This window comes from Panicum virgatum, chromosome 8K (genome assembly GCF_016808335.1).
Source record: "Panicum virgatum strain AP13 chromosome 8K, P.virgatum_v5, whole genome shotgun sequence".
Classification (NCBI taxonomy): domain Eukaryota; kingdom Viridiplantae; phylum Streptophyta; class Magnoliopsida; order Poales; family Poaceae; genus Panicum; species Panicum virgatum.
Genome location: NC_053143.1, coordinates 14,722,334 through 14,792,106, shown reverse-complemented (window position 1 = coordinate 14,792,106; position 69,773 = coordinate 14,722,334). Strand labels below are relative to the sequence as shown.

Genomic DNA, 69,773 nt, shown 5'->3' with positions numbered 1-69,773 from the left:
TATACATAGGTTTATGACTAATGCTAATGTGTTTTAAAAACATATGTTGATAATGATTAGTAATAATGTTTCGTTCTTTCAATTTACAAATAAATTAATTTTGTTATGTGATTATTATGATAGAACCATGAGGAGGTTAACGTTAAGATAAATATACTTATCAAAATGTTTAAGGTAAATATGGTTTTGCAATCTTACAACAATAATATTATGGCCAGCTAAAGTCACGTGTATTAATATTTTTTATTGCTTTTTTGTTTAAAGTTTAAGATAAATATGGTTTTGCAATCTTACGTCCATAATATTATGGCCAGCTAAAGTCACGTGTATTAATATTTTTTACTGCTTTTTTGGTTTATTAATTTTCTCATAGCCTATTCTGAGGATTAACTTTTGTTTTAAGTCTACTAAACATGCAGAGATGCATTGAGTGCAATAAAAACATATGGAAAATTTTTTAGAAACTCCGTAAATGTTAAAAGTAAAAATAGCAAAAATAGTATTTCACTGTAATATGATATTCACCCGTAGCAACGCACGAGCATTTTTGCTAGTATATTATATGTATTTAATATGTGTCAAAAAATTATCAACATCCATATGAACGTGGACGAATAAAAAGAATGTTAAATCCCTAACAATTTGGAACGGAAGGAATAGTATACTTCAGTTTCTTGGTAAATTTTGATTAGTAAAATGAATCACTAAAATAGAATTCAATTATTGATTAAATAATTAGATTAATATTTAATCAAATTGTCTATTGTCAACACCTTTTCGTTTTTACGTAATTTCCGTTCTATAAAACAGAAACTTATTCCTTTAAGTTGCATCCTATTTTTCCCTTGCACACCGGCCACCGCTCCCTAGCGCCTCCCCGCTGCCCGTGTCTGCCGCCGCCGCCTCTCTTCGGCCACGCGTAGGTGTCCGCCGGATCCAGGGCCTCCTCCACTCCGCGACATGCTGCCATCCCTCTTCAACCAAGCAAAGGCACGTCTGCCTCCTCCTCTCTACTCGATCCACTCTCAGTGGCTTCTTTCCTTGGATCTGAGTGCCACCTCCTTTTCCGCACCTCTTTTCTGCTCTATCGTCGCCGCTGGGCCGCCGCATCGTTTAAAGGCATTCTCAATGGTACCAGTAACATAGCCAGCTAAGGTGGATGTGAGAGAGAAAATATTGTTTCCCATCTTTTCTCTCATGTGTGTAGGCCATTTTTCATTTTTATTTCCTCTCACATATCATGGAAACAAGTAAAATAGTCTAGCTAATTTCTCGTAAAACTAGGGCTAACCTGAATCCTCTTTCCCTTTGCTACAGTTCAGAGCGGCGACCCGAAGGCGACGGAGCTTCTGCCGCCAATTCAGACGGTTCCTTGCCTCTGGCGCCCACGCTGGCATTGGACGGTGAGGGATGGGTGGGTCGGTGGCGGATCTAGTTGTATTAACTAGGTAAGTTGGGCATCCGACCAGTAGCTCGGGCGGCTTGTTTCTCCTGTCACGGAGCAGCCGGTCACGGGTTCGAGCGTTGCTCGCCTATGATTTCCACCGGGAATAGTGTTTCCCTAAATAAAGTTTGCAGCCTCTCTCGCATGAAGCCACAATGGGATTGCGACGCACCCGTCGCCTACGGAGCCTGATGGTTTCGGTGATCTCTCTAGAGATGCGGCTTCGTATCTGTGTGTAGTTGTATGTCTGGTTTGTGTGTAGTTGTATGTCTGGTTGTGTACGGGTCGTGTGAGTGTGGTGTGCATGTGTGGAGTGTGTATGTACATGAACAGATGCTATAGCTGTACCAGATGAGGGGCTATCGAAAAAAAACTAGGTAGGTTGGTTGTATTACTAGGTTTAGTTTCTGGTGGTTAGGGTTTGTGCTCCACCGGTCCTTTTGTCCCTCCACTATGTCTCCGGTGATGGCGGTGGCGATGCTGCATCCTCCGAAGACAGTGATGTGAGGAGTGAGGTATGTGTATTCCCTGCTCGAGAAATCGGGTTGGTTCTTCTCCCTTCGAGTTGCTTCATCGTCAGTGGCTTCGGGGTCGTTAGCGATGCTTGAGGCGTCAGATCCTATGTGTCTCGGCGATGTGGCTGTTGGCCTTCCTGCTTTGCTTGGGCGTTCAGCGTTTCAAGTGCACATCGACGACCTCGAGCGCCGATTATTGCAGCGTTAAACTTGTATATGGCTTCGTTGGAAGCTTCTTCGTCGAGATGGGAATCGGCTTCAAGCTGCAAACTCGACGTTTCTCTCTTTCTAAGGCGATGTGTCAAGTGGTGGCAACGATTGCCGGTGATGAAGACGACCGGGAGAACCTTGCAAGTTGCAAAGACCTAAATGTTTTTTTTCTTATTTTACACAGGTGTCTTTGTAAGGAAGTCTATGTAATCCTTTATATGAATAAATAAATTATGAGTCAATTCCCTCAATGCCACTGTTATCGTCATAAATTAACAGGGTTAAATAATGGGCCGCGAGCAAGTTGGGCTTAAAGAAGGAACTAAAGAAGGCTTGTGAATCGGCTTTTGCGTGAGTGTATGGGCTGTGTGGGCCATGTATCTTTAGATTTAGTTCAGTTTGGGTTAGGGACAGAGTTCGATTTGGACGCATTAGTTTAGATTGTTTTCCAAGTCTCCGGGCTATAAATATGTACCCTATGATATTCGTAAAGGAGAGAGAACGTCATCACGTCTCGCAACAACAATTCTCGGCGCACCGCCACACCTAATCCTAGGGTTTCATCCAAGTAAGCACCATGCTGCCCTGATCACTTCTTGTGATCATGGCAGCATTGTTCTTGCTTTTACCTTGGTATTACTCGTACTGAAGCGTTTTTTAAGGCGAGTCATGCTAGTTATCCCGATGTTCGTAGCATGACATTTAGTAGATCTATCATGCTCTTGTTGTTTATCATCTACGAATATCATGTTATCTCTGCGTGATCATGTATTAATCTTACGCTATTTCTTGTTGCATAGGAATTAGCCGCGTAGAGATAACACCCTGCTTCTTTTTTATCTAGTAGATCTAATCTGTTATGGTTTGTTCTTATACTTAAGAATCGGCTTAATATCTGCTAGGTTAGGCCTTGCAAATGAGTTGGATGATCTGGCGACGTATTAGATGCTTTGCTCTGATCTTAATAGGGATTGATCCGGGAATTGGCTTTCGCTTATTCTTAGGCCTCTTTTCTGGTTAAAGTTTGGTTATCTATTACGCTCGTTAGGCCTAATTACGTGTAGGATGTTCCGATCTAGCAGTGAAGTTTTTACTGTTGTGGATTGGATTAACTAGATCTAATTGAAGCGGTTTTTGCAGTTATTTGCTTTATCTATTAACATCCAGATATGCAAATCTGATCTGACACCGGGACTCGATCGGCTCTTTAAAGCCGATGCAAGAGTCGTCCCGGGGAGCCGACCACGGCTCGGACTAATGTTTACATGTGTTTGTGCCAGCATCGCCCCGGCAACCTCCCGGCTCTTCGTGTTGCGTGTCGCTACTCGCCGGTGGGCTTTGATCGACAACAGCCACACAGGAAATTTATGCCATTCTCTCAGTGCCACCAAAATTTTATAGTTTCCTTCACTGCCACCGAAATTTTTTCTACTCCCTTAGTTGCCACTCCCGTCAACTATGTGTCAAATTCATCTCACTGACAATAGGGGTCCACTGTTAACGGACGCCATCTTGCGAACGCAGCGTCGGGTGGAGGCGCTGGAGCGGCGTCGGGCAGAGGTGTGGCGGAGGCACGGGCACGATGCCGGGTGGAGGCGCAGGTCTGTTCCATCCCATCCCATCGTCGTTGAGAAACTATTCGTTTCTTGCACACTCGGTCGACGGCCCTCCCGCTCCCTGCATGCATCGATCTCTGCCGATTCCGATAGTGACTCTGCTCGGAAGAGGAGAGCACTTGGCAAGGCGGCGGGGCGCCTTCGTTCAGCGCCGCTTCGGCGCCTCTGCCTGGCGCCGCGCCCGGACACCCCGGGCGGGCCATGGAAGGTGTACATGCTCTCCCGGCGCCAGCCCCTGCCATGGTCCTCCTCCTCCCCGGCCGTCACCCACGTCCACGCCGACCTCACCGACGCCGCCGCGGCCGCCAAAGCTCTCGCGCCACTCACCGACGTCACCCACATCTTCTACGCCGCAAGAGCGCCGCGCGCCACCGAGGAGGAGAACCGCGTCGCCAACGCCGCCATGCTCCACGCCGTGCGTTGAGGGGGAATTGACTACAAATTTTTTGTGGCTCTAAGGAGATATCATAAATTTCCAGTGGCATTGGTCTCATAAATTATAACCCAGTTTCTAAAAAAAAGAGCTAATTTCTCATCGTTGGAGAGTCTTCTCTCATCTTTTTTCACTCCACCTAGCTAACTTTCTCTCCAATCCCATTTTTTTTCCACCAAAAGCTATAAAAATGGAGGTTGCCAAATAGGGCCTAAATTACCACCGTATAGAGGAACGCCCCGCCCATGTGGCCCTACCAGATGACGCTTCGAACTAGTGCTGTTGCTGCCTTGCTGTTGCTGGTAGGGGAAGCCGGCACCCCACGGCAAAACACACAGCTGTTGACAACCAAATTTGGCACCTGCTGAGGTCGACCGGTCTGACCGGTCGGGCCGACCGGTCAGACCGATCTGGTCTGTACAGTCCGAGTAGAATTAGGGTTTTTGTAAAGAGTCCTCATGTAATCCTACTCGTGAAGGGGTACGTCTTCCCCGGCCTATAAATATAAAGGCTAAGGCCGATTGAGATTAATCCCAATCGATTCACACATTTATCCTTTACCTTTTACCTCTAAACCCTAACTTTTCCAATCCCATCTGCTGTTCTTCGCTCGTCTCCACGACATTCGATGGCGTTCTGAGTGGCCTACCGACCTCAGAGCAACCCTAGCTCCATTAGCTCCGACGGGGTCCCTCCCGAGCTCTTGGTTCTAGGTCTTCGCCGTCTTCCTGGAGTATCGGTCTGACCGGTCCGCTATACCGGTCTAACCGGTCGGCGCAGGGAGGCTGCTGGTGTTGATCGTTTTGACAATTTTGCTGCGCGTTCTAGCGCATTCGAGTGTGTTGGCACAAATTAGTGTCAACACACTTTTTGGCGACTCCGCTGGGGACAGATTAATCTGGTTTTTAAACCGATCTAATCTAGTTCTCAAAGAAGATGGGCATCATCACCGACCTCGACGAAGGCAACATCTCCACATCTATCGAGGAACTCAGCGAGGAGGAGCGCCAAGAGTACTTGGTGGTCAGGGAGCACTTCAAAGCACAATTCTTGAAGGGATTCAAGAAAAATCAGCAAGGCCAGGTCACGAGGGTTTAAGACTTCGTGATGCCCTCCTTCACGCTCAAGAATAAGCAAGTCGAGGTAATAAGCAATGTAAACACTTCATCTTCCGATTTGTTTAGCCAATTATCATCTATTATGGATAAGAAAATTGCTGATATATATAAGCCCATGAATGATTTAAAAGATCAAATAGATATCATGAAAAAAGGCAAATCCGTAGATGATAATTGTGCTTTCCAAACTGCTAATTCATCGGCTATGCTAGCATCTGTTCAAGAACCACTATATGGCATGCCGATGAGCTATTTTGCAGGGCAAACATCACCATTGCAGCTGGTACAGCCGAATGCGGCTGGACCAGTCAGACCGGTCCAACAGACCAGTCAGACCGGTGCGATGGTGGTCAGCCCAGTAACATCTACACCGAGCACGTCTACTCTTTGCTCGGCAATCCTTAGCCGAACCAATGAGATGACAAATTGTGTGCAACCTTCTCCTTCACAAGAATCTGGTTCTCCACATGAACCGATAAGTTCGATTCAGACGATGGTACAAGATAATCCTATAGAACATCGTCTTACTTTTGTAGCACAAGCATCTACGAGTGGTAGATGCAAAGCCGATCCCGCTAGGTTAAAAGAGGATCCGGCTAGTGCGATGAAAACTAAATTCGGTGTGGATATAGGTAATTCTATATTATACCAAAAGCCATATCCTGCTGGATTTGATTTAGTTTCTTTTCCTGCTGGTTGGTGTGTTCCTGATTTTGTGAAATTCAATAGTGATGATAATAGAGCACCTTGGGAGCACATTGACCAATATATCTTACTACTGGGAAAAGCTGGTTTCCATGAGGCTTTGCGCATTCGTTTGTTTTCATTATCTTTGACTGGAACCGCTTTTTCTTGGTTTTCTTCATTGGCCCCGAACTCTATTCAATATTGGAATCAGTTGGAACGTAAGTTTCATGATCGTTTTTATAATGGGCACAATGAAGCTAAACTGTCAGATTTGGCATCGGTTAGGCAAGGCCAAGATGAGCCTGCTTCGGATTACTTCCGAAGGTTTAAAGATATAAAGAACCGATGTTTAAATTTAACAGTTTCTGAAAAGGAATTGGCTGATTTGGCTTTTGATGGTTTGCGTTCTTATTTGAAAAAAGACCTCGAAGGCTTTGAGTACCACACTGTTAATTATTTGCACATGAAAGTCTAGGGTTTAGAATTTAGACTCCAGAACGCAAAAGATGTCCATAATACTCATCGGTCCATACATGTTGATTATAAATCTGATTCGGACGATGAAAAAAAGGAATTTGCTCAATTCATATGGCCATCAGAAGCTAAGCCATGTTCTTGTTCATCGCTTAAGCCGATTCCGAAGAATCGGCAAGAACAAGTTCGTTTCACATTTGATGTTTCTAAGTATGATCGCATATTTGATGAATTGCTTAGAAGCGGAAACATCAAGTTGTCACATGTCATACCGCCACTTGAGGAGCTAAATCACCATGCATATTGCAAGTGGTATAATACTTTTTCTCATGCAACTAATGATTGCACTATTTTTCGTCGAAAAATCCAATCGGCCGTTAATGAAGGACGATTGGTAATGCATGAGGTAAAAGATGACAAAGCGTCATTCCCTGTCCATACGATTGATTTGGATAATGTCAAGGCACTCATTCGGCCGGAACAAGCCGATGGAGCAAAAGGGAAAAATATTATCATTGGTTAGCCAAGGGCGAAAAATATCAATGACAAGATTCAGGCTAGGGAAGTGACGATGGAGAAGACTCCTGATGGAAAGGAGTCACTGAAGATCACTGTTAAAGCTTCAAGACCCGGAGGGCAAGAAAGTTCCTCACAAGACACGAGTCGGCCTGCTGCCCAGGCACGATCGGTCAGACCGGTCGCCTCAACCGGTCAGACCGGTCAGGCAAAAAGCCGACCCATAACTTTCAAGTCTAAGCACCCAGAAGAAGGTACTAGGAAGGTTAATGAGTCAAAGGTGCATGGGAGTTTTACAAAGCAGAAGCTCACCTTTGCTCAGCTACTGAACAAGTACACAAAGGCCGTTCCAAAAGATCGGCCACTAAAAAAAGAACCAAGTTCACTTCCGTGTCAAGGAAAGTGTTCTTCTCCTAGGGGAGAATCCAGCAAGCGTAGGGGTGACAGCACTACGGCGTTCCCTCCTCAGAAGATGTGTACTACCACGCCATGGGCATCACCGGCATCGGGTTTTTCTTGTCCTACATGGGGGCATGAAGGAATTTGGATGTATTGTTATCTGATGCTATACCCACCATCTCACCACAGGGAGGAGGATCACAGAAGGCCTGTGTTCGGCAAGGTTGCACGACCAGTGCATGACCGATTGAGATCCAACCAATCAGGTCAGAGGCGGCAGCTTGCACCGGTCAGACCGGTCGCCACTGACCGGTCTCATCAGAGACCGGACAAAACTCATTCTCCAAGACAGGTTTATCGTGTCAAGGAGAAGAAAGAAGAGGTACAACCCACTATTGATCCAGAGAAAGCTAAAGCCGATGATGTTGTGCAAATCGACAATATCAAAGTGGTTGTCAATGATGCGGGTACAAGACCGATGGTTTTTGGTAAATTGGTCAATCCTTCTATCCAAAGGCCGATCATGGCTAATGATAATGAGGCTAGCAGCAGTAACTCGACATCAAAGTACTTTCAACCAAGATGGTGTCCTTCAGGGTTGACTCGTACTCAAAGAAGGAAGCTGCAGCGTCTACGTGCTCAGGAGAAGAAGGAAAAAGAGTTCAAGAGGCTGAGAGACAAACAATCCAACCACTACAGACCCATGGTCCCTCAAGACAACTTATGGAGGGTCAAAGCAGTTGACCAGCCAGCACGACCGATCGAACCACCTCAGGAGACCGGTCTGACCGATACAAGCGACCGGTCTGACCGCCCAGAGCAACCGGTCAGACCGGTTGAGGTTGCAGCAGAATAGAAAGCCGAATCGGCAATGACTGTTTCGGTTCCTTCCGATGGAGAAACACCGCTAGCATTCTCGGTACAAGGCAATGAGGAGCTAGTGGATCATGAGGCTACACCAAAAGAGCAGCAATATGGAGCTCGACGACATTTAAGTGCTCGGGGGGCAAAATATTGGCAAATGATAATTTACCTCATGAAGTTTCTATGCAACAGATCAGTTTGCAAGGGGCTCTCAAGACTTTGATCATGTATTTGAGGTCTTGAGCTGGTTGAAAATTGCAAAATCAGTGGATAAAAGCCGAATTAGAAATTTTTCAATTCGAGCTAGAAAATTGGCAATCTATTTGTAATAAGGCATATTGATGCTCTTACTTCTATTCTTCGGTTAAAGAATGAAACCAAATTTACTTGGGGGCAGAATAGCAAGAGGTCTTTGAAAAGATCAAGGTTTATTTGTCTTCACCACCTGTGCTCAAGGCGCCTAGGATAGGGGTTCCTTTCAGCCTTTATGTGGCTGTTGAAGATAATGTCATTGGGGTTGTTTTGACTCGAGAAACCGAAGACAAGGAGTATGTCATTACATATCTAAACCGACGACTTATTGATGCAGAGACGAGGGATTGATGCTGTTCTTATTTCTCCGAATGGTGCCGTTTTTGAGTTTTCAAACCGATTGGAAGAAGAATGCACAAATAACCAAGTTGAGTATGAAGCGCTTCTATTTGGCTTGGAATTATTGCAATCCATGGATGTGAAACATGTTGAAGCCTTTGGAGATTTTCTTCTAGTGGTGCAGCAAGTATCCAAGGTATGCCAGTGCTAAAATGATTCTCTAAATGCATATCTTGATAAATGCCTCGATATTATTTACTCCTTCGATGAATTTATTATTAAACATATACCGAGGGAAGAGAATGGAAAGGCAAATACTCTGGCTCAGCAATCATCTGGCTATAATGTTACGAAAAATATTTCAACATTCGCAAGCCGATGCAAACGAAAGCCGAGTTTCTGGTTCTGGACACACCGGTCCGACCGGTCAGCGAAACCGGTCTGACCGCCCAGACCGGTCTGACCGGTCCAGAGACCGGTCTGACCGGTGATGCTGCTGATGGTTTTGGTTCGGCCAAAAAAGATGATTCAATTATCTCGGCCGAAGCCCAGGATTGGAGGGTCCCTCTTATGTCATATTTGAGAGATCCTGGTCGTGGTGTGGAGAGAAATATTCGGCGTTTGGCTTTCAAGTATGTTTTAATTGACGATGAGCTTTATCGTCGAACTGCCGAAGATTTACTTCTCAAATGTTTAGACTCGGATCAGGCTCGGGTTGCTATGGGTGAGGTTCATGAAGGTATTTGTGGTATTCATCAATCGGCTCCCAAGATGAAGTGGTTACTCAGAAGAGCCGGTTTCTATTGGCCCACCATGCTGTCCGATTGCTTTAGATACTATAAAGGGCGTGAAGAATGTCAGCGATTTGGTGATTTGCAATTAGTGCCTGCTGCGTTGATGCATCCTATTATTAAACCATGACCGTTCCGAGGTTGGGGGTTGGATTTTATTGGACAAATTAATCCTCCATCTTCAAAGGGGCATCGCTTCGTGTTAGTTGCTACAGATTATTTTACTAAGTGGACCGAAGCAGTTCCTTTGAAGAATATGACACATAGGGAGGTAATTGAGTTTATTACTGAGCATATTATTCATAGATTCGGCATTCCACAAACTTTGACAACGGATCAAGGTCCTTCATTTATATCAAAAGAGGTGCGTGACTTTGCCGAATCTTATAAAATTAAGTTGCTCAATTCATCTCCATACTATGCTCAGGCCAATGGGTAGGCAGAGTCTAGTAATAAGATTTTGATCAAACTTGTCAAGAAGAAGATAGAAGAAAATCCTAAGAGGTGGCATGAGGTGTTATCCGAAACATTGTGGGTTCATCGTATATCTAGACATGGCTCTACTAAGGTTACTACTTTTGAGCTTGTGTATGGTTAAGATGCCGTTTTACCCGTTGAGGTAAATCTGGACGCATATAGGTTGGCAAAGCAAAATGACATCTCCGCTGTTGATTATCATGATTTGATGATGGATAATATTGATGAGATGACCGACAAGCGTTTGAAGGCTTAAGGAGATTGAGAAAGACAAGCTTCGGGTGGCCAAATCTTACAACAAAAAAGTAAAGTTTAAATCTTTTCAGGTTGGGGATCTGGTGTGGAAGACAATTTTACCTCTTGGGATAAAAAACAACAAGTTTGGCAAATGGTCGCCAAGTTGGGAGGGTCCATACAAGATTATCAAAGTTATCTCCGGAAATTCGTATATGGTGGAGACGGTGCAATGTGAACGTCTACCCAGAGCTATCAATGGGAGATACTTGAAGAAATTATATCCTAGTGTTTGGCAAAGTGCGTGAAGACGAAGACGGACGGTATTGGATATCGCCCTTAGTTTTATTTTTAGAATTTGTGTGCTCTGTGTAAAACATGTACATCAGGATAGTTCTTGCTTTTTGGTTTGTGAAACTCACCAAAAATTAGGGGGCATATGTTGACAGCCAAATTTGACACCTGCTGAGGTCGACCGGTCTGACCGGTCGGGCCGACCGGTCAGACCGGTCTTGTCTGTACAGTCCGAGTAGAATTAGGGTTTTTGTAAAGAGTCCTCATGTAATCCTACTCGTGAAGGGGTACGTCTTCCACGGCCTATAAATATAAAGACTAAGGCCGATTGAGATTAATCCCAATCGATTCACACATTTATCCTTTACTTTTTACCTCTAAACCTTAATTTTTCCAATCTCATCTGCTGTTCTTCGCTCGTCTCCACGGTGTTCGATGGCGTTCTGAGTGGTCTGCCGACCTCAAAGCAACATTAGCTCCGACGGGGTCCCTCCCGAGCTCTTGGTTCTAGGTCTTCGCCGTCTTTCTGGAGTACCGGTCTGACCGGTCCGCTATAGCGGTCTAACCGGTCGGCGCAGGGAGGCTGCTGGTGTTAATTGTTTTGACGATCTTGCTGCGCGTTCTAGCGCATTCGAGTGTGTTGGTACAAATTATTGTCAACAACAGCTTATTCCATTCCAGTACCACAGTACCACCTCGCCTGCGTCTGCGTGCGAACAAAAGCCCAAACCCCCCCTCCCCTCTCCCTTTTGGCGATAAAGGTGACTGCCCGCCTCGATTCCTCCCCCAAAATCCTCCGTTGTCCAGCTGCCGATCCTGCTCTGCCGTGCGCTGCGCCGCCGGCGGCCGGAATCGCTCGCGCGGTGAGTGCGCTCCTTTCACCCCTCGAATTTCCTCGCCACGTGAACCCGTATTCCTAGCTGCATTTGTTGGAGCGGGGGATCAGATGACCCCCACGGCCGGATCTGCGGCAGCGTCGGCTCCGCCTTCCGCGGGCCGCGTCCTGGGGTTCTCTACTGCCGGCACCGGGGGTTGGCGGGTAGGGAAGCCGCCAGGGCCATGAGTCAGCGTCACGGTCAACGTGTCTGCGTGCAGTGGCGGAGCCGGAACAAAGAATTAGGGGGGGGGGCAACATTTGGTAATTGAGGTGCTAAAATAATAAATAGTGTCAAATTTACTATTCATCAAGTGGAAATTTTGCATGGCAAGGGGGGGCAATAGCCCACTTTTGCCTACACTTGGCTCCGCCACTGTCTGCGTGTGATTTGCCGGCCCAGTTGCCGGCTAGGCCGGAGACTTGGGCGCGGCGGGTGAGTGAGGCGAGCTTGATGGATCGGAGTGCAACTGGGTGGTGTTGGATCGGGACCTCCGAGCTGAGTGATTCCCTGTTTCGTATCTCTCCTGTGACGCCGTGATGCATGCTTTGTGTGGACGATGCCTAAATGTGGCATATGCAGCCTTGCATTAGTGTGCTAGCATAACATTATCACTGTTGGGAAGGTTTCTTGTGGGGCTCTCACTATACTGGATACAACGATTGGCTGGCTCGCGACGTAGTTTGTGGGTTGTGGAAATCGTCCTAAGAAATATTTTGCAGTAACTGGCTAGAACTGCGTTACACAATTCCAATTGTGCTAGACAACTCTCTATTCACCTGCCATGATTGTTCGTTTGATATCAGTTGAACATTTAGAATGGAAAATGTGGAAAAAACAAATCAAGAACCAAGTCTCGCAAGCAATCCTGCATCAGGGACCTGCTGTTGTTGGGAAAATATCCTTGCTTTGCCTTGTTATTGTTTGGCAAATCTCCCTACCTGCATTATCTGATGTCTTGATTAATGAAAAACATTGTTTTCCTTTTTTTAGTTTTGTATCTGCCTAATTCTTTTGTCCCAATTTATTGTAGGTATAAGCAGACAACAAGTTGACTTTCGAGGCAGTTGGATACTCGCAGAATAAGTGCACTAAGTGTCCCGTCACTCTCTCGTTGAGATGGCTACACAGTTGCCGTGCTTCACGCAGCTCAGTCCACCATCTTCTAGTTGGGGAAATGAAACTGGGAGCTGCAAGGTTACATCTGGTAGGACGTTGGTCAAAAGTACTCGTGCCTTGGGTCAATGTCACTTCAGGTGCTGTGCGAGTCCTCGCAGTGCCAACTCTCCCAAGAAGAAAGAATCGTTCCTTGACCTCCATCCAGAAGTGTCTCTTCTCCGTGGCGAGAAGAAGGCTGACGTTGTCGACTCAATGAAAGGCTCTTCTGATGGAAGTCCATTAGAAGGGCTGGGGGTGCCACCGGACCGGAATGATTATAATGAGGCTAAGATCAAGGTCGTCGGAGTAGGAGGTGGGGGTTCAAATGCAGTAAATAGGATGATGGAGAGTTCCATGAATGGTGTTGAGTTTTGGATAGTGAACACTGATGTGCAGGCCATAAGAATGTCCCCTGTGCTTCCACACAATAGGTTGCAGATTGGACAGGAGCTGACTCGAGGCCTGGGTGCGGGGGGAAACCGGAAACCCTGATATTGGGATGAATGCAGCGAAGGAGAGCTGCGAGTCCATACAAGAAGCACTGTTTGGTGCTGACATGGTTTTTGTGACGGTAAATTCTAAACCCACAGTGGGCTTGCATGTGAAATGATTATGATTTAGTACAAATAAGATTTGACAGCACATTTTTATCCCAAATTGCAGGCTGGAATGGGTGGAGGAACTGGGACTGGAGGTGCTCCTGTAATTGCTGGAATTGCCAAGTCCATGGGTATACTTACTGTCGGTATTGTCACAACACCTTTCTCATTTGAGGGGAGGAGGCGTGCGGTTCAAGCTCAGGAAGGAATTGCAGCCTTGAGAAATAGCGTGGACACCCTAATTGTCATCCCAAATGACAAGCTGTTGTCTGCTGTTTCTCCAAATACTCCTGTAACAGAAGCATTTAATCTGGCCGATGATATTCTTCAGCAAGGCATTCGTGGCATATCTGATATTATTACGGTTATCTGATGGTGATGTTAAGTTCAAAATCACCAAGTCAAACAACTGAATGTCAAGAGAATTTATACATTACAGAGACCTGATTTACAAAATTTAACTGCCTCTGCCTTTTCAGGTGCCTGGATTGGTTAATGTTGATTTTGCTGATGTGCGTGCCATCATGCAAAATGCAGAGTCATCTTTGATGGGTATAGGGACTGTTACAGGTATTACATTAGAAATAAGTTGTTTCTATATTAAAACATGTTCCTTGGCATGAATATGACTTATGTTAGTGTATGATCTTACTCCAGTAATTCTGCTAGTCGAATTCCTTTTAGTTATATTATTGACCTTTTGCATTCAGAAATTTTCTCACAATCTACAAGTTAGGAGAAGCATTGTTAGAGAAAGGAGTTGTTTGGTATAGCATGATGTTTAATAGTGTGTTAACATGGTAAATAGTACTGTGTATGCTACCAAAACTTGAATTGTAGGTTTTGTAGAGCCTCCAGATTGTTGTGCCCATGTGGGCATCAAGTAAAGACTACCAAGTGTTTTCTCCCATTTACAGTTTCTCTTTGCTCCCATTTACAGTTTCCATCAACTAACATGCAAAGTTATTTGCATGGATATACATCCTATTTCTTGTCAGATATTGATAGCGTAAAATTTCATCGGAGTTTTTGTCAACTAACATGCAAAGTTATTTGCCTGGATATACAACCTATTCTTGTCAGATATTAATAGCGTAAAATTTCATCAGACTTATATTTGATATATTTATGCAATCCCATGATGTTAATTGTCACATAGAAAGCAATGGATTTAATTTGGTTTGCTTGTTGCTATGCTGCACAATTTTCTCTACTTTCATGCAGAGGCCATACATGATGGTTGGATTTTACTTGTATGCTCATTTGCATGTCAAACTTTTCAGTAAAGTCAAGAGCTCTTAATGCCATCCAGTCACCACTGCTAGATATTGGAATTGAAAGAGCTACAGGCATCGTGTGGAATATCACTGGGGGAACTGACCTGACTTTTTTGAGGTTTGGTCCATCTATTTTCCTGTCTTTTAATCATAGCATGGATTGTTTGCTGACATAGGTTTTGTCAATCTGTGTATTCCTATGGTGCCATATATCTAAGCTAACATGATAAAATTGGGTCACAGAACTACCAGCAGTAAAATTGACATCAGGGAACCTTCTGTTTCATAAGATTACACACATTAAGCTTCTGAAGCTTACGCAATTCTGCATTGCTGAGATTAGATGTTGGTGCCTAGGCCCATGATCTGATGGTCTTGACACGCTTATTCACATGACGTCTTGAAAACAACCATTGAGCTTTTCCCCCTGAAAGTAGGGAAGGAACTCAACTTGCACACCTGCATGCTTTGCATTTGACTTTACTTGCACACCTGCTGCTGAAATAATCTACGACCTTGTTGATCCAAATGCTAATCTGATATTTGGTGCTGTCATAGACCCGTCACTCAGTGGTCAAGTAAGTCTTTAGTTTGTTTCAGTATAATATATCCAATCTGCATAAAGCGCCCCTATGCTTTGTGATTTACTGGAAAATGCTTTCAGTTGTGGCAAATGAGAAACACGATTTACTTCATCATTTTGTAAAATTTACTAGAAAATTCTTATTCATATAGTTTCATTCATGAAGGTGAGCATAACCTTGATTGCTACCGGCTTCAAACGGCAGGATGAACCTGAAGCGCCTCAAAGGTAATTCTTGTTAAATAACTAGGACCCTTAAGTTCTGTGAGAGGATTTTACGATCCGTTCTCACATTTGCTTGCAACTAAAGGGTGGCCAACAAATGCAAGGCGAGAATGGCCGACGGCCATCCTCCACACAAGGCAGCAATGTGGAGATCCCAGAGTTCCTTCGACGAAGAGGACCTTCTCGCTTCCCACGAGTTTGACTGTCCAGCCCAGCTCCCAGCCCCTGCACCTGCACCTGTATGATATACCCCTCTTAGGTCAGAATCAGATGGCTCCTGTAAGGCATCGAGCCTCTTAGTCTAGGTGTCGTCTCTAGTGTTTCTTTCTAGTTTTGTTTGCTCCTTTTGTGCCATATTTTTTTTTTCCAAATCCTAACGTCAATAATGTGTAGCTGCTATGAGCCCTCTAGTGCTATACTGCTATATGGTTTATAGGGTGCCCCCTCCCCCCCTAATTGCTTGTTATTACTCGTAATTTTTGGCCATCTACGAACTGGATCTGGATTGATGAAAAATATCTGGATGGCTTTTTTTTTTTTTATAAAGGCTGTTTGGTTTGTTGGCTATGTGGCTGTCGGTTTTGGAGATCCGGAGCCACAACACGGTAATTCTGTGCTCTATTGTTTGTTATATCTTAACCGTTGAGGCCCGATCCACTATACCACAGCCCCGATACACCAACTGATGATCTGTCGGTAAAAGCCGTTATACCGACGGACTATCAGTTGGTATAGATGTATACCGACACCACATATTTATCGTTGTAAGTGGCGTCGGTATAACTTATACCGACTGACATAGATATACCGACAGATAGTCTGTTTCCATACAAAGATATACCAACTAACATATATTTCCAACAGATGATCTGTTACAATGTTTATGACGACTGACAGTGAGTAGCTAAATTTCTTTAGCAACCAACAATCCAACGCTATGCATCCACAAAAAATAATATAATTAATCCCTCAACCATACAGCACCAATAATCTTTTGAAACAGTACATATCAAGCACACTTGGCTAAAGATATATAGATCATGTTTTTCATTTGAATCCAACAGATATCAAACATAGTATTGACTAAAATAGAGCTCATAGTTTTCATATGAATCATACATATATTCAACAATACATAATTGATTGGCAAAGCTTCATCATAGACATCATTTGTGATGTCTTTGTGCTCAAGTCAAGCTAGATAGTCTGTTGGGTTTGTCACAGACCACATTACAAGCAGCAGCCACATGCCCACATTTACAAAATAATAGAAGCCAGCCTAGATATTCCAAATGAGCACTACCCAAAATAAAAATGCCCATAAGCACTGCCCAAAATAAGTGTCCATGAGCGCTGATCCCCTTGTTGCTTACATGATCAACTATCATGCCACCTCTAAGACCTCCCACCTGAACAAGTTAAAAGTATGCTGAAAATTAACTTCAGGAACAAAAGGAAGAGTGAAAATTAATCTACAAAACTGTTGTATGTTGCTACAGCTAGCTGACTTGCCTACTCCTAGGAAAATTGGTTAATTAGTGCGCAATTCATACAACTAAGTGTACTTTCTTAATGGAATACTACAAATTCTAACACGCCCAAAGCTGGAACTAAAATGAGATCAAATAGTAATAGTAGAAGAGTGGGCTGTTTGCTGAAAGCAAAAATTCAGAAAATACCTGTTGTACCTTGGGTAGATTGTGATCCTTTGGTAATCTTCAACTGTCAGAAATATAAATAATTAATTAGGGGCTGCGGTCACTCTCATGACACATAAAAATTTTCACTCACATTTTTTTCTATGTGCATGAAGTCAAAATTGTGTCGCAGCATTAAATCTTTCCAATATGGAAGTACAAACCAAATAGATCTCCTTTTGAAAATGATTAATGGTTCCCCTTCCTTGCGTCTCTTGCTCGCTGATTTCTTTCCAGATGGATCTTTACCAAAATTTGTATTAAGTTCCTTAGTGCAGTCCAAAATTTCATCTCCAGAAAGTGGAGTAGGTGCTGGTCTAAACTCAGTACTACCAAACTTATCAGCATCAAACCTAAATGGGTGGTTGTAACACCCCGGGTGTTTAAAACACTAAACATAAAATATTAGACATAGCATCATGCATAATCATCAAGATTAAATTAGATAATGCATTTCTTGTATGTTTACAAATGCATGTGTATGTATGTGTATCTAGGTGTATGTGTGCAAGATATGTGTAGAATAGAGTGCTCATGTATTTTTCACCCTCACCATGAAATGACAAATAGAATGTAACGATATACACCCTAGGTGATGTTTAAAATTTTTGCAAGAATAATCAAATTCAAATTTTAAAGTGGTCACATGAAATGCTGAAATAATTCAAATCTTTACCAACATGCTTTAAAAATAATTTTCAAACCATAGCTCAACTAAACTTTTGCCCAAAACGAAAGTTGTAGAGTTTGACAAGATAAACAACTTTCATATTCAAAGTTTTTCAAGTTATAACATGAAATTTGGAGATAACCCCGAAAAACAGTGGGTTCATTAAACTTGCATTCAAATTTTAAACTTTCAAATCGTTGCTCAAATGAAGTTTTGACTGAAAGGAAAGTTGTAGGAATTTGAATTTTGAACAACTTTCGTGTTCAAAATTTTTCGAGTTTCCATTGAAATTTTTGAGTTTGAAACGAGTCAAATCGTTGACCTTTCTTTTTTTCTCTCTCTCTTCTCTCTTTCTCTCTCCCCTTTCCTCCTCTCTGCGCTCGCGGCAGGGCACTCGAGCACGAGCTCGCTGCGCCGCTGCACGCCGCGCTTGCTGCCCGGCCATGAGTGCAATCCCACTGACCTTCCTTCCCGTCCCGTCGAGCCTACCCTGCTGCTGACCCTCTGCTCCGTCGAGCACGCCACCAAGCGACGAGAGCTCGGCGACAACACCGTGGCGACGCCGCTGGCCATCAATGCCGATCCCAGCACCGCGTCCTCTACTTCGCCTGGCCGCACTGCGAAGCTCTGCCCTCTCTCATTTGCATCGCGGACCAGCACCTCGCCCCACCCCCTCTCCACTCTCGCGCGCCAGAGCTCGCCACAGCCGCCCGCCATGGCCGCCGCCCGAGCTCCACCGCCGAGCTCCCTTCTCCAGCCCTCCTCCGTCCAAGCCAACCCCCGAAACAGCATCCTCACCTCCCCCTGAAGCTCCACGGCGAGGTCCCGGCCGCCCATACCTACTGGAACGCCACCGCCGTCGTCATTCGCCGCCGCCGGAGCCGCTGCTCCTTGGAGCTCGCCCCTCCGGTCTCCCTCCGCCCAGAATGACCCCTCAGCTAGCTCCCCCTCGCCGCCCTGAACCTCCTGCACCCGGCCACCCCCTCCTTCCCCCGCCGGAACGCCGCCGCCGCAGGTCCAGTCCGCTGCCGGCCGCCCCTCTCCGCGGCGAGGCCATCACAGGCCACCATCTCGAGCCCCAAGCCCCTCCAAAGGTAGCTCTTGTGCCCCTCTCGCTTTTCCCCAGTGGGGCCCCCATCACCGGAGCCTCTCCTCGCCGGGAAAAGCTGCGCCGACCCTCCTCTGTTCCTGGTCCGACCAGGGACCTCGGGTTAAAAGAAAACAAAGTTCCAGGGGCCTAGATGCAAATGTTCGTTTCCTTTTTCTTTTGTTTTCAAAAACAGCAAACTTGTAAATTCCATATAAAATCGTAGAAAAATCAGAAAAATGAAAACTAAAATGTGTTGGAATCCTTAGATCAAAACCTACAACTTTTGTTACAGTCACATGTTCATATTATGCTTCTATTTTAATCTAGAATAAGGATTAGATTAAATAGCACACAAATGTATCTCCTGTTGTAGTCATGAACTAAGGCTAGTTTTTGGACAGTGTACTATACCCTAGATGAGTAGCTTACTGTAAAAATTTGATGACATTTTGACAAATCTAGATATATGTTTCATTAGATCTTGGGTTATGCCTATGTTAAATAGAATTAAATACACAGGGTTCTATTTTAGTTTTCCTGAGCTGAAATTTTTACAGAAGCCTTACTTTAGTTTCTAGATGCTACATAAAAATTTTGGGAATTTTTAGTAATGTATAACTAGTCCTTTTGATTTATTCATGAATAAATTTTTTAAATCAAAAACCCTAGTTTCCTTCATTAGAAAAATCTCATATTTTTACTAGAGCTTGGTTTTCAGAACATGATCATGCCTGTAAAATTTTAGCCACTGAAACTAAGTAGTTTACTCTATATATTTGTAGTTAGATAAATGCCTAGGAAAGGAATCTAGATTCCTATGCTTGCTGTATAGCTCAATAAATTATGAAAACTTTACCACAAGCTCATCTTAAGGAATTTAACCTACTGGTAAAATTTCATTACCAGAACTTGCATTCTTTACCCTAGAGTTTTGTTTTTGTACACTAGTAGTGATAGATTCATGAGTTTTTATGATTTATTGTTACATCAAATGACCTGAAAATTTTACTGCACACTAGTGACCCAGTAAAGCATCTCTCATAACAATATCAGCACCATTCTATGTTGTTAGCTTTAGTTGTAAGTTTTCCCTTGTTTTCCATGTGTTAATATGATGAAAGACACTTTTTCTGCATTTTTCTGTACTAATATAAACGAAAAACAACACACCCGGCTCTTTTATGAGTTAGTATAGATAAAATTACTACTCTATAAATGACTGCCCAGGAGATGTTAATTAAGAAGTTCACATCCAAACTCACATCATGTTGGACTACAACTTTATCGTGAAGGAAAAATAATAACATCTACATTGTTGAGCAACTCAAAACTGTGCATTCATACATATGCATTGTTGCATTTCATCTAGGTATGATAGATGAACCACGTGAAAGATGTGACGTTGGAGCCAAGCCAGAAGACGGTGAATGGTGGAAACATCCAGAAGATGGACGGATGGATCCTGATGTGCACGACCGAAGGAAGATGTTCGCCGAGCAGTTGTTCTCTAACTAACACTGACCTAGTGTTATTACTAGGCAAGCCCCGGAGCATGTCCTATCTACTGTAGATTTATGCAACTACTTATATTTCTATATACTTGTGCATTTACGTTTACAGGAGTTGATTGAAACCTTAGTTGCATGATCCTAGGTACCTATGCTTGAACACTAGATGGTTTAGGTCGCTAGTTGGCTAGGCTAATGGTTCGGTAGAAGTCGAGTGATTTCCTGTCACTCGCGAGAATTTTAGGAATTGAATGTCCACTACATACTGCAACTATAAGGCTCACGGGCGGGGTTGTGGTACTTGAGGTACCCCGTCTGTTTAGTGAAAAATGGATAAGGCCGCAGTGTGTGGTAGTGGTGGTTAAGCTTTTGAACGTACTAAGCACATGCCGAGAATATGGTAATCGGTAAGCTTAAGTACTGGATTGAACCGAGGCCGGAACATACTCCCCACCGTCTTGAACTTGTTCACATCTAGCTAATGGTGAGTATAGAGTCGTCGTACTGCTGTACTTGAGGGTGGTGGGCCTGTTCCGTGAATCGGGAATTGAAGGGAACTGTTGCGTGGGTGACTCTGTTCCCATGCGTGTGTTTAGGTCTGCCTGGCCAGGTTAACAAACTCGATTCGAATCGTCCGTCTCTCACGGATATTGAGACTGCTTAACCCTTTTGTCACATAGAGTAAGAAGTGAACAAGGATGATGATGAATATGGTTGTTTGGATGATGAAAGATAATTGTTTCCCACCATGTATGCTATTGGATAGATGCTCACTTAGAATGGTCAATGGAACTAGAATTTTGAAGCTAAAATTTGAAATTAAGGATTCACTCTTAGTTGCTTTCGGCGAAACAAACCCCTCCAGCCAAAAGCCTTGCATGTCTAGGTAGTGGGCTAAGTATACCCTTAGTCGGGTAAGCCTTGCTGAGTATTAGTATACTCAGCCTTGCTTGTGGCTCAACTTTGTTTTCAGGTGATACGTTTGAAGATCAGGTAGCTAGCTTGACTTGGCCGTGTACTTTACCCCCCCTGGTTGGTCAGTGGAGTGGGATCCGACTCCGGTCAACGATGACAGTGCCGAGTGATGTCATGTACGGGCTTCATCATGACATCATGGATCGTCGTTTAGAACTCGTTTTATTTTCGCTGCAGCGAACTCTGAATTACTTTTAATTTCGAACTTGGTTTGTAATATTTAAGTTAAGACTCTGTAATGTAATGTATCTGTGAAATGTTGTACTCTCTGGACTCACCTTCGTGTGGGTTGCATGTAAGCTTTGGGTTCGATCGACGCTCAGGTGGATTCTTCGGGACTTTACCCGACAGCACTGCCGAATTACTCCGTTTGAAGTGCGTGTTAGCCGGGATTATCTTTAAGATGATGGTTAGCGCACTTGAGCCGGATTAATTAGGGCGGTACTGCCACAGTGGTCTTCATGCAAGAATCTACGATGACCCATATAACAAGTCTTGCTACCATTACCAAGTTGAATTGAACAAGTATAGGAGTGGCAATCAGGACATGCTGCTTCACCAGCTGTAACAGATCTGGACACATAGCCTAAACCAGGGAAATCAGAAATAGTCCACAATACTGCTGCCCTCAACTGGAAGAACTCACCCTTCGAAGCATCATAAGTTCTAACTCCATTGTTAAACATATCCAACAAATCATAAACAAGTGGCTCAAAATAGACATCCATATCACTACTAGGACCATGTCTACCAGGAATCAACAAAGAAAGGATGAAATTAGATTGCTTCATGCACATTGAAGGTGGGAAATTGTAGGGAATACAAATACCAGGCCAAACACTATAGCTGACATTCATGGTTCTAAATGGATTAAAACCATCAGTGGCGAATGCTATACGGAGATTCCGGCTATCCATAGCAAATTCTGGATTTTTTTTATCAAAGTCCTTCCACAATGGTGAATCTGCAGGATGCCTTAGAAGTACATCTTTGTTTCGGCCTTCATCATGCACAGAAATAACCTTTGGAGACATTTCTTAATTGGGAAGTAGCGAAGAACCTTCCTAGGAACCTTATATGTTTGCTTTCCATCTAGACTCTTTCTTGCTGATTTCCACCGTGAAACCTTACATTTTGGGCATGAATTTAAATCTAAATTATCCTTCCAATATAGAATGCAATCATTTTCACAAGCATGGATACTAATGTACCCAATTCCAATGGATTTCACCAATTTCTTAGCCTCATGAAAATTTCTAGGGAGTGCTGAACCCTCAGGGAGTGCATCATTAAGCAGATCTAGCAGCATATTAAAAGATCTATCAGTCCATCCTCCTAGGAGTTTGAGGTGCAATAATCTAATAAGGAAATGTAGCTGTGTATATTTCTTGCAATTAGGGTATAACTCTTTGCTATTATCTGCCACCAACTTTTGAAGGGCAAGTAGCTCAGCGGAAGGTTCTAGAACAGAATTGTTGTCCTCAAAATCTCCTCTATCATCTAAACCAGCAGCTAGGTCTCTAAGCAAACAAGATATGTCATCATCCTCATTACATTGCTCGGTTACCTCAACACCATCAAAGTTCCCATGATTCACAGACGAGGTAGGTTCTCCATGCAAGTTCCATGTTGTGTACCCTTTTAGAAACCCATCACATATTAAGTGCTCACGTACAACACTTGCCACCTTCCAAAATGAGTTAACACACTTTTGACAAGGGCATAATATCTTGTTTCCTACCGCTGAATTTCTAAATGCAAAAGCTAGAAAACTGTTCACCCCTTGCAAGTATTCCTTGGTGTGCCTACATATGATTTTTTATGTCAATTCCCATGTTAACTACACATCAATTTTAATATTTGTGAAATAACCAGCTTGTACCTAGCATCATTGTTGATCCATGACTTATCCATGATGAGATCAATCGGATTTCAGATTATATCTTTTCGCATAGAGTGCAACCACAAAACATATCAGAAGCTTAAAACAAGGCAATGACAGTAATGCACTGGAATCGGAGAAGCACAATCATACCGTTACACAAGCTCCTTCACGCAAATACTTCTTGATAGGAGGTTAGCTGCTCCAAATATTGTAGATGTCGAGATAATGTCAATTGCTTTCGGCTACTGGTCTGCTCGTACAAATGTAATATGCATCAGGCATAAATTCAAAAAGGATCCACCATTACATATGGTACCCAAGAATTTTTGCTTCATATCTGAAATTCTCTTTACCATGTCCTGCAATATGAACCTGCGGTGAGCCAGCAGTGTCTCCGTAACCAAATCAGTGAAGGAAGCTCCAAGGAGGTGGCTGTGCGGAGATACAAAGTCAGATAGTCCACTCAAATTAAGCATGCAAGTTGCTGCTGAGCTTTTCAACAAAGAATATGTAAATTTAGAGCACATGCAACCGAGTTTAACCAGAAAACTTTTGAAATTAACCGCCCACTAGATTTTAGTTGATATTCATCCATGTCAAATACTAGCATTAAAGAGTACTAGTAATAGAGTATAAGAACATGGTACTATCAAGCCTAGTGTTTTAAAATTGAAGTCCAGTGTAGACCAAATCTGGATACAAATACTAAAAAAATACTACAAGTTGCTAGCAACTAAATATATGAACAAGATACTAGTAAACTCTGTGAATATATGAACAAGATACTAGTAAACTATGTATGTGGACTGAACCAATTTATTAGACTAAAGATTGCAGGATTCACATTGAGTACTGGCACTTGTGGTGATGGATGTGGCGGCCAACCAACTAAGTATAGGAAGATTGCAGGATAAACTCTGAAAAAGATTGCAAGTTGCAGGATTACCCCTTCTTGGACTAGGGTTGGCGGTGGTGGATGTAGCTAGGTGGTGGACTAGGGTTGGCGGCGCGGCTCCTGGACGCACTCGCGGCGCGGAGGCCCAGCTGCCGCGTCCTCTCCCGCGTGCGGCCCCGCCCCAGGGCACGCGGCTGTGCGGCTCCTCTCCCCTGGACGCGCTCGCGGCTCCGGTCTCCTGCTCTCCCGTGGGCGGCGGCTCCTGGACGGGACGGACGGCCGGCAGGAGTGCAAGGTCTTACGCGACGGTGAAGATTTGGGAGAGGAGCAGTTTGGCGGCTCGTGAGATTTGGGAGAGCAGAGGGGCAGGTGAAGATTCTGGGGAGTCGAGCGCGTGCACCAATTTTGGGAGAGCACCGAGCGCGCGTGGATGAGATTTGGGTTGGGGCGACTGCGCGGCGGGGGGGAAATTTGGGGAAGACAGGGCGAGGGCGCGGGGATTAGGGTTTTGCAGAGCTGACCGGTGGGCTCCCAAGGAAAAATTGCGCGCGAGAGCAGACGATGGGCCTGCATGTATGCCGACAGATGGTTTGAGGCCCATATTAGCTTTTGCCGACACTCCGTTCGATGGTATATCTGAATAGAAACACCAACTGATGGTCAGTCGTTAAAACTTAAATTGCCGACTGACAGACTGTTATAAAGTTTTACCGACTGATAGTTCGTCGCTATTCTGGTACTTTTGCCAACACACGTCCGATGGGATTTTTGGGCTGTGGTATAGTGATCAACCGGTTCAGATTATGCATTAGTAGTGCAGATAACTGTTGGGACTCTGATATGTCGGCAGTTTTGTTTTAAAAGGTCGATCAGCGGCAGTTTTGTTTTAAAAGGTCGATCAGCGGTAAGGGAGATAATAAAGTTCAGTTTGTTGTCTTTTGGGTTCGCTAGTTTAATCATGCCATTTGGATTATAAAGAAAGACTTCACTCAACCCAGACGCGTTTTACGCGTTTGGCAGCCTTTGTGTTGGTATTTCTTTGAAAACTTGAGGGTTCCATACAAATTTGAAGCAACTACCATTGGGAATTGGGATACCACCCATCCGAACAGCACCTGAGCCACTTTAGCGTCAAACTCTGCGGGCGCACGCACGTGCACAGAAGCAGCAGGCCTAAGGCTCTCCGCACTCGTCACTCTCCAAATTCACTCTCTAAAAAGAATATTTTTGTCTGGTCATCGAGATTCTCTTCTCTATATTTAGTTTCTCCGCGTTCATTCACTCTCTATATCTACTCTCTATACCAACTGCTAGCCGTGGGACCCACACGCCAGATTTTTTTATCTCTTTCTTTTTACCTTTTCCATTCTCTCTCTTCCTCCCATTCTCTCTCTCCCCGCATCTGGACCTCGGCGCCCCCGGTGACCTCAGGGCGGAGCAGGGGCCCCTGCCCCCCCCCCCCCCCCGGCGGCGCCCGCCCTGCCCCCCGGCCGGGGCTCTCGCCGCGGGGCGCCCCTCCCTTGGCGAGCAGGCGGGCGGCGCGATCGGCCGAGCGGGCCCTCCCCTGCGACTGCGAGCGGCGCCCGCGTCCGCCCCTCCCCGACGGCATCCCCTTCCTCCCCCTCCCTCGCCAGGTCTTCTCCCTCCTCCCTCGTGGTAGCCATGGCGGCGCGGCGGCAGTGCCCCGCGTGTTGGCCATGGAGGCGGCGGGCGGTGGAGCTCGCGCACGCGGTGGCCGGAGCGGGCGGCGAGCTGGGTGGCGCGGAGCCCATGGCGCGACGAGGCGGCCTCCACCGGCGGCCCGTGGCCTGCCCCTCCCCTGCTTCGCCTCCGCCGGCGAGACGCAGCCCCCGGTGGCGGGACGGTGCGGGCGAGCGCAGTGGGGCACGGGAGCGCGAGGAAGGTGGGCGGGAAGAGGCGGTGACGGAGGTCTGGAGGCGAACCGGCGAGGTGGAGCGCCCGCGGCGTGGCTAAACCACCTCGACCCGGCGCAAGGGCCTCCTCGGCGCCGCGGACCAGGGCCCTTGCCAGCCGTCCTTGTGCCGGGCGTCCATCCGTGCGTCCGCCACGCTCTGCCTCGCCGCGAGCTCTCCCAGCGACGGTGGTGGACGGGATCCGGCGGCGCTCCCGTTGGAGGGGTCGTGGCATCGTGCGCGAGCGGTGTTCGTCCCTGCACCCGGCAGCAGATCTCCGCGCGCGTGGGCGGCCGCCCGTCCCCGTCCCTGCCCCTGCCCCCGGCGGCGGAGCTCAGCGCGCGTGGGCGTCCCCCGCGGCGCATGAGGACGCGACGGAGCGAGAGGGCGAGGGCGGACTCGGCCTCGAGCTCCGCGGCACGCGGCGGGGGCGAGGCAGCCTCAAGCCTGGGCGGGTGGGCAGCGGTGGTGCCGGGCTCAACTGCCGTGCACGCCGTCGAGGCGCTGGGCGGCACTCACGCGGCCCGCGATGGGCAACGGCAGCGGCGGGCGGCGCGTCGCCACGGCGGGGCTCCGGCTAGGCGGCCCCTGCTCCGTGGCGAGGCGGCGGGCGGCCAGCCCCTCCGAGTCACGACGGCGTGAAGCTGTTGGGCAGCGCGGGCCCGGTGCCACGGTGGCGGCGTAGCGCGAGGCCGCTACGAGTGCTCGATTTGGCGAGCCGCTCGCCGTCCGCAACGATTGCGGACGTTATAGCGCACCCCGCTGCAGCGATTTCTTGCGCTAAAGCGCACTGCAAAGGGGATACAGAGCGAGTTGGAGTACCCACTGCGGACAGCCTAACAAGCTTGTTGGGCCTTTGTTAGCTAGTGGGCCTATTTTTTACTTTCCTTTTTTTCCTTTTGCTTTCCTTCTTCCTTTTCTTTTTCTTTGTATATTTTTCTTGAAATCTTCCTTTTATTGCAATAAGTTGGTATATTCAAAAATGAAAACTACCGTTAAAACCACTTGGAGGACTGAATATGTTTGGTTTCAATAGTTGGATGGTCAAAGATACAAGGTTTTGGAGTTCGATGGTCCAATCCGAACTCGGATGATAGTTCGATGATCAAATTTGACTTTTTCCTTTTTGTTATTATAATAGTAATTATCTATCCTTCCATAGTTTTTTTTTGGATTGGTCAGTTGTGAAAAATTATTGTTCTATAGTATGAGTTTTTTTTGGATTGGTCAGTTGTGAAAAATTATTGTTCTATAGTATGTTTTCTATTGTTCTAGTCGTTAAAAATCATTGCATAGTAGTATATTTTGTATTATTTTCGTGGGTCCTCGCATTTGTCTGGAGAATGAAGAGCATGATTAGGCAGAGCATGAAGATGATCAGAACGAACTACTCTACCGTGGACCGGGCTTTGTTGCGCGCAGTGACAGCACATCATGTGACCAAACCACTGAGACCACCCTTTCTGTCAACCAATTAGCCTTTTGTGAACTTGTGAACTTGCCAGTAAGCATCTATTGCTTTTGGCGGATGGTTGTGTCTTCGAATATGGCACGTAATGTGGGAGACGTGAATGTTAATCTCTCCAATTTTTTTAAGCTGGAAATCTGAACGTGCATGTGGTGGACCTGCCCCACAGCGTGCAGTTTTTCCCTCTCTAGAACAATGTTTGTGGGCTCTACAATCATCGGATAATGAGTAAGCAGCGCACAAATGCACAATGCATATCTAAGGTCTCCCAGCATCATGGGAAATTTTGGTATGAGAAAATATGCTTCAGTAAGATGCCGCAACCACCCTGTTTTTCTTTTTTTTTAATCAAAATAGCCAATATGCAGATCAGTTTCAGCAGTCTGGATCAGGTCAATTCAGCTGCAAACAAGCCGCACTGTCAAATAGAAAAAGTCCCAAATTGGGATGCATGAACACAAGTGCACAACATGGATGAAAAACCCAGACCCTGCCTCGCATACCAAGATTGCATTCATATCATCACAGATGCCAATCGCACAGCATAACTTGAAACTCTAAATCAAAATTTAAGCATCCCAGCGACCCCCCCCCCCCCCCCCCCCCCCCAAAACCAAAACCTACGCCTGAGAATTGATTTCGATGCCAAAATGGGAACAAAGGCGATGGCCGCCAGGTCAAGATCGAAGCGCGCGTTAGAGGGCTTACCATGCCGTGGCCGGTGGGATCGACGCCTCTCCCGGTGGATGCTCGCCGTGGCCCTCGCGCGCGTCGGCTGTGGCCGGCGGCCGCGTCGTCAATGAAGAATGCAAATCCCGGGCACTCGAAAGAGCTGGACTCCCTAACGCAGCTGGGCTGAAGATGGGCCATCGATGCGGCCCATTTACTGTGAATGGGCTCGCAGTCCTTTACGTTTTAAGATGAATCGCGGGCCTTCTTAATCCTGGCCCTAGAAAAAGGCAAACAGGCCTAAAATGTCGAGATAGAACATATTTATTCGTACCTCAATCTGTTACGTACCCGTAAAAGGGCAGGTAGCCTAATGGTTATAAGAGTCTCGGTAACATCTGACGTTCTGGGTTCGACTCCTTATGAAAGTGAATATTCTGGGATTTAACGGCGTTGTGCAGGCGATGTTTCCGTCGACAGCAAGGCGTCTGTGGTGACTTTGGCGTTCTCGAGGATTTTCCGGCTCAGTCTTCGAAGATACTCAGCAAGTCGGCTGTGGTGACTTCGGTGTTCTCGAGGATTTTCCGGCTCAGTCTTCGAAGATACTCATAGGGGTAGGGTTTGCGTACGCATGTTTATAGGTGTGAGTGTCTCAGTTGTACTGTGTAATCTAAAAAAAACCAATCTAGTACCCCAATTCTTATTTTTCGATAAGTCAAGCATTTTAAATTTTGACTAAAGTTATATAAAAATAATAACATTTACAATACAAAATAAGTACAGTTAGATTAGTTATAGAATATATTTTTATAATAAATTTATTTGGGACATAATCTCTAATATTATTTACTATAAATTTGGTCAAACTTAAATTTGTTTGACTGGCACAGATCCAAAATTGCATTCTTTTGTGGATGGATGAAGTACCAATCTAGTACCCTTACCTTGATATTCGTGTCTTTTGAAACGATTAGTCGAACAAAGCTTTCTTCGCCTCGGCCTATTTTCCAGCTCCATATTTAGATGCGCTTGTCTTGAAAAGGTAGTCACGAAGAACCATTTCATATGAGACTTTAGGAATTGTGTTCACAATTTTTTTGATACAGCACCTCTTTTCATTTGTAGTAGCGTGGAACACAAATTATGTCACAAATATAAGAAGGCATACTCTGAAATTACCAACCGAGCATCACACTTCACAATGGGTTCTTGGATAAAGGTAAAACTGGGTGTGTGGTTTTGAGCTATCACTCCCGGAGCCCTGGTTCTTAACTCAAACTGGATGTGACAACTGACAACGGATGCGTATTTCCAGTGTACCACTTCCCATGGGAGAGTATAAAATCAAGTTTAGGATGGAACACATTTTTTCAATCTCTCCCGTGTTTAATTCCTATAGCTTGAAAAAATCCTGCTTCATAGGATTCCTATCCAATTAGAATAATCCTATGTTTCTAATAGCTTGCACTTGGTATGTTTCCTAATGTGAACTTGGCCACCGGGTCCAAACTGCAGAAACTATAGAATGACATCATCATCACTGCTATCATCAACAATTTTGGGGACACAACTAGAAGCAGAGCATTGTCTACTCTGATGGTGAGGAAATACAGTGGCAGTAGAATCTACAATGACCATAGGTGTTAGGATGGACCTAGGGAGAAAGAAGCATGTTGATGAAGAAGAAATCGGGCACCATTAGCGATAGCAACGTGCATGCACAAACCCGCTAGGATTTTTCGCCCCGAACATGTGGCCATCAAAATTACTTAAGCTTGTTAAAAATCAAGCTGTTTTTTTATGATATGGCACTGAATTAATGAGGAGAGAGATGAAATGAGTATCATCAAGATGAAATCATGTATGCACGATTACTAACTTTTGATGAGTCTTAGAATTAAATGTGATGAGAACCTATGAAATAGCAAGCGTGAAACAATATATTATGGAGTGATTTTCATCTATGGTTTTGTTTGTGTTTTGTTGATGTAACAACTAAATGAAACTACCGATTGGTATTTGCCTTAGGGCTAGTTTCGTCCACAGACCAAATATCTATATGACCAACCGTAACTTTTAACAGAACAGAATAACAGATCTAACAGAAGTGCTAGAAAAGATACGCAAGATATATTTCAGTGCCAAATAAGGGAGGCAAATTTTTTTAGTGCTATATAGGGAACCGAGATTTTATCCAATGCTATATAGGAAATTTTCTCAATTTTAGGATTGCATTATTTTTGGGATGGATGGAATAGGATCTTAGTTTGTATGATAAATTAAAGTTCTCTGCTTTTCGCTAAAATGGAAACAAAATGGCTTACCCACCCTCAGTCCTTCCGTGGCTTCAGATATGAGAGTTCTTGAGTCTTGGACTTGGAGCTGAGCTCCCCCCAAAAAGATCATAATATAGCAAAAACAAAACGTGGAACACAAGGTAAACACCATTGGCGATCATCACATGATCTTCAGCAAAAATGATAGATTCCCTAGGTATATATATGCATCAAAAGTTGAGAAACGTACTTGAAATTCGATCGTTAAAGCATGATCCTATGAAGCAATGATAATATTGTCACAATGTCACTGTGACTTGATCTGTTCCACCAGAGCGGTAAAATAAAACCAAAAAAAGATCCAATGGCAAGTTAACTATAGTTTGTTAAGGCCTGTCTAAACGATCTATCAAAGTGTAAAAGTTAAAATAAATCATCATCTAATTTATATAAAAAAAATTCTAACTCTTTTTGTTACCAAACCTGCAGTGATGGTACCAAACCTGCAGTTATGGTAATGTGCACTAAGAATTAGAAATCCTATGGTAAGGCAAAACCATCTTCCATGCACTCAGTTCTTGTCTCATGCATAAGCTGCTGCAGGAGGGAAGGGTTGCTGGTCACAATGGCATCAACATGCTCAGATAGCATCTTCTCCATGGAGTTGGTATCGTCAACAGTCCATGCAAAAACTTTTTTATCATGTCTGTTTTCAAATCCAAGAAGCTTAAGTTCAGTTTGTACAAGCAAATTGCAAACAGGGGGAAAACAGAGAGATCTAACATGAGGTATCCGATGCACTTGCCTCCGCATGACCTTCATGACTTTTTCGTGGATCAAATGATGATATACACCAGCAACTTTAGCCCCTTCAAGCCGCACCAACTCAATTCTTCTACCAGTGGATTTATCAACCATAACAATATAACCAACCTATAAGAGATGAGCCACCTATTGAAACGTACGGGGCATGTGGTCGTAGGCACAGGTAATAGATGGATCATTCGAATAAACAAATGCAAAAGAGAGAATAATGTACCACAACATCTTTAGACAACTTGATCATCTCTCGCCCTAGGTCATCACTTTTTGCCCACAGAAGACAATTTTTGCAATTTATTCTCTTCAGCTGCAATAAGGAACAAAAAGAAGAAGGAAATTGAATCATGAAAGGTTTTCAAAAACATTCTGCAAAAATTGCAACATTTCAGACTGATGAAGTCAAATGACAAATCACTGAAACAGATAACAGCACACAAATTAGGCAAGATTAGCTGGAAATCTACAAGGATGGAATCACATGAAGCCGTACCATGGATTAAGACGACATTCCTTGAAGCAACATGTGATCAATTACAAGGAAATTCAACAATGTTACTTGCTATAGACACAGCATTTGGCCATAAATCGTTTATCACAATTAATAATTGGTTCAAACTAATTACAACTAAGCTCTAGAAAATTGATGATATGATGCAGATAAGCTAGGTGCATCAGTTATTTGTGAAGAACCAAGAGGTACAAGAATAGTAACTAAACAGCTCATGCTATTTAAAGCATGTCATTAGGCAAAACAAGACATGACATAGGAAAACTTACAAGAGACAATACATCTTCAGCTAAACCTTTCTCAAATGAAGGTGGGCCAACTTTCACATCCAAAATCACCTGCCGAACCGACTGTGATATCATCTGTATGAGGGAAAACAGTTCATACATGTAAACAATTAAATCTATACTCAATTATCCAGTAAAGCTTAATATGCTTATGGAAAAGCTTTCACAGTTTCAGACAAGTAGCTTAAAGCTTAAGTGATTACACGGACTACCAATCGAGAAGTACCAAATTTCCTACAACTTAAAATGGTTGGATCAATGCTTACTGCCAGAGCATCTTCTGCTTTAGGAACATCCTCGTTTCGGACACTTTTCGATAACTGAAACCTTGTACTTAGTGCTTTTATCTACAAAACAACTAAATGATAACTCCATTAGCTAACAGCTCCAAAATGAGTCAATGATCATGAAATGTCTAAGGAAACATAAATGAAACAAAAAAAATGAGGCAACTTCAATCCATATACTCCAATCAGTCATTTAGCAGATTGGTTTGAGCAAAACTAAAATAAGAACAGGAATTTTAGGATGTTATGGTAAGATTAAAACTACAAAAATCAGTCACCTCATCTGTGCTCCAGTGGCCAACTTTGGCAGTGGAATCACCAGACATTTTTTGCAGATCCCTGCCTGTGTCAATTGTGCATTAGGTCCAGGCATGTTGTTACAAAGAAAAAGAAGCATGGTAATAGATGCATTCACCATACTGAACATTCAAAAATGCTTTCCCAAGCTAATATTTTATGAATTTTCCATATATTTCACAATTGACAGTAGCAGGAGGGTTATCCCCAACCCCCAACCATATCATGGCCTCGTGCTCATGGTTATAGGTAGTAAGAACTATGAACACAAAATAAGAAAGTAATCGTACGCTTCCCGGCAATCCCTTCCAAAAACTAAGGTGTGCATAATTCTCGAAACAAACCAGCCATATGCCAATGAGTAATAGGCAGATAAAACTGTTTCCAGTTAGATGCCTTCTTAACCCCATTAGTTAGACATATTTGCAGTTTAATATTAAAACAGCTTAGATTTATAATGTAATGAGATGGTAAGCGCAATATGTACTATGCAGGCAGTTTTCACCACCCATCCTATTTAATGATAAGTTTTCATTGCCTTTGTTTGCAGACTATTCCATATACATAAATGCATCAATATGGTTGTAAAAATCATCTCTAAGAGGATTCCATGGCAACCCATCCATGTAACATGAATTGTTTCGAGGTACCCTGTTTACACTTGGCAAGAGCATGCATTTTTCCATGACACTAACGTCAACATATCATGTAACACCAAAGGGCGAATTTCTAAACAGAACACTGATCCATCAAGTACTATTGGTATTTTAGCTTGTATCTCCAGTTCTATTAAAAACAAGCCGTACGCATTTACAGATATAGCATCTTTTTTTTTCTCTCTCTAATATGCAGGCTCACAGATATAACATCAGATGCCGATTTCTGCTATTTAATAAATCAATCATCAAATGTAAGCAAATAATTTATTACACCACCCCAGCAAAGTGGCAATTCAATCACCTGTCGTGCAGCGCGAAGAGCACGCCGTCGGAGGACCTCGAGATGTCCACCTCCACGCAGTCGACCCGCGCGTCCAGAGCCATCCGAAACGCTTCCATCTGAACCACGAGATCCGCCACCACGAAACCAAGTCTCGTCAAAACATTTACCTCAGCTCAGAAAACATGGGGGAAATCCACTTGTCAGAGAAACAAAATCGAATTCACAGGGAGCGCGCATCCGTCTCCCCTGGGAAACCCACCGAGTTGGGAAACGCGTTGGTGGAGTCGCCGCCGTGCGCGCACACCATGGGCGGGCTCGTGATCCACCCGCACTTCCTCTCGCGCATCTGCAAGCCAGCAAACCAAAAGGGGTGTAGCAAACGTGACACCGAAGGAACGCAATAAATAGAATCAGTTGGAATCCCCGAGCGTGGAAGGGTTGTCTCCAGTTCGAGAACCGAGGGGACGGGGGACGCACGCGGTGGAAGCGGCGGAGGCGGAGGTGGAAGAAGGCCGGCGGGACGAGGGAGAATAGCGCGAGTAGGAGGAGCAGCCGGAGGAGACGGCTCGCCGGGAGGAGACGGTGAAGGCGGGCGAAGAGGGGGCTCGCCGGAGCGGAGGAGCGCTTGGCGGCGGGGAAGAGGGGGAGCGGCGGCGGCTGCCGCCGGCGGCCGAGGAGCCCCCTCATTCTTTCTCTGGGTGCGCTTCTCCCCTGTGCACTCCGAAGGCAAAAGGTGAAGAAACGATGCTGAGATCTATTCCGAAAAGACAATGTTCCAGCCCAGCCCAGCCCAGCCCATTTGGCAATTTAAGCCCATAACTTCGGAATACGGCAAAGTTGCATTTCCATATACCATGCAAATTCACAGCATGAGAGGATGCGGATCCATCTATTTTTGGGGGAAAAAGTTTGAAGCATATAACATGCCATACACGTACGCACTGGATTACACATTTCATCACAAAGATACAATGGACCTCAAATTCTACAGCATTGCCCCTCAATCCTGCATTCTTTTTTTAACGCAAATGGCAGGAGCTATGCCTTTCAATTAAGAGGTAAAGAAAGTTTTGAGAGTACACATGACATCATGGCCACCGAAAACAAGAGAAGAGAAACACCCTGTCTAGCACTCCACACGACACAACACACAGTAGTCTCGCTCAAGATTTTGCTAGTGTGTTGTGAAAGCCTGTTTAAACTCCTTTAAACTCTCCTTTGTTTTACTTGCCACCTGCTGGGCCGATAGTTACTTCTGCTCAAAAATCCGACGATTGCGTTCCTTCCAAACATTCCACATAATATATATGGCCATTCCATTGAAGGATCGTCTGCTTTCTTTTGGTACTAATTTATTCACCGCCTCCCACCAATCATTGATGCTGTCGAAACTTGTTGGAAGAGCTTGCTGGAAGGTGTTGAGGCCCTCCCATATTGACACGTGGCTCCAAACCACTTGAGCAAATGGGCATGTGAGGCAGAGGTGCATCCCTGTTTCCATTGGCCCATTACAAAGAACACAAGAATTTTAGTGTGGCCACCCTCTGAGCGCCAAGTTATCTGAGGTGAGGATCTTGTTCTAGATTAGTATCCATGCGAAAAGCTTGCATTTATTCTCAGCATGCGCGCGCCAAATGAGCTTAGTGTGGTGGCGATTATATGACCCAATGAATTGGGCACGATAGGCAGATTGCGTGGTGCATTGACCGTCGGCTGTCCATTTCCACTTAATTTGGTCCTCAATATCTGGCTGCAAATGAACTTGCTGCACACGTATCCAAAGGGAGACAAATTCCTCAATATGTGTGTCGGTCGTTATTTTGTTACGTAGAGCCCTGATCCAAGAGTTATTTCTCAACTCTTGTTCAACAGTTTTATTTTTCCTTCTGACCAATTCGAAGAGGTGTGGAACAAGAAATTTTGAGGCCTCACCATCTAGTCAGCTGTGGTGCCAGAACTTCATTTTCTTTCCATTGCCAACTGAAACATTGGTGGAGGCATTGAAGAGGAAGCAGTCTGACGCATTGCATGGTACTTCTGAACCGGCCCAAGGCTTGTCATCCAGCGTCCATTCTTGCCACAACCATCGCAGATGCAGGGCTCGCCCAAATCTGTCGAGGTCTAGTACACCAAGTCCACCCAAATCTTTAGGTTGGCTGACGGTGGGCCAGTTTACTAAACAGTGTCCCCCATTAGTGTTGTCATCCCCCTTCCAAAGGAAGGAGCGACGGATCTTGTCGATTTGTTTCCTTGCCCAAGTTGCTAGAGGAAAGATGGTGAGATGATAGGTCGGCATGGATGACAGTACTGAGGTGACAAGAGTTAGTCTCCCAGCCCGATTGAGAAGACGACCCTTCCAGCCAGGAAGGCATTGACCTATCTTCTTGATGAGGGGCTGAACATGTATCTTCTGCAGGGGTCGGGTGTGTAGCTGGAGACCAAGGTAGCGGCATGGGAAGATGCCACGAGAACCCGGAAATGGTTGTAACACATGATCTAGATCAATGCTTTCACACCTGATTGGATGTATGGAGCTTTTCTCAAGGTTTGTGACCAAACCCGCGACTTCACCAAACATTTTGAGGATGTCCTTCATTGCTTGCAAGTCTTGTCGGTTTGGATTTAGGAAAATTGCCGCATCATCAGCATACAATGAGGTTCTCAGTTTTGCTGTTGTGAGTGTTAGTGGTGTGAGGATGCCATGTTGCGTCGCTAGATCGAGTATCTTTTGCAGTGGGTCAATGGCTAGAATGAACAACATGGGCGAAAGCAGGTCACCTTGTCGCACTCCACACATGTGGGTGAAGCTGCTACCTTGCCGACTGTTGAGAAGTGCTCGAGACGTGGCCGTGCCAAAGAGAATGGAATTCCACTCTTGCCATTTCAGTCCAAACCCAAAGCTTGCATGACCTCCAGCATGTAGCTCCAATTTACAGTGTCGAAGGCTTTTTGTATGTCAAGCTTCATGAAAAGGGCTGGTATTTTCATTTTCTGAAATCTCCTGACGGTGTTTTGAATGTAGAGGAAGTTGTCCTGTATGCATCTATGTTTGATTAATGCACTTCGGCATTTGGAGACCAGCTTGTTAAGGTGAGGAGCAAGTCTATTGGCCAACAGTTTTTGAGAATTTTTGCAATACATTGAATTAGACTTATTGGCCGGTAATATCCCACTTTGATGGCATCCAACTTCTTGGAATCAAAGCCCTGTGCGTTCAGGTTATGCAGCTGGTTGAACGCAGCGGTGAGGTCGTCTTTGATGATCTCCCAACATTCTTTAAAGAAAATTCCGGTAAATCCGTCCGGGCCGGGTGCTTTGTCCATGGGCATTGAATCAATAGTGTCTTTGATTTCTTGCTGGGAGAAGGGTTCTTCAAGGGAGGATAAATCGTGGGCCTGGTATCCAAGTGAAGACCAATTAAAGGTGGCCGGCCTGCCAATGGTAGTGCCAAGATGTTGGCGGAAGTGATCAGTAATGATCTTCTCCTTGTCATCATGAGGGAAAGCAAGGCCCTCTTCAGTTTGCAAGCAGTGGATGTAATTTTTCCTTGATCTTGAGTTCGCTCGCAGCTGGAAGAATTTGGTATTTGCATCACCAAAGCGGATATAGGTGAGGCGAGATCGTTGCCGGATCCTTGCTTTCTCAATGAGGGCCAAGCCAATAGAGCGAAGTTTCAGACATCTCAGCAGGTCAAGCTCCTCCAGTGTGAGAGCTCGATCTTCTTCGGCTGTCTCTAAACGAAGGATGATTTATTTGACCATAGCCAGTTGGAGCTTGGTGTCACCAATTTTGGATTTTTTCCATTTTTTTAAACTTTTCGCGGTTCAAGCCATTTTGATTTACCAGCGCTTGAGGGGTTGCGTCGAAGTAACCGGCCTATTCCAGGCCGTTTGCACCGCCTCCTTGAAGCCATCCATGTGCACCCAAAAATTTTCGAAGCGGAAAAAGTTGTTCGTCTCACGATCCAATTGACCTTGGAGTAGCAGTGGTGTATAATCAGACATGAGGGAAGGTAAGGAGTGGAGATAGCAAGACTAGAAAAGGATCCCCCAATCTGGTGTGCAAAAAACCTGATCGATTCTAGTTAAGGTTGAATTATCCTGCCCATTGCTCCAAGTAAACCGGCGTCCATTTAGTCGTAGCTCTTTCAGGCGGAGGGCATCAATGGTTGCTTTGAATGATCCCATTAGATGCTGATTAAGATTTGTATTGTTTTTATCCTGAGCTTGGTAAATGAGGTTGAAGTCACCAAGTACTAACCATTCATCAAGGTCAGGATTGGCCAAGTCCTTTAGTTCTTGTAGGAACAGAAGCTTGTCTGCATCTGTCACACCCGATTTTAGGGACAAAACCGAATGCATAACTATATGTATGCCAGGATCAAGTTTCATACATATAGAGACATTATAAGTGAATAATCAGCAACAGTATCACGAAAAAGAGAAAATACAGCAAATAAAAGACTATTAGAGTTATACAACTTATCATGGAAATGAAGGCTCCAAACTTCACAGGCAATCAACTGGGGGTTGCGTACGTCTAGAACTCATCAACATCTTCAATAGACTTCATATTCCTTTCCTTCTGAGCAGCAGTAAGCAAGGGTGAGTACACTTATGGTTGGCACTCAGCAAGGCCAGAAGAAATAACCAGAATATGATTTAATTCCATCTTTAAATTTATTAATCATGTGAGGATCCAAGCCGCTCTTGACCGTGAGCATGACTGATATATCAGTTTTACACTCTGCAGAGGTGGTACACTTTCACCACAATTCGCGTAAAAGTTCCGAAGAACTTTGAACCCAACCACACATGTGCTGATCAGGCACAATACCACACTTCCGAGGTGTGATTGCATAAGGACGCTACGAGACTTTTACAAAGGATCACAATATGTACGCACTGGTCCCTTGCTTTCTACGGTACCTCAGAAGATGAAGCTTCCTTCACCCGCTCCTCAAATATCGATAACCCAAAATCCACCAATCAAATGCCCCAGGCACGACATATAGATCATCTAATTACTTAGCCAAGACCAGAGCCATATGGTATTGTGGTTGTACGGTTTTCTTGGGTGGTTCTCCATGTTCCGATTAAATCATAATACTCTTGTAAATAAGCATAGATAGAAGTATGGTTAGGGTCACTTGCCTTTCTCCAACGAAAAGCTACTCTTACTGCTCTTCAGCTCTGACTCACTTGGAAACCTTGATTCTTCAATCTTCGAACGACAATTCTTCTACTCGAAGCAATCATGGGCAAACATACAAAACAAACAACAAGTACAACTAAGAACAATACACCAAAACAAAAGAAAGACTTTAAAAGAGCATACTAAAGGACAAAACTCACAGCTACGGTTACGAGAGCGCAAGAAACACGGAAAACGAAACTAAAACAGCAAATCTATAGACTAAACGGTGCTTCAGGAATCTAATCGCGACTAACTAAAGGGTTAAGGACTAAAAGAAAAGATTTGTAGACACAACAAAGTGTGCTCACATAGGACAATAGGGTGATAAAGCTATTGCACATGTTGCAAGGATCACGTGAGCGCAAGAATCGATGAAAACGGAGTTAGAACGGAAAAGTTATGGCTAAAACAGAGCTTCCAGGGGCTGGATCTGAAGAAACTAGGGACTAGATCGTAATTAAACCCTAAGCTCGGGGGCTAGCTTGCAAAACTAAGGCTAAGGACGGCGGGTTATATTTTGGAGAAGCTCAGGGGCTAAAACAGAAAAGCTAAGTGCTATTTCATAAATACTTTTGAACTGGCATGGACCGCGGCTTGATTCCTAGAAAATAGAGGGGCTCTTTTGCAAAAGTACCACAATTGACCAGTAAGGGTTAGGTTTGACTCGAGTTGAATATAATCTGGGCCGACAGATCAAGATCGGATGGCCAGGGGAGGTTGGGGCGAACGGCGGCGGCGCGCGGTGACGGGATGGCCGAACTTGGCCGAATCGGCCGTCCGGGGCTCGAAATCGAGCGCGGCAAGCACGGGGAGCACGCGCGCGACCTCGCGAACTCATCTAGGGCGTCTGGGAGGGGCCCAGGCGAGCGGAGCAGGCTCGCAGTGGCACATGGTGGAACGGCGGCGCCGGCGAGCTAGCGCGGGCGAAACAGAGCGAGAAGGAGGGAGAGAACAAGCCCGCGCGGTTCACTACCTTGATGCGAACCTCCGGGGGGCTCGAGGTCGTCAGGAAGGTGGTGGAATGGCGACTCCGCGGTGCTCCGGCAAACCCCAACAATGGCGGCGGCTGTAGCTAGGGTTTGCGCGAAATGAAAGCGACGGCGGCGGCTGGGTAGAGTTCCAGGGTGCGGGCGGCGCCTTTTATAGGCCGGAGCACGGAGCCTTGGCGTGCGGGCCACGCCGAGGCGGCTCGGGGCACGGCCGGACTCCGAGTCCTCCTCGCACAGGGCGCGGGGAAGACGGCGGGAGGGGGGGCTGAAGCGGCAGTGGGAGGGGGGGCTGAAGCGGGTTGGGCCGGAACAAGGAGATGGGCCGGTGGTGGCGTTTGGGCCGCGGGGAGAAAAAGAGAAAGGGGGAGTGGGCGGGCCTGCTGGGCTAAAAACGGGTTAGGGGAACAAGGGAGAAGTTTTCCATTTTCTGAAAAAGGTTCAAACAAAAACAATTCAAATTCGAAACCAAGAATTCAAATTCAAACTGAACCACAAACAAAAAGAACAATGTAGTGCGGCATGAATGCAACACAAAAGAACAACCTTATTTATTTTTTGAAAACAACCAATTATTTTAGTATTTACATACTAAATTCCCTGTGAAGAAAATAAATGTTGGGAAAATTTTAAAATTATGAGAAAGTTGTTGTTTTATTTTAGCATACGTCTGAGGTCCGTAGACTACCGTAATCCACCATTGTGTGTTGTCAGCTTTCATGGTGATCTTGGCCGTAATTGTGTAACGAGTGAGAGTGATTCTTGACAGAGAGAAGTAGTCTTCCGATGCTGCAAGCAGAATACTTCCTCTAGTTTGCTCGGCTGGTAAAAAGGTGAAGTTGTTTAAGAATTTATTTCCCAGTGTGCGAGCCACAACACCACGATCTATGGCGGCAAGTTTAGTTTCCTGGAGACAAATAATTGTGCTGCAAGTGTCCCGTACCAAATCGTGAACTACATCTCGCCTGGCTCCATCATTTAGACCCCTGACGTTCCAATTGAGAATTTGACAGTTACGCTGTGACATTTTGAGATGTAGTAGACCCAAAAGCAGAAGCTAATAAGGAGAGCGAGAGCGCTAATGTGAACTGCTCAAACATGGATCTTGTATTACTTAGGCAAGTGCTGCATTGCAGAGCAAACTGAAGGCCTATGGCTGCAAGCAAGTACATGTTCACCTGCCGGACGCGACGAGGAGTTGGAGCTGGTGCTTCTGCAATCAGTGCGTGGAGCGAAGGGTCGCTGCCTCGCTGGGGGTGGCCGTGCAGAAACCCAGCAGCTGAAGGCCCCTGGCTGCCGCTGGGGAGCTGCACGGCCAGGCGTGAAGACGGACGCGTCCTCGGCGTTCGGTAAACTGAAGCTGCGACATGAAGAAAGACAACACCCTAGGCAGAGACGCACAATGAGCAGTACTCATGCTGATGCATGTAACGCCGCCGCAGAGCCATCGAGTCCACAGAGCGCGTCGATGGCCTTGATCACCAGGTCTGTCAAGGGACTCCGAAACAAGCTGATGTAGGCGCTGCAAAGTTGCCTCTTGGGACTGCTCCTCCTGCATGACGCCCAGCTTCTTCATGAGAACCTGGCGGGCACGGTTCATGGGGTCACCGCAGGGCCAGGCAATTGCAGCCAATCGTGCACTTTTCCTTGTCGGAACACCGGGCTTTTCTTGGACCTGCGTGGTGCTGCCTGGCGGTTGGGTTGCTGGCGGGGCGGAAGCAGGGGTTGCTCGAGCTGTTGCGTGATGTTGTCGATGAAGATGGATGTCGCTGGAGACGTGTCCGCTCCATCTGTAGCAGTTCCTCCGTGCAGCTGAGAAGATACAAATTCAGACAATTCAGACTCCTACATTACAGTTGTAGATGCAGCTGGCACCAATGTCGGCTGCTGTGGGGTTTCCATTGGTTCTCCAAGTGCTGGATCTGAGCTTGCTGCAATCCCTTCCAAGGCATGATTTGTTGCCTGATCCTCAACGGTTGGTTCCGTAGCATGCTGAGGGCTGTCCTGGGGTACATCCAGCAGCAGAGGAGCAGTGTGCCCATCAGAGCATACCTTAGGTGGCCGAGGGGATAGATGGTGGTCGTCATCTTGCCCATCCAATGCAGCAGCCGACTTGCAGCGCTGCCTGTCTTCCAGAGATGGTTCCTTTGGCTGCCGATGCATGCGTGGCTCCGAGCGTGTGCGCCGACTGGAGTGGCGGTGTTGGCGACGTTCCCGACTGCGCCCGCACACCGAGAGCTCCTCTCCCTATGGCGATTGTCGGCCAGCCACGGTGCCCTCGAGCCTGTGTCGCTGTCCGTCGGGCGCGGAGTTCTTGTCTTGATCCCCAGTTACAACGTGGACATCATGTCCGGAAGAGTTGTAGTCTATCTGGCCGGTTACCTCAAAGTGGTTGTTCTGGTGAACAGCATGACCACCAGCATGCCGCCAGTGTTCCTATCGGAACATTCGTTTTTATATATTTAGGCCCGTTTAAATTGGATCCGGTTCCTATCGGTACAGCAACCTAAGCCATCCTATTGGTAATCCTAGTTCCCCTAAATCTCGATACAGCAGCGTAGGGTTTCATTTTTTCCACTCCCGGTTCACTTCGGCGGCGGCGGCGGCGGCGGCGACCGCGGCTCTCGAGCGACGAGCGCGGCATCCAACGCGTTCGAGGGCCGCCTCCCCGACTCCATCGCGCACTCCATCGCACAGCTCGGCTCGCTGGTCTACCTCGCCGCGTCTGGCAACCGGCCCTCCGGCGAGGTACCCGCCTGGCTTGGCGTCCGGCGGCCAGGCGGGAGCTGTCGGTGGAGTTCCAGCAGCTGGTGCAGGGCATTTGGGCGGTCCCGCTGGACCTGCCATTCACCAGGTTCAGACGGTGCCTCGCCGCCAGCCGGCGCGGGCGGCGCGCCGTCGCGGGGTCATCGAGGAGAGGAGGGCCAAGCTGGAGCGCGGGGAGAGCTCGCCGGCCGACGACATCGTCACCCACATGCTCTCCAGGGGCCTCCCCGACGAGGAGATCACGGACAACGTCATGTTCCTCATGGTCGCCGCGCACGACACCACCGCCGCCCTCATCACCTTCCTCCTCCGGCACCTCGACGCGAACAAGGACGCCTACGCCAAAGTTCTCGAGGGTAATTTAATTTCCACTTTGCATTTACGAATTTCAATCCAGTTTTGCCCAAGCAAGCACTCGTGCTGATGGATTCATTCCAACTCCAACCATGGATATCTGATGGATCGAGGAGCAGAGCAACAAGAAATCGCGCGGAGCAAGAAGCCAGGGGAGGCCCTGTCGTGGGACGACCTCGGCAGGATGCGCTACACCTGGGCGGCAGCGATGGAGACGTTGCGGATGGTCCCGCCGACAGCTCCCACCGCACGGCCGGTCCGATGAAATTTCGCCCGGAATTTCGGCTGAAATTTTCAAAAAATTTCTGTGATTTCAGCCAAAATTTGTTCAAATTTGAACGTGACTGTTTGACCGGCAGAAACGAAATTTCGTCTGAAAATTTCGGTCATTTCGGACCTGGGCGAAAATTTTTGCAAAACGAAATCGGAAACCCTGCATGCCGCCTGCCAGAAGTGGAGCCTCTGTCTCTGTGGCCGCGGTGGGACTCCGAACGCTCACGTTCACGCTCCCGTGGCGTGCGTGAAAGGCTCCGGAAGAGGCGGGAGCTCCAACTGTCGTCCTTGTGGCTGCACGCCCCCGCCGGTCAAGATCGTCGTCGTCGTCCTCTCTTCTTCGGCCGTCGTATCGGTCGACTGGCCGAGGGTCATGGCGGCTTCTTGGGGTCCTCTCGCCGTCGATGATGCCGTAGTGCCACTTGTAGTCTTTTGGAGGTGGTGAGCGGCCGTCACGCCCAAGCGGGCCCTCAAGCAGGTCGAGGTGGACAATCCCCCGGAAGCAGAGGCCGCGACGTCCCCTAATTCTGCATTCAAGGTTCATGGAATCCAATGGACAAGTAGAAAGCACTCAAAACTGGTAGCAACAAGAACAGGGTGATATTCCTAGTTATACAACATATCAGTGAATAAAACCAACGAACAGCACCATGATACCATAACAACATCAACGATCCCCGTCAGAAAAGTATGATGACACTGTACTTCAGTTTCAGTTCAAATCCATTTCCATGCTAGGCGCCTAGGCTCAACTGTTATGGAAACACTGGAGCACGCACTATAACACACACATTTTCAAACTAGATTGCCCATTACTAATTCATTCACGATAAGATGAAATATACGACAACCGCTATGCAGTGCCATCGTTGAACATAGGAAAACTTTTTTTCTTTTTTTGAAAAAGGGAACATACTAAAACTGATGGATGCCACAAAGGACCTGGAAGTACGCAGGTTCAGCAATTGAAGCATAACCATCTCGATCACTCTCAATATTGCAACCAACAACTTAACTCAGCACGTCCATCAATTAAAACGATCACACAACTGTTCAGCTAGTGGAAACCATATGCATAGTTGAGGTAAATCTGGGTTCAGCCCAATCAAGATTAGCATCGCGTGTTCGCTGAAATGCAGAGTCTGAAATGCATATTTATCAACAAATGGGATGGAATACCCACAAGGCATGGGAAAGTAGTATGCAGGTTTAGCAATTGTAGCAGTACGTTGTGATTTCAACAACTATCTGACTGAACATAGCAGTCAGCAACTACCCTCACTCTGAATATTGCAATCAGAAACTACACCACTCTGAATACTGCATCAGAAACAGCTCACTCTGAATACCGCAACCAGAAGGATCAATGGTATCAACTAACACAGTACACTTTACCCCATAAAAAAACAGTACCCTTCACAGTTCACAGCTATGATTTCATTGGAAGTTCAGAAATTGCAGAGTGAAATGCAAAGTTATCAGTACACTAGTACAGGGAAAGGACTCCTAGGTGCGCCATTGGACAGAATTGTGTAATCTGCAATTAGGCTTTAGGACAGAGCAGATATTTCATAATAAAATGAAATTGGGTACTGTAAGCCTGCAGGACCTTGAGGACACATCAGAATCACAAAGGAGTAAGGAATTTCTGATTTTGTTTCATAACTAACATTGGTTCAGCCTCCTTGCAATTTCAGTTTCCTAGCTGTACTGACATTAGGTAAAACCAGAGCACTAACTAACATATTTTCAAACTGAACTGCATAATAACGCTAATCCAATTCCGTTTCTGCTCTGCATTCTGTTGACAGAAACAATTGAAAACTCACAAGGTATTGAACAGTAGTATGCTGCTTCAACAATAAAAGCGGTTTCGGTCTGATCTCGACAACTAACATGATGTAAAATTTCCAAATTGCAAAACCATAATTACATGTACTTTGCAGAATCGGAAAAGTTAAACACGATATCTACCATGTTGTGTTATGTGATGCAAAAAGCCAGAACTGTCTTTTGATTATCTAAAACAAGATCAATACGCAAATAGACATATAATAGTTTAATATAAATCTATGTTGTACACAATTTGATTTTGAAGTGCATATTCAGAGAAATGAAGAGTTTGAAATCGTTGATATCAGCGAGAAAGTATGTGCACTTCAAAGTGGAATACCATGTCACTAACCAGTAACCACAGTCAAAATGATCTATAAAAATATGCAGATAGATAGATAGATACTGAATTAAGATTAAAATATTTGTATTATACACAGTTGAGATACATTGCAAGTTTAGTGAAAGGCTGATAACCTCCTCACTTGAAAAGCAGAGAATTTCAAATGCTAATTTATCAGGACATGGAAAATGAACAGTGACTGAGCCATCATTTAGTAAGTGTTGGAATCCACATTCAGGCTCATAACTTAAGGTTAACACAAACTTTAGACGAACATAAAGAAATCATGCGCATCTTCTGCACACAAGTCCATGAAATTCGACACATAAAACATAAAAACACAGAGAGTGGTGAGAACAGTACAACAAAGGAGGCTTGCAATTAATTAGTGCCACTAAAAGCAGGCTTCACAAGCTTCGGTGTACAGACCACGCCTTAGCATTATGCTAGGCTAACGAACAATCATCATATCATGACTGTAAATGAGTTGAAGTACCAAATCACACCAGTTAATCTTCCAAGCAATTCCAATTCCATGCTGTATTGAGATAAGGAAAAACCAGAGCACCAACAAACAAATTTTCGAACTGAATTGCACAAACGTGAAAAGCCCATTTAATATCTGTTCTGCATTCAATTAACAAAACCGACTTGGAACAACAAGGCACTGGATGTTCAGTTAACAAAACCGATCTGATACAAAAAAAAAAAAGCCACAGGAATGGAATGTAGTATGCCGGTTCAGCAATTGAAGCAGCATATTATGATTTCAACAACTATCTAAATCTGAATATTGCATTCAGAAACTAACTGATTCTGAATATTTCATTCAGAAACTACCTCACTCTGAATACTGCAATCAGAAACTACCTCACTCCGAACATTGCGATCAGAAGTTCCTCGGGACGTCAAATGACATGATCTCAGACAAATCAACTCAAGGATCATAGGGTAGCTGAAAACCTGTGGCCGCCTCAAGGGAGAAGCCAAACTGGAGCAGAGCGGTTCGACGGGTCTCCCCTCGGGAAGCAGCGCTGGACACGGCCACCTGACCACTTGCCGTTGTCGCTGCAGGGGTAGCACCTCTCGTTGCCGTTGCCGAAGATCACTGCCGCGTCGTAGAACTCCCCATCATCCAGGAAGTAGATGCCCTCCGTGAAGCCCGGCGGGTACCATCTCGCCTCGTAGGATCTGGAGCAGCCATGGCCGACGAACAGAATCCGGCCATCTAGCGCGTGCAGCTCGCTCCATTCCAAGGGGTACAGAGCGACGGGGTAGGCGTCGGCGTAGGCGTCCGGCACCATGGTGTTTCGTCCAGCCACCCGGAACACCTTGAACTTGGACGTCGGCTGGTTAGGCTGAGGCGTGAACCTGACGACCATGAGCAGCTCGCCGCGGGAGACGACGAGGTAGCGAGCGCGGACGTACTGGTCGTAGACGCGCCCGCTGGGACAGAAGCGGATCGTCTCCCAGTCTGTCCTCAGCTCGTTATCTCGAAGCCGGACAGGCGTGCAGATGCGGATGTGTTCGCCCTGGGTGAGGAAGAAGAAGCATCGTCCCACGCTGTTGTAGAGGAGGTCCTCAGCATCCAAGGCGGCGTCGTAGTGGGCAAGGGGCACGGGATCGTGGGCGCGGGGCCAGCCCTTGCGCCAGAGCGCGATGCAGCGATGGTACGGCGGCACGGCGGGTGGGTGCTGCCAGGACGTGACGATGGCGGCGCCGATGTAGTTGGGGTCGTTGGGCCAGGAGGAGAGCGCGGCGGCGTGGATGACCATCCTGTGGACGACGTGCGGGTCGGTCCGGCGCTGGAGCTCCCGCGGGAAGCCGCGGACGAAGCCGCTGCGGAGGTGGATGGCCTTGTTGGAGCGCGGGAGGCGGGTCTCGACGAAGATCCAGCGGTCGTCGTGGGAGCCGAAGAAGCGCGACCGGGCCGGGACGACGGCGAGGTGGTGGTGGACGCGGCAGGCGCTGAGGACGCAGGCGACGCGGGCGCTGCAGGCGAAGAGGCGGACGGAGAAGGGCGCCGGGAGGAGGAGCCGCGGGAGCGGCGGCGGCCGCGGGAGCAGGAGCCCAAGCAGGCGGCGCTGCTCGCGCATTGCGTCGCGCCACGCGCGGCACACCATGGACATGCGGCCGCGGTCGACGCCGCACGGGATGCGCTCGAGGATGTTGTGCAGGAGGTCCACGTGGAGGTCCTGCAGGGACGTGGGCGGCGGCGGGGGCGGGGGCGCGGCCATGGCGTCGCAGGATGGGGAGGACTGGACTTGCTGCCTTGCTGGTGGAAGAAGAAGAAAAGAAGAGAAGGCGGTTGCGAACTGGATGGGGGATTCGAATCCCCTTTTGTTGTGGAGGAAGCCGGCGGGAGGCAGGCAGGCAGCCAGCAAGGAGCCAGCTGTCTCGTTGCTAGCCGGAGAGGAGGAAGTGGGCCGCGTGGAGATGTTGGGCCGCGCAATAGTACAGTCTGATGCCCAGCTACGAATTCTAGGCCCACGAATCATTCATTGCCGTTAATTTTTTTTCTCTCCATGGGTTTCCTCTGTTTTTCCATGCTCACTGTACTCTAGTTTGGAAAAATGAGGAGTGTTCACTTTAACAAATATGTTTGTTAAACTTGTGAATTGCAAAGCCACACAAACTGTGTTCTTACGGTATACTAGTAATGGAGTATTGCACAAGACATGTTGCTGGTTACATTATATGCAAGCTGCAAATCCCAGGTTGCATTGTCTCATAATGAACTCGGATGATAGGCGAAGATAGAATTGCGTTCAGTGCAATTGGGATTTGCGTTACAAGTTCAGCGAACTGCATAGAGTTTTGAACTGCAAATTTGAATCTCTAGTCTCCCATCTCCTGCTGGATCGTCAAAACTCTCGGCAGTTCCATAAAATGACAATCTCTAGGCTCTCTGCACTTAAATGTAACAAACAATCTCTATGCTCCATCTCCTGCTAGACCAGACACAGCAAACTCGATAAAAGAGGGTGAGTTTGGCTACTGCAAATTCTTTTCAGGAGATGATGGACGAATATGGAATCTCATTTCAGATTTCATGAATATATTCTGCATGCAAGTTATGGGATCTGGCAGGCGATAAAACACACACTGAAGATTAGTACAGCAATAACAAGGAGTACAACAATTGAGTCCCGCAGATCTTGTTGCAAAGTGGTTACTGCAGTTGAAATGAGCCTATCCTAACGCTTCAGAGTTCAGACCACACTGTAGAATTGTGATAGATTAATCAACTATCGCCATGTCTTGGCAGTTGGAATGAGCCTATGCTAGCTTCAGAGTTCTGATCGTATTGTAGAATTGTGATATACTAATCAACAATCACTGTGCCATGACAAAAATACTAACACTCTGATTGGGGTGCCAGACTAATTCAGTTCCTGAAATTTCCATTTCCAAGATGTAGTGAGATAAGGAAACAGAGAACTAACTACTAAATACATTCTCAAACTGAATCGCCCAAACATGGAAATACAATTCCACTTCTGCATTGCATCAGTTAACACAAACCCATAGAAATACCACAAAGACACTGAAAGTAGTATGCAGGTTCAGCACTTGAAGCAGTACATCTGTACATGCATGTAGCTCGATATCGCAATCAACAATTTGTGCTTGATTGATATTACAATAAAATGGTTACTACAGTTAAAAAGTTGCTTTACTAGCTCCAGGGAATACATCACACTATATAGAATGTGCAAACAAAAGAAATAAAGATAATGCCATTTTAAGATCATGTGTACTGCAAATTGTCCAATAAAATGGAGATAGTTGAAATATAAATTATCCAGACATGGAAAGGACTTGTGGGTCGTTGTGACATCTGCATTCAGGTTTATAACCTCTAGGTTCTCACCTACATTAAGTCAGACACAGAGAACTTCATAACAAAAATGGATTTGGCTTTGGCTTTGGCTATTGCTAGTGCTTCACAAGGTGAAAGAAGCACATTTAAGATCACAAGAATGTATTGTGCATTTAAGTTCATGATTTATAAACGATAAGTGAAGGAAAAGAAAATTTTGGTAACTGTAAAAATTAAGTGCATCAGATTCTATTGAAAAGTGGTTACTTCCTTTAAAATGGGAGGGTTTCAAAGGTTTAGAGTTTAGACTTCAGATCACTGCAGAGCATTAAGCAACTAAATAACATTAGTTTAGCATCCTTGCATTTTCAATTCCAAGCTGTACGGAGATAAGGAACAACCTGTGTACTTTCAAACACATTTTCATATTGAACTGCACAAACATGCAAATCCAATTCCATTTCTGCTCTGCATTCAGTTAACAAAAAACAGATAGAATACCCACAAGGCATTGGAAAGTAGTATGCAGCTTTAACAATTGAAGCAGTACATTGTTATCTGGACACTATCTGACTCTGAACATTGCATTCAGCAACTAACTAACTCTGAATATTGCAATCAGAAACAACCTCCTCACTCTGCATATTGCAACCAGCAGCACGTCAATTAACGCGATCTAAGACTAATCGACTCATGAAAACATTGCAACCAGAAGTTTGTCAGGACCTCAACTGTCATGATCTCGGACAAATCAACTCAAGGATCACAGGGTAGCTGAAAACATGTCGCTGCCTCAAGGGAGAAACCAAACAGGAGAAGAGTGGTCCGATGGGTCTGACCTCGGGAAGCAGCGCTCGATTTGGCCTTCTGACCACTTCCCGTTGTCGCTGCAGGGGTAGCGATTCCCGTTGCCGTTGCCGAAGACCACCGCATCGTCGTAGAACTTGCCATCATCCAGGAAGTAGATGCCCTCCTTGAAGCCCGGGTACTCATCAACCTTGTAGGCTCTGGAGCAGCCATGCCCGACGAAAAGCATCCAGCCACCCAGCGTGTCCAGCTCGTTCCATTGCCAGGGGTACAGAGCGATGGGGAAGACGGCGTTGTCGTCGTTCACGTCCCGTTTAGCCGTCCGGAACACCTTGAACTTGGACGTCGGCTGATTAGGATGAGGCGTGAACCTGACGACCATGAGCAGCTCCTCGCCGGCGACGACGAGGTAGCGCGAGCGGACGAACTGGTCGTAGACGCGCCCGCCGGGACGGAAGCGGAGCGTCCACCATCTTGTTGACAGCATGTGCTCTGGAAGCCGCGACGGCGCGCACATGCGGAGGTGTTCTCCCTGGGTGACGAAGGCGAACGCTCCAGAGTGGTTGAGGTAGAGGACGTCCTCCACATCCAAGGAAACGTCGCCCTGGACGGGCGGCACGAAATCCCAGCCCCGCGGCCAGTCCCTGCGCCAGAGCGCGACGCAGCGGCGGCGTGGCGGCGGGGCGGCGGCGGCTCCCGGGGCCTCGGGGTTCCGCCAGGCCGTGGCGATGACGGCGCCGACGCAGTCCGCGTCGTCGGGCGAGGACGAGAGCGCGGCGGCGTGGATGACCATCCTGTAGACGTGCGGGTCGGCCCGGCGCAGGAGCTCCCGCGGGAGGTTGCGGACGGCGCCGGTGCGGGCGTTGACGGCCCTGTTGTGGAAGTGCGGCCCGCGGGTGTCGACGAAGAGCCAGGCGCCGTCGTGGGAGCCGAAGCAGCGCGCGTCGGGCGGGGCGACGTTGAGGTGGTGGTGGACGCGGCAGCCGCTGAGGACGCAGACGGCGCGGCCGGTGCCGGCGGGGAAAGGCGCGCGGAGGAGGAGCCACGGGAGCGGCCGCGGGCGCGGGAGCAGGCGCCCCACCAGCGCGTGCCGCTGGCTGCGGACCATGTCGCGCCACGCGCGGCACACGAGCGACACGCGGCCGCGGTCGACGCTGCAGGGGACGCGGCTCAGGATCAGGCGCTGGGTGTCCATGTCGAGGTCCTGCAGGCACTTGCGCGGCGGCGCGTCCATGGCGCCGCGGGGTGGGGTGGGAGCCAGGAGGACTTGCGGTTGCGGGTTGCTGCTGCCCGGAGGCAGGCGGGCTTGTGGAAGAAGAAGAAGGAGAAGGGAAGGGGGGTGGTGGCGAACTGGGAGGGCGCCGCGCTGCGATGGGATTTGAATCCCCTTTTGGAAGGCGGCGGAGGAGAAGCCAGCTGTCTCGTCACTGGCGGCGGAAGCCTCGCTCGTTTCGGCCGTGGAAGTGTTTTGGAATTTGACGTGGGAGCCACGCAAATTGTGTACAATACAGAATTAGCTAGCAATCTAAACCAAAGTATTTTGCAGGACACATTATTTATTTGTTCTGCAAATTGCAACACCCGGTGGGACTGTGTCTTTTATTTCACCAGAACAATAATCGTCTGAAGAAAGCAAGATACTCAGCAGAGTTAGAGATAAGGAAACAGCAATCGTAGTTGGCATATGCACTGCAAGTTCAGAGAGCTCATCGAATCACATTTCAAGTTGCACTGAAATGCTCTGCATTCAAGTTATGAGATCCGGCAGACAGGGGAACAAACACTGAAGATCAGTAGACAGAAAGTATATATAACAATTCAGTGCACACTGATCTTGTTGCAAAGCGGTTAGTGCAGTTGAAATGAGGCATCCCTAGCTTCAGAGTTCAGACCACACTGTTGCAATGCGGCATAGTAATCAACAGCCATCATATCTTGACAGTTGACAAAACTGCTAACACTATAAATGAGTTAAGGGTGCCAAAACAGTTCAGTTCCCTGCAATTTCCATTTCCAAGATGCATTGAGTTGAGGAGAAGCCAGAGCACTAAAACACATTTTCAAACTGAATTGCACAAACGTGGAAATCCAGTTCCACTACTGGTGCATTCAGTCGACCAAAACCCATAGAAATACCACAAGGCACTGGCTACTGCCAATATAAGGGTGCTCTCCTAGCTTCAGAGCATACATCACTCCCCAGCACTGTTCTAGATGAATGAACATCTACATGTCAAAGTCAAGACCTTTTGACAGTAGACAAACGTACTCACAGAGGGACAAATGTGCTAGATCACGCTAGTTGAGCATCCAATTAATTGCAATTCTAGGTTGCATTGAGATAAGGAAAAATGAAATGGTAACAAAAACAATTTCGAACTGAATTGCACGGTAAACGTACAGATCCATTTTAATTTCTTCTCTGCATTCAGCTAAAAAAAATGACAATACCACAAGGCACTGGAAAAGTACTCCGTAGTATGTAGGGGGTTCAGTAATTGCAGAAGTACATGAGATGGAAGGGTGATCTCAACTACCATCTGAACTCTGAAAACATTTCAGGAAAATGACCTCAATCAAAGAGAAATGGCATAAGTGCTCTTGTGTCTGAAAAATACATCTCTTGGCCAGCAGCTTACAGATCTGAAACTCTGAAAACATTGCAGCCCAACAACTACCTCAGCACGTCGAATCAAGATTTCAAACTAACAACTCGAGTATCATAGGGTACCCAAGAAAACCAATCTGAATTCTGAAAACATTCCAGTCAGCATTAGCAACCACCTCATCACATCAAACTACACGATCTGAAACTAGCCAACTCGATCGAGGATCATGGGGCACCCAAAACCAGCCGCCGCCTGTCCTTACGGGAGAAGCCAAGCCGGAGGAGAGTGGCCCGACAGGTCTGGCCTCGGGAAGCAGCGCTGGACATGGCCTTCAGACCACTTCCCATTATCGCTGCAGCGGAACCGCCTCTCATCATCGCCGTTGGCGGCGAAGATCACGGTCTCGTCGTAGAATTCCCCATCGTTCAAGAAGTAGATGCCCTCCTTGAAGCCCGGGTACTGGTTCACCTCGTAGGATCTGGAGCAGCCTCGCCCCACGAACAGCAACCGGCCACCCAGCGTGTCCAGCTCGCTCCACGCTCAGGTATACTGGGCCATGGGGAACTCGGGGTCGGCGTCCGGCGTCTGCCGCTCCGCCCCAAGGAACACCTTGAATGCCGACGTCCACGGCTCCTGGGGACGCGGCCTGATCCTCACGACCATGAGCAGCTCGCCGCGGGACACGACGAGGTAGCGCGCGCGGACGAGCTGCTCTTAGCCGCACCCGCCGGGGTGGCAGAAGAGCCGCACCCCCCGCTGCACGTCGAGGCCGCCGTCGTGGTCCTGGACCGGCATGGCCACGCGGAGGTTGTCGTTCTTCGTGAGGAAGAGGAAGGCGGCGTCGTGGTACACGACGTCCTCCGCCATCGAGCCGGACCCGATGTCCAGAGCCTCCTCCCGCTCCATGACCCAGAGCACGAGGCGGCGCTGTCGCGGCGGGGGTCGTCGTCGTCGTCGTCGGCCGGTGAGGAGGCAACGACAATGCCGGCGAGGACGCAGAGCGGGTCCTCCGGGGGGGGGGGGGGGGGCCGCGAGGAATTCCATGCCGCGGCCGCGCGGGGCGAGCGGGTCCCGGAGCGCTGTCGAGAGGGTGTGGACGTCGCCGGCGGGGACGTTGAGGAGCTGGTGGCTGTGCGGCTCGCGGAAGTGGAGGAAGAGCAGGCGCCGTCGTGGGAGCTGAAGCCGAGCGGCCCGGCCTATATATTTGGCAATTCCGGATATAGTTTGTTTATAATTGATTGTAATTCTGGGATAACCTTGTTTATCTCTAGGAGATGCTACTTGCCTTCCAAGTCATGTACTCCTATATATACCACCTAAGAGGCTCAAGCAATATATCGACCACATTATACGCATCATATTTTCCTACATGGCATCAGACGCCTAGGTTTTAGATCCTAACCTAGCCGCCGCCACTTCCGCTGCCGTCGCGCCGCCCCCGAGGAGATCGATCTCCGCCGGGGGCCGTGCCCTCCTAGGATGCGCCGCAGATCCCTCTTATCCGTGCCGCCGTCGTCGTCCACAAGCAACAGGAGGGCTGTCCTCTACCGTCGCCATGGCCGCGTCGCTCGTCGGCATCGCCATGACCCCACCTTGGGCCGCTGCCGCTTCTGCGTCGTCATCCCCGGCCCCGCTCACGGCTTCCCCGCCCCTTCCGCGCCTCAGGCCAGCCCCCCTCCCAGCGGCGCCACCGCCGCATGACAGCACGCGTGCGCGGCTGCCGAGGGGGAGGAGCCCCTCCCAGTGCCGCCGCACGGCCTGCGCATCGCGCGCGTGCGCGGCTGGAGGGGAGGAGCCAAGACCGCGCTGTTGGGCGGACGGGCCGCAGCATCGCCGGTCGACGTCGCTGTCGGGCCGCTGTGTCGTGGGCTCCGGCCCACCGCCCTTCCCTCGCCGGCTACCTCCCCTATGCCATCGGCCGCCGCCCTTCCTCCCCCAGCGCCGCCTCTGCTTCTCGAGAAGACGCGGCTGCGGGGGGCGGATCTTGGCTTGACGATCGGAGGAGAGCCGCTCGGGTTTTCCAATCTCCTCTGTTTTCTCTGTCTCGTGTTGACCACGCGGGGAAGAGACAAGGTGGAGAGAGGAATTCGCTATGGCACCCGAGATTGTACCCGGAGGTCACCCTGCTGCTGCTGTGTGTTTTTTCTTAGGTTTTTCCCGATTCGTTATCGGGTTTGCGTCGCCCTGCCATTCATCTTCTATCCATCGTCGACCCTCCTGAAGGACGAGGTTGTTGTTGCGCCCTCCAGGCTGTAGCAACGACGTTCGTGATCAAGCCACCCTACCGGTGTCATCACCTTTTTAGGCGGTGGCGTCACTCGCCGCCGGTTTTTGTCAAGCAGGCGTTCGATCCACCTCCGCGCCTCCAGCCGTTCTCGTGCGGACATCGCCGCCGATGTTCCTAAAGGAAGACGTCGTCGCCACCCCTGATCTGAGCGCGACGCTGCAACCTGCGCCGTCGCCACCCCTGTCCTGAGCGTGACCTAAGTCGCAAACCACGCCGTCTACCTTCGTCATCCGCTGCACCGTCCTGCTGTTGTCTTCGGCAAGAAGCTACTGAGTTTGCATACTCGAGCACCTCGACGACGCTTCGACCCGCACCCCCTCCACGGCTTCAACCACGTCCACCTCGACTTCGGCTACTACGGCACTAAAGGGCTATCATCTGCATGAGTCTCCAGTCAAAGCTTTCGCACCGGCGTTCCAACTGCAGGGGGGATACATCTCCATTATTCTCCAGTCTGACCGTTCATGTTACTACCGCTACGACTGCAGTGGGATGTTAGAGTATATTAGGCAACTCCGGATATGGTTAGTTTAGGATTGATTGTAATCCCGGGATAACCTTCCTTATCTCTAGGAGAGGCTACTTGCCCTCCAAGCCATGTACTCCTATATATACCGCCCAAGAGGCTCAAGCAATATATCGACCACATTATGCGCATCCTATTTTCCTACACGCCCCCGGCGGCACCACTCGGGGTGATGGCGAGGTAGTGGTGGACGCGGCAGCCGCTGAGAACGCAGGCGACACGGGTGGCGCCGGCGGGGTGGGGCGTCGGGAGGAGGAGCCACGGGAGCGCGTGCGGCGACGGCGGGGGCAGGTGGTCGGCGGCCGCGGCGCGCCACCCGCGGCAGACGCGGTGCGCGCGGTGGCGGTCGGCCGGGCACGGGACACGGGCGAGGATCTCGTGGAAGTGGGCGGTTGCGAGGCTCGCCAAGGAGCGGGGCTGGGGAGCGGCCATGAGGGTTGCCGGGGTGGCTGGTTGGTCGCCGGGAGAGGAGGTGGCCCCTCCGGGGGTGTGGCTGCGGAGGTGTTTCTGCCTCGAGCCCTCGAGGGGTGGGTGGTGGTGGTAGTAGAGAAGACGGTGGCGTGGCGAGGTGGAGGAAGGCGTGGGGTCAAATCTTTTAATACGATTCTTGCACCAAAAGGTGCCCAGCCAGCGTGGCCACGTCATCGCGGCTTGTCTCAGCCGTCAGATCGGCCCGTGATCAATCTGGATCTTTCGAGTCATGGGCATTTTTCAAAAGACCCCTCAAATTTTAGCAAAATCAACCCACAGTCCAACATCATCTTCTCCTTTCGTCCGTCGTCCTGTCGCCGCGCCTGCCACCGGCGCTCGCCGGCGCCCGGCGGCCAGGCGCTGGCCCTCCCTTTCTACCTGCGCCGGGCGCCGCATCTGGCTCTCTCCCGCGCGGCACAAAGAGATGTGGGTAGAGCGCCAAGCCAAGGCGGTAGCAACAGCTCTCCCCAAGCTGTCTACCGCTCCTCCTTTCTCCCCGAAGCGAGTGTTGGGCGCCGGCCCCTCTTCTTCCCCGTGCCGGGGAGACCGCTCGCCAGCATACGCATCCGAGGGCAGGGTGCGGCGACGCCGGCTGAGGACGAGTAGCCAAGATGGGGGCTGGATCTGAGAGGCAAGCATGAAGGTCATTGGCAGGGTGCGGCAACACGGGCGGAGAACGGGTAGCTGCTTTCGGAGGCAGGGTGCAACGGATGCCTCCCAAGGCACAGCCGCACAGGCAAGCGCAGAAGCCGGCTGGGCGGGCGGAGTAGGCGTGGTATCATCCTCTCTCTCTCCACAGATCGGGTTGAGCCGGGCGGCGCAGCCGGCTGGAGCAACCAACTCCGCGCGCGGAGGAAGACAATAGAGGAGGAGTTGCAGCGGACGAGCTGCTCGCCGGGCACCCGGACGAGCCGCCGCGGCGCAGCGCCTCCCGCCAGGCCTCCCGCCGAGCTGCCCACTGGGCAGGCGCACCAAGCCGCCAGGCCTCCCTAGGCGGCGCGGACCGGCGTCACGCCTCCGTTTGGCCTGGCATAGGCTATGGTCTTGCGCCTCCGGCGGCTGCCGCTCCGCCCAATGCACCCTAGCCTAGCCCCGCGGCCGCTGGGCCACTGCCCTGGGCGCAGCGCCATGCCGGCTGGCCCCGCGTGACCTGCCAGCCTGGCTGACCGGCCGCCAGCCGCGCTAGAGGAGACGAGGACCAAATGGGAGGTAGCATCCCCGCACGGCTCGAGCCTCTCGAACTGCGAGATTCTCGACGCGTCGCGCTGCTTCATTCCCCGCCGCCTCCCCATGCGCTGCAACCGTAACGCCGCTAGGGGCAAGGACCCGGCACCATGCCGGCGATGCAGGAATTCTCCGCTTGCTGGACCACCACATGGTCTCTTCGCTGCAGTGTTCTCAAGCATCTTGGATGTTCTTTCCTCTCCTCAATCCTCAATAGCCGCCGAACATGCGCCCAGCAACGAAGACGCCAACTCCAGGGGATTACCATTTTGTGCCTCATTCATGAACCATGCACACCATGTGCTGGATGATTTGCTCAGCTGTTTCAATTAGTGACCAAATAATTATGTTTAGATCTACTGCAGAAGCAAGAACGAAAGTGTCCATATATGCAACTGACTAGGAGATCTAACTGATGAAAGAAGAAAATAGGAATCAGGGAAATTCATGTTACTATCCTTGCCTAAGGTAACATTCTCATACATGAATTTAACTTTTGACGCAGATTAAACTAATAAGAGTTTCGGACGTATCCTGGTGTTAGCATACTTCTAATGATATAAACATAAGTTTCTTGGCCAAGTTAAACACCATTGCTGAAGCTTAACATAGTTTGCCTATATGCACAGGTACCATGTTATGGTCGGCAGAGCGTACGAGTGTAGGAGTCGTGGCTGAAGGAGAGAAGCATGCCCATGTTCTGCTAGTTGCTTTGTAATTTGAATTGTGATCGAGTCGGTTGTATCCTGTGTCCTATATCTTGTGTACTGAACAACTAATGGAAGTTATGCTGGAGATCAATTAGATCTCTTGGCGTCCCGTACGTCTCCTTCCTCTGTCCCCCGTGCGTGTGCTCTGTTCTTGCCTGACGCCGGCTGCCAGGATGGCGTCGCGTCCTCGCCGCCGCTGGGAGCCGAGCCCCCGGCCTCCCGTCCACCATAGCTACGCCTTACGCCACTTGCACTTTGATAATCTGGTATCAGACGTCTCCACGATGTCTGGGACCACCACCGCTTTTCTGTTCGTAACCGCCGCCGTCGCCGTCACTTCCGCCTCCAGCACCTCACTGCCGATGGCCGCTGCTTCCACCACCATCCCCACCACCTCCGTTCCGCCTGCAGCCGCCAGTAACACGTCCCCGTCCGATTCTCCTCTGCATCCACCTAATTCCACGCCGCCGTATGTCGATTCGCCTGCCGCAGCTTCCATTCCGGTGGCTGCCCTCGACATGCTCACCACGGCAATCTACAGGCTCCAACAACAGATGGGGCAGTTCGCCGCTCGCCTCGCCGATGCGGAGCACCGGTCCAGTCTGTCCGCGCCACCAGGGGAACCATCGCCGTCGACAACCACCATCTACAGCCTCCAACGCCAGGTGCATCAGATCTCCTCTCCGCTCGCCGATGGGGAGAGTCGGCCGCCAAACGCCGCCGGAGCGTCTGCCGCCGCGCCATACCCCAATCTGGGGCTCGGTTTCCCGCCCCTCCCGCTCCTCCACTGGGCGCTTCCATCCTCTGCTCTCCACTCCACCGGACCTTCACTTCCTCTTCCGCCAGCACCAACCACGGGTATGCCCAATTTCCATGGCCTGTATGGCCAATTTGTTGCGCCAGCTACTACACCCAGTCCGTCCCCGCCAACTTCCCACCCACGGACAGCGATGGAACCCGCAAGCCTTCCATATGTCCTGCCGGGCTATGGCGGCGCGCCCCAAGCGCCGCCGGCCACCTCCATCATCGTCCACACATCCACAGCAAGCCACCCCATACCAATTACACAAATCCCCTTTCCACACTCTCCATCACCGATTCCATCACTGTCGTGCCAGCACCCAGTCCGCCAAGCTCCTGGAGCACACTCAGATGAAGCTCTCAGCATCCCCCGATATACCAAGCTTTCCTTCCCAACATTTGACGACAAAGAAGACCCTCTCGGCTGGCTCAATCGCTGTGAGCACTTCTTCAGAGCACAGCGTACCAGAGACAACGACAAGGTCTGGCTCGCATCCTATCACCTCACAGGAGTTGCTTAGCATTGGTTTTACATGTTAGAGCGAGATACAGGGGATATCAACTCTATTTCCTGGACCATGTTTCGTTCACTCTGCCAGCAATGTTTTGGACCTTCGTTGGGCACTAATCATTTGTCCGATATAGCAAGGCTGTAATTCAGAGGATCAGTGGTAGATTATCAAGAAGCTTTTCAGAACTGGATGGCTCATGCAGGCTATTTATCACCTAAACAGCAAGTAAAATTGTTCACAGGAGGCTTACCGGATCCCATTCGCACGGATGTGGAACTTCAAGCACCAGCCGATCTACAACGCGCCATGTCTCTTGCTCGTGCATATGAGCGTGCCTCTTCGCTAGAGTTCACCTCATCCAAACCTCCACGGCCACCACAACAAACACCAAATCTGTCTCAACCACGGCAGCCAGTGTCAACCGCAGCTCCGTTGGCGATCACTCCAGCCCAGTCAGCTCCTTCATAGCCATTCCGCCATCTGTCGCCACAAGAAATGGCAGAACGCCGTCGCCAAGGACTTTGCTATAATTGTGATGAGCCTTATGTTCAGGGTCACAAATGTCAATGTTTGTTTTACCTAGAAGTGTCTGATTTTGATGCACAAGACCAGACCAGTCAAGATGATCAACCTGCAGCAGACATGCCACCACTAATTTCTCTTCATGCTCTCACAGGCATTCAGACAGCTGACACTATGCAAGTTAAAGTGCGCATGGGAAATCATCAAATTACTACACTGCTCGATTCAGGATCCACCCATAACTTCATCAGCGGTCTAGCAGCTCAGCATATTGGCCTTAACTTCATCAACAGTCGTGGTGTCAATGTAATAGTGGCTAATGGCGATCGAGTTTCATCCCATGGCCTAGCTGAGGATGTTGCTATATGCATTGGCGAAGAATTCTTCACGATTGACTGCTACACCATTCCCTTGGAATGCTATGACATGGTGCTTGGGGTGTCTTTTCTTCGTACTCTAGGGCCGATCCTGTGAGATTTTGATGATTTGTGCATGGCATTTTGGCATTTCGGCAAGCGTGTTCTTTGGAAAGGGATTGGGTCAACAAGGTGGGACATTCCATCCACTAGTACATTACATTCCTTAAACAAGGATGACACACCAGCACCAGCAGCAGTTCAGCCATACAGGTCTCCTCATCTTCACAAGGATGAACTGATGCTCAAGCAAGGCATTCTTAGACCGAGCACCTCTCCTTTCTCAGCCCCAGTTCTATTAGACCGACTCCTGGAAGCACAAGACCATGCACAGAATCATTACGATGCCAAACATCGCCCCCTGCACTTCGTTGTTGGTGACTGGGTATGGCTGCGGACCCTTCATCGCCCATTGAAGTCACTCCTACCAAGAACACGCGGAAAACTCAGCCCAAGATATGCTGGTCCCTTCCAATTACTTCAACGAATTGTCGACGTCGCCAAATGGACTGGACTCGCTGATGCTGACGCAACGTGGGAGTCCGTGAGAAACTTTCGCGCGGCATTTCCCGACTTCCAGCTCGAGGACGAGCTATTTCCCGAGGGAGGGAGAGATGTTATGGTCGGCAGAGCGTACGAGCATAGGAGTCGTGGCTGAAGGAGAGGAGCGTGCCCACGTTCTGCTAGTTGCTTTGCAATTTGAATTGTGATCGAGTCGGTTGTATCCTGTGTCCTATATCTTATGTACTGAACAACTAATGGAAGTTATGCTGGAGATCAATTAGATCTCTTGGCGTCCCGTACGTCTCCTTCCTCTGTCCCCCGTGCGTGTGCTCTGTTCTTGCCCGACGCCGGCCGCCAGGACGGCGTCACGTCCTCGCCGCTGCCGGGAGCCGAGCCCCGGGCCTCTCGTCCACCATAGCTATGCCCTACGCCGTTCGCTCTCTGACATACCATCTCCCATTGATGATATACGATTAAGTTCAATTTGATATATTAGGGGCAATCAAGCCACTGAACAATTTTGTGTAAGCTGATGCAATCATTTCGATGGTTGAAGCTGAAGCTCTTTAGTATATAATAGGACAAGAACTCTTGATGTGGTAACAGACCTCATTCTGTTCCATCAATTTGCAGAAGTTGGGCCTCATACAATATAATACACAGCTCAAATTCACTCGTTGTGTGTTCTTAGGTTAGTTCACATTTCATATAATTCCATTACTCTCAACCTAGGAGGACTGCAGTAGCATATTGTCTAGAGGTCAGATAAAGATTACTTAGCTTAGTCACTGGAGATAACTATGATAGCCTACTAGCTGTGTGAGGTGGAACTTGAAACCAAGACCTCTACCAAAATAACCAAGTACTTTAACTAGCTGGATTATTTTGATTCGTATCTGTTTTATATTCATTCTGGTTGGGATACTTGTGATCATGAGAAGGTAATACATAAAAGCACATAAGTTGTACAGCAGAAGCTTCATGTTGTATGGTATATATATTCCTATCTGACATTCCTGTTTGGTTTTCTTGCTTGTGTCTTCAGTAGACTTCTCTCTGATTAGAGAGGTTCAGATATGGAGCACACAAGCGAAATTAAGAAAAACTTTGATTGATATTCTTAATATGGTAACAGTTGGGGGCGTCAATAATTCCCACTTCATTTTGTCATGTGTTAACACATCAACCTTGTGATCCTCCTCATCTTCTTCCTAGAGGTACTTTCCCGGCTTACATATCTATTTCCTATTAATACATTCAAATAGGTGCATCGTCACTGTTGAAGTTAATTTCCAATATCTCAACGAAGATCATTGTATTGTTCTTCCTTGGCTGCTAATTCGAATACTTTGCCCTGACAGAATGTTTGGACTACCCTATTGTTAACCTGCAATGTCAGATATTGCAGGCTCTATTATGAAGATATGCTCTTTTTCTGTGGATGTTCATAGACTTATTCAAACTCTACCTTATGACCAATGTGCCCTAGCCCTAATATGACGCGTGGCATCGCCGCACGCAGAGTTTTCTCATCTTTTATTCATTTATGATAAAAACACTTGAATTATATTTACACTAGAAAAACTGGCGGGGCCTTGCCATGTCGGTGTTTACCGCCAAGCCTGCTCAGGGATACCCTTGGCAGTAGGGTTTGTAGGTAGGGATCGACTGCTCTAGAACTCGATGGTACAAAGAACACAAAGATTTAGACAGGTTTGGGACATGAGTTTGCGTAATACCCTACATCCTGTGTGGTTTGTATTGCCTTAGGTGTTGATGATTGTTTGGAGGGGGTCCCTGTCTACCCTTATATATCTGGGGGGACATGGTTACATGGAAAGTCCTAGCCGAGTAGAGTCAGAGTCCTACTACAATATAATCGGGTAGTTTTCTTTGTACTGCAGCTAGTTCTATGCCTATTCGGGTAGTTACAAAAGAGGTAAGGTACATCCATGAGCTATCCCTTACTCTAGAACATTCTATGTCTATAAGCAGTCCTACTATCTTGGGTCTGACAAGCCCCCGAGCTCTTCGTAGCCGAGTCCTGCAGGCGTCGAGTACTTGGCTGGGCGTCTTCGAGTACTTCAAGTAGTCAGAACATCCTTCTAGTTGCTTTTGGTCCTTCTTTCAGATACGTCGAGTAGTCCTTCAAGTACTTCCATTTGCTTCGAGGCTGTGAGGTGCTCAATCCCTGAAATCTTGATCATATATGGTGCACGAAGTACTCGCGCTCCATATGGAGAAGCCCCCGAGCCTTAGGTTGAATCGCAGAATCAGGCTGAGGGTCACTTCAGACTATTTTCCAAAAAAAAATGAAAAATAAATCTCTGATGCCTATATCCAGCAGCCCCCGAGCCTTAAATCAAAATCTCTTCTGCTGCGAGTAGCCCCCGAGCGTAGATTTAGAATTAAGGATTTAAGTCATGGCATCAGATTTTATCCTTCAGATTATTTGCAGGATTCATCAGATCCGGAATCCGAAAAGACCTCTTTTTCAGGTAAAATCTCAGAAAAATGATACAATTGGATCTGCCACACTGATTGCACCCGAAATAATCTCAGGAATAAAACCCGGGATGTACGGCTCTTTATTCAGTGCTCACATGAGACGTTACTGTTTTGAGAGTCTGCATTATTGCAACTTTGACTGCGTCCGTGAATGCTGCCATGAATGCGTCTGTGAAACGTGCACTGTTGATTCACGGGTTCTCCTTCAGCAAGTCTCTTTGTGGCTATAAAAGGCAGGGGAGAGGCTTTTGCCAAAAGAACCAAAGTATAGCGACCATGGCTTTTCCTTGGTGTTCTTGCTCTCGTCCTCCTGAATTTTACGTAGTTTGTTCCAACAAAAGATGCTAGAAGAGAACTTGCTAGTGACGAGAGAAGTCTCTGCTGCCTCCTCCTGCATCCCTAGAGCTCTAATCGGATCCATGCTAGACATCATGTCCTTGCATCGTCCAATGAGGCATATTTGGGGTCACTGGGTTGGGTCTTGTTGTGTCACATCCTTGGGGTTGCCAGTTTATGGGTGCCCAAGAACTGACATCTTTGGCGGAGAAGCTTGATACTCTTGTAATCTGCCTCCATACTCTTGTAATCTGCCTCCATACTCCTGTGCCTTATCTCCCTGAATACAAATATCTTTATTCCCGAAATGGGAATAACAAGTTTGTACTTTGTCACGGCCTCGGGCCGATCTAGCTGCAGCATGCTTCTCAGGAAGCCAAGAAGTGTGCGCGTAGACCCGAGTCATTTGTAAAGTTATGTAAAAAGTACTCGAGTTGTAATGTCGAGTAGTTGTACTGTGTCGAGTACTTATCCTTTGTTTTGGAATGTAATCCCAGTTAAGGAAAAGGGTGTCAAGTAATCGACTAGGGATGTGAGTGTTTTCTTTTCGAGAATGTAATCTCAGAAAAAAGGAATGTCTCTTGAAAATCCCATTTTTTTCGCATTTTCAACGGACTTTTGGCCTGTTGGGTGTTTTTACCATGTTGCCACCGCCATTATAAAATGAAGCGGTAACTTAGGTTTTACCCCCACCGGCCGCCACTTGTTTTTACTGCTTCAGATCTGTCTTTTCACTCTCGAGCTCCCAGATCCAAAGTTCTTGTTTCCCTTTGCTCCCTACTATCGCCCTAGGGTTTCCGCCAGTGTAGGCGCGTGAAGCGATCCGTAGATTTCCGGATGGCCCCCAAGAAAACGACCAAGGGAAAGGGTGTGGCTGCAGAGTCAACTCGTGATGAGGGTTGGAACACAAGTAAGTGTTCTCAATCTGACTTAGATTCTCTGGTGTCGCAAGGTCTGTTAGTTCCCAGATCTATTATCCAATGGCGTCCTGCCTTGGGGAAAGATCATCCGTATGAGAATACGGGGGAAATCATTGCTTTTACCTCATACTTGGAACGAGGATTGGGGTTTCCTTACTCTTCTTTCTTTTCTGGACTCCTGCGCTATTATAGGATCCAATTGCATCATCTGACCCAAATCGAGTCCCATTTCGAACTCTTTCGCTTTCTTTTTCATTTGAAACCGCAGCCCAACAGATTCGTCTTAGACGTAGTAGGGGGCGCAGGTCTCCAACTTAGGCAAAGAAAGGATAGAGTGTATATCCCTTATGACCTGAGTAATAAAGTGATCGAATGGAAACCCAAGTGGTTCTATGTCGAGAACCAGTCGAGAAGTTTTCCATCCATTACTCCCGGCCCTCCCGTCCAATGGATTGAATGGACGTGGATCGCTTTAAGAGTAGTCCTTCGCTACCAGACATTTGTTCGCCCCTTTGTTATTCTAATTTCCTCGATCTGTTAATCAAATCTTTGTATGCTCATATGAGATTTCATATAAACAGTACTGATATCCAGACTTGGTTGTGCAGATGAGGCAGCGTCTAGGGAAAGAAGTGATGGGGAGCACAGATCCACTCCAAGTGCTGATGCCCAGACCGAGCGCCCAAGGAGTACTCAGTCAGCGGCGAGGAAGCGTAGCAGCTCCTCTCATACTACTAGCGACAGGTAAGTAGCTAGTTATTTTGCAATCGAGTACTTTCTAGTTGTCGATTTGCAAGTTTTGATTTGTGTTTTTGCTTTTCTCAGTCCGGCGGCTAAGGTGCCACGGACCTCAGCATCTGGGGATGATGCTGCAGCGGAACAGACAGTCCCCTCCATCCCGGTGGACCCATTGAGTGGGATCGGGGCTACTCATTCAGCGAGTAGTTCCGATGTAAATAAGACCGTAGATGCGGGGTAAGCTGTCCGTGATCAAGGGGTTAGCCACAATAAGAGCTCCTGCGTAAGTTCTTTATAACTTGTATGTGTAGAGTTTGTTTTGAATCTAGTAGTTTGTAACTACTTTGTCTTTGCAGAGATGCGGTCCTGGGAGAGGACGTGGGAGCTGAGAGCCACTCGGCTTCTCAGCCGAGGCTGGAGAAGCCCCCGAGTACTCCTGAGATGAGTACTCATGATGCAGAGGTGATGGCCAATAGTATGCTTCAAGATTCTCCATTGCTCGATCCTGAGAGGGCCAATGAGGAGATCCTGGGGGGTGGTGGAAGCATCAAGCTTCCAGGAGAAGGAGAAGGCGAGAAGCTTCCTGAGGGAGGCGATGATAAACAGCCTGCGGAGACCCCTGCAGGTAAGCTTGTAGTGCCTTGTAGAAAGGTATCCTTTTATTTGCTTTTAATGTAATTAAGTAGCATGTTCTTCCTTTAGATTCCCAAAACACGGGGAATATTGTAGGAAGGATTGAAGAAGTGCCTAAGAAGGCTGTTGTTGTGGCGAGTACTTCCCAAGTCACATCGGGAAGTGACTTGTCGCGAGAGAAGGTGCGGCATGCTTTTAAGCTGCTGGAGGTAAGTAGTCGAATGCTTCGAGTACTTTTATAGTAGATCGAGTAGTATATTGATCTTTTTGTTTTGCAGGAGGCACTGGGACGAAAGGGTGTCCAGACGCCAGATGAGACAGAGCTAAATGCTCTCAAGGAGAGGGTTAAAATGCTCTCATCTAAGAAGACTGCTCTTGAAGGGAAGCTGAAAAAGCTTTCCCAATCTAAGAAAGGTTAGTCTTTAACATTTGATATGCACTCGACTAGTAGATCTGCTTAGTGTTTATAAGATTTTCTTTCTATCGAGTACACAGCTTGTGCCAAATCTTTAGAGATTTAGGAAAGCTTGGTACTGTATTTAAAAATTCTTATGTACCGAAACACAGATGAAATAGAGAAGCTCAAGAAGATCAAGGAGGACTCTGACCGTGAGACAGCATCGATGCTGCAACAACTCAAGACTTTGTCAGAGTCTTGAGACTCGATGCAGAGAGAACTCGTGGAGCTGAGAGATGTCAGAGATGCCGCCCTGGAGGTAGTGGAGACCATGGATATCCCGGGAAGGGATGGAGATGAGCCACTCACGCTGGCCGGGAGGCTTCGCACGGTGCCTGGAGCCTTCGAGAGGTTTGTCTCCCACATTACCCGCCAGTACGTAGGTCACGTACTTGGGCTGGTGAAATCTTATTGGCCAACCACTCGTCTAGATGCTCTTGGACGAGGAGCCAAGGCTGATTGTACTAATGATCAGTTCCGTCAGTATTTGGCAGAAACTTCCAGGGTGGCTGATCAGATTGTAGAAGCCTTGAGCAGGGCAGGGTCTCCTTAAGCTTTTCTTGTAATTGAGTTGGAGTGTGGGCCAGAAGTACTTTGAACAAATGTTGGATATTTGTGTAATGTTAAGTACTTGGTGGTAGGATTGTGGAATCTCTTGTTGTGTCGAGTGGTTGTACTCGTGGGTCCTGAGTGTAGGCAGCATCGAGCCCACTCAGTTATAATAGTAGATACAATGCATTGTATCCGTAAGTGCCTCGAGAGGCATAGTATTCTCGAATAGGTTTTAGTTTGTATGGTTCTAGATTGAAACCATGGTGCTGACCGGTTAGGATTGAATCCCTCGGGATTAACCAAGTGGGAATATCACTATAAGGGTGTTCAAAGCTGTAGCTTAGTATGGGTTTCCTTTTTAAAGGAAATGTTTTATTAGCACAAAGCTAATATGGACTTTGTTGTCCAATCAAGGAGAAAACTCTTGTTGAGTATTTTAGGAGGTATAATAAGTTTCTTGATAGATAAGAAGACAGGCAGCTCTCGACAACTACTCAGAGTACTAAGGGAAAACATGAGTTCTTTTTGTATCTCAAGCAAGCGAGTAGTACCCGTCAAGTACTCGAGGCAAAAAGATTCTGTAACAGAGATTCCCATAGTAAACCAAGCAAGCGGGAAACTTGTGTCAACTTATTTTAGAGTATCAAAGGCTTATCTATACTCGTTGAGGGGTTTTCGTAGTTGACCATTTAGAATAGACCTTGTTTGGTTACCCAGATAGTAGGCAGCTGTTTACAAAAATGGCCCGAACTACTCGATCGTATCGAGTAGTATATCCTATTAATGGACTGGATTGATTTCTAGAATAGGACTGTTAGGATTGAACTTCGTCGAGTTAACCAAGACGTGAATATTCTAGAAACATCCCAAACTTACTCGAGCAGAGCAAGTAAGGTGTCCTACATGAGGACTGTAGTAACTCTAAGGCAAGTCTGTTAGGTACTAACCCCATCGGGTTGTCCAAGATGAAGGTGCCGAAAGAGTATCCAAGACCTACTCGAGCCAGCGAGTAGGGTGTCCTTTAACCAAGGACTGGAGTAATCCATAAGACAGAACTATTAGGTACGAACCCCGTCGGGTTGCCCAAGACGAAAATGTCGAAGGGATATCCAAAACTTACTCGAGCAAGGCAAGTAAGGTGTCCTTTAACCGAGGACTGGAGTAATCCTTAAGACAGAACTGTTAGGTACGAACCCCGTCGGGTTGCCCAAGACGTAAATGTCAGAAAGATATCCAAAACTTACTCGAGCAAGGCGAGTAAGGTGTCCTTTAGCCAAGGACTGGAGTAATCCTTAAGACAGAACTGTTAGGTATGAACCCTATCGAGTTGCCCAAGACGTAAATGTCAAAAAGATATCCAAAACTTACTCGAGCAAGGCGAGTAAGGTGTCCTTTAACCAAGGACTGGAGTAATCCTTAAGACATAACTGTTAGGTACGAACCCCGTCGGGTTGCCCAAGATGTAAATGTCAGAAAGACAGCCAAAACTTACTCGAGCAAGGCGAGTAAGGTGTCCTTTAACCAAGGACTGGAGTAATCCTTAAGACAGAACTGTTAGGTACGAACCCCGTCGGGTTGCCCAAAACGTAAATGTCAGAAAGATATCCAAAACTTACTCGAGCAAGGCGAGTAAGGTGTCCTTTAACCAAGGACTGGAGTAACTCTTAGGGCAAGTCTGTTAGGTACTAACCCCGTCGGGTTGCCAAAGATGAAGGTGTCGAAAGAGTATCCAAGACCTACTCGAGCAGGGCGAGTAGGGTGTCCTACCGGAGGACTAGAGTGTCTTTTAGGACAGAACTGTTAGGTACGAACCCCATCGGGTTGCCCAAGACGTAAATGTAAGAAAAGCACTCGAGTGAGAACCATAAAAACTACTCGATAGCTGCTCTAATGCCAAGCAAGACTTTCGAGGTGGGGTATTGGTCATGTGAGCGAGAGCCAAGTAGTCAATATAGGAGAAATCAACTTTATTTGGATTTGTCGAAATTACAATAACTGTAAAGTGACAGACTCTAACTCTTCAGACCTACCCCTTGCTCGTTGGATGTGAGAAATGGTTTACATAACTGAATAAAACTTATTCGAAGATAGTACTAGTCGATATGGGGGTCGACTAGATTTAGGGTAGAGCTAGTCGATGCAGAGGTCGACTGGATTTATTGGTGGGGTCTCCTTCGGGAGAGGTGCCACAAGGGCCTTGCGGAGTGAGTCACACTGGAAGATCGTGTGAGAGCTCTTTGGGTGGATAAAGCACTAGCGTAGTAGTACTTTGTTGATCCTGTTTTTGTTCTGAGACGTTTCAGCTTGATGCTGGGTGCGTGGTTTACCCTGAGGACGGGTACTGAAGGTTACCGGCTTGTGCTTCTTGAAGGATGCGGAAGCCATTGGGGGAATGCGATAGTTGGAAGAAGGGCTATATACCTCGACTTCCTCCCGTTCCTTTCTCCTTGAGATGATGATGTTGCGCGCATCGCGCCCAATGTTGATCACACTGTGGAGGTCGCAGTTGGAATAGTCGTAGTTGTCGCCTTGCTGTTCCTGTAGGCTGTTAGCAAGGCACTGACGCCTGAACGCCCTCTTTTGGTTGAGCTGGCAATGACGTTTGTAGAGATCTTCAGCTGGATGCTGCTTATCTAGTTGGACGGTGATGGTCACTGCTGGGGGAGGGGGGGAGAGGGTAGATCCTCCTTGATAGTGACTTGGGCTTCTATGATTGTAGGAGGAGTAGTTTCTGTGTTATCGGAGAGGTACTCATTGAAATCTTCAGAATTGTAGTCGTCGAGGTTGAGACACTCCGTGGGATCGCCCTCAGGTTCTTCGGCGATACGAACCATGAGGATTTCACGGCATAGGTCTTGAACTTCTTGGTCTTGTTTGCTTGAGGACGGGTCTAAAGGAGTGCTCTGTTGGTAAGGCATATCCGCTAGCTGTGAGGCAGAAGCATTGGGATCTTGTGCCTTCCTAAGGTGCACCGTCCGTCCTTGCGGCGTTGCATATATAATCAGGTTAGGGAGGGAGTCCTGATCGGACTTGAGGTTCTTAGCCGAGTTGGACTCGACTTGTTTACTATACTGGATTAGGTCGTCCAGTTGTTCCT

At 47.6% G+C, this 69,773-nt stretch overlaps 5 protein-coding genes, 2 long non-coding RNA genes and 1 pseudogene across 10 annotated transcripts; 3 read left to right on the top strand and 5 right to left on the bottom strand.

The window, feature by feature from the left end:
* Nucleotides 1-11,362: 11,362 nt before the first annotated feature.
* Nucleotides 11,363-15,926, top strand: LOC120644022 (annotated as a pseudogene).
* A 795-nt stretch (nt 15,927-16,721) lies between these two features.
* LOC120644021 lies at nt 16,722-17,095 on the bottom strand. Its single transcript, XR_005663350.1, has 2 exons — nt 17,060-17,095; nt 16,722-16,789 (listed from the first exon to the last, which is right to left on the bottom strand). It is a non-coding gene; the product is annotated as an uncharacterized LOC120644021 (long non-coding RNA).
* Nucleotides 17,096-22,131: 5,036 nt separating this feature from the next.
* LOC120644020 lies at nt 22,132-23,682 on the bottom strand. Of its 2 annotated transcripts, XR_005663349.1 has the most exons (4): nt 23,559-23,682; nt 23,356-23,455; nt 23,203-23,263; nt 22,132-23,125 (listed from the first exon to the last, which is right to left on the bottom strand). XR_005663349.1 is itself a non-coding variant. In XM_039920554.1 (2 exons), exons 1-2 carry the CDS (start codon nt 23,232-23,234, stop codon nt 22,297-22,299), a joined length of 861 nt encoding a protein of 286 aa, XP_039776488.1. In that variant the 5' UTR covers nt 23,235-23,349; the 3' UTR covers nt 22,132-22,296. The 2 variants fall into 2 exon arrangements, 1 of the variants encoding a protein (XP_039776488.1); XM_039920554.1 differs by lacking the exons at nt 23,356-23,455; nt 23,559-23,682 and having other exon boundaries at nt 23,203-23,349.
* Nucleotides 23,683-30,628: 6,946 nt separating this feature from the next.
* On the bottom strand, nt 30,629-34,543 carry LOC120644019 (glycerophosphodiester phosphodiesterase GDPD4-like). 3 transcript variants are annotated; one of them, XM_039920552.1, is made up of 10 exons: nt 34,273-34,543; nt 34,047-34,242; nt 33,829-33,915; nt 33,588-33,685; nt 32,609-32,673; nt 32,310-32,390; nt 32,026-32,118; nt 31,466-31,555; nt 31,232-31,359; nt 30,629-31,132 (listed from the first exon to the last, which is right to left on the bottom strand). In XM_039920552.1, the coding sequence occupies exons 1-10, from the start codon at nt 34,526-34,528 to the stop codon at nt 30,967-30,969; spliced, it is 1,260 nt and encodes a 419-aa protein (XP_039776486.1). In that variant the 5' UTR covers nt 34,529-34,543; the 3' UTR covers nt 30,629-30,966. The 3 variants fall into 3 exon arrangements, 2 of the variants coding, with proteins under 2 accessions (XP_039776486.1, XP_039776487.1); XM_039920553.1 differs by having other exon boundaries at nt 32,609-32,669; nt 34,047-34,295; XR_005663348.1 differs by lacking the exons at nt 30,629-31,132; nt 32,026-32,118; nt 34,273-34,543 and having other exon boundaries at nt 31,227-31,359; nt 32,310-32,401; nt 32,609-33,685.
* A 7,808-nt stretch (nt 34,544-42,351) lies between these two features.
* On the top strand, nt 42,352-43,216 carry LOC120646189 (beta-amyrin 28-monooxygenase-like). Its single transcript, XM_039922880.1, has 2 exons — nt 42,352-42,873; nt 42,991-43,216. The coding sequence occupies exons 1-2, from the start codon at nt 42,726-42,728 to the stop codon at nt 43,134-43,136; spliced, it is 294 nt and encodes a 97-aa protein (XP_039778814.1). The 5' UTR covers nt 42,352-42,725; the 3' UTR covers nt 43,137-43,216.
* A 2,756-nt stretch (nt 43,217-45,972) lies between these two features.
* On the bottom strand, nt 45,973-47,592 carry LOC120646188. The gene has a single exon (XM_039922878.1). It carries the CDS (start codon nt 47,555-47,557, stop codon nt 46,295-46,297), a length of 1,263 nt encoding a protein of 420 aa, XP_039778812.1. The 5' UTR covers nt 47,558-47,592; the 3' UTR covers nt 45,973-46,294.
* Nucleotides 47,593-49,681: 2,089 nt separating this feature from the next.
* On the bottom strand, nt 49,682-51,184 carry LOC120645483. Its single transcript, XM_039922265.1, has one exon. The coding sequence runs from the start codon at nt 51,182-51,184 to the stop codon at nt 49,937-49,939; it is 1,248 nt and encodes a 415-aa protein (XP_039778199.1). The 3' UTR covers nt 49,682-49,936.
* Nucleotides 51,185-57,426: 6,242 nt separating this feature from the next.
* LOC120646187 lies at nt 57,427-61,997 on the top strand. The gene is made up of 3 exons (XR_005664304.1): nt 57,427-57,535; nt 61,581-61,749; nt 61,894-61,997. It is a non-coding gene; the product is annotated as an uncharacterized LOC120646187 (long non-coding RNA).
* Nucleotides 61,998-69,773: the final 7,776 nt, after the last annotated feature.

Excerpts from the sequence above, each read along its gene's own strand:
- LOC120644020 (XM_039920554.1), bottom strand. The coding sequence starts at position 23,234 with ATGGATAAGTCATGGATCAACAATGATGCTAG. Across the intron at positions 23,126-23,202 it reads TGGATCAACAATGATGCTAG|GCACACCAAGGAATACTTGC; the intron begins GTACAAGCTGGT and ends AATCATATGTAG.
- LOC120644019 (XM_039920552.1), bottom strand. The coding sequence starts at position 34,528 with ATGAAATGTGTAATCCAGTGCGTACGTGTATGGCATGTTATATGCTTC. Across the intron at positions 34,243-34,272 it reads CGGAGTGCACAGGGGAGAAG|CGGCCGCCGGCGGCAGCCGC; the intron begins CGCACCCAGAGA and ends GAGGGGGCTCCT. Across the intron at positions 32,674-33,587 it reads CTCTTCGCGCTGCACGACAG|GCAGGGATCTGCAAAAAATG; the intron begins GTGATTGAATTG and ends CAATTGACACAG.
- LOC120646189 (XM_039922880.1), top strand. The coding sequence starts at position 42,726 with ATGCTCTCCAGGGGCCTCCCCGACGAGGAGATCACGGACAACGTCATG. Across the intron at positions 42,874-42,990 it reads CTACGCCAAAGTTCTCGAGG|AGCAACAAGAAATCGCGCGG; the intron begins GTAATTTAATTT and ends ATCGAGGAGCAG.
- LOC120646188 (XM_039922878.1), bottom strand. The coding sequence starts at position 47,557 with ATGGCCGCGCCCCCGCCCCCGCCGCCGCCCACGTCCCTGCAGGACCTC.
- LOC120645483 (XM_039922265.1), bottom strand. The coding sequence starts at position 51,184 with ATGGACGCGCCGCCGCGCAAGTGCCTGCAGGACCTCGACATGGACACC.